Below are 61,510 nucleotides of genomic sequence, written 5' to 3'. Positions count from 1 at the left end.
TCAAGTGCTCAGTAATAACTAGTTTAATAAATAGAAAGTGTAAAGTTCTTTTTGCTCAAATTGGATAACCTTTTGTATTCATAGTCTTCGGAGTAATTTATATCCTTAACTATTATAGGAGTCACTGCTAAATTTTTGAGCTCCAGTGCTTCTCACGGAGGCAACAATACAAAATATTTCAAGCTGGGGTTGTTCCAGAGAAGCCAGACTAGTAAAGTATCGGGCCCCATCATACCTAACATCCTTATTTTTCACCTCTTCCCTTTTTTTCCCCTAACTCTTCTAGCTCACTGTGATTAATCCCTTTAAAACTCTGTTTCTTCTACAACCAGAGTAACATAGATTAAAACATTTAAGTTAAACAGAGGAACGTATTTACTCATTAACTTATTTTCTCCATGTTTGCTCTCTTCAACTAGGAATAAAATCATCAGGGAAATACCTTAATCCTTTGTTTCCTTATCTCTCTCAGGATGCTTAAATCAGGAAGTTTTCATGATAAGGGAAACCCAACTAACAAATGGATTGCAAATGTTTTGTAGTAGATAATGTACACACCAAAAGCATCAACAAATTAAGTATAAAGAACATTTTCTGAGGTCGATCTTTGGCTCCCAAAGATTACAGAGAATTTTATTACTGAGTTGTTCTTAATTTAGGCCTTGCATCTGGGACCTTGAGTTGCCAGGGGATTGGATGCCAGCACTGGCATTTACCTTTGTAGGTTGTCCTTGGCAACTAGTACCTTCTAAGATCTCCCTTAACATTTGCAGATGAAGCATCAAAACATTCTCCATGAGTTCCCTGGTGGTTCAGCAGGTTAAGGATCCAGCACTGCTGCTGTGGTGTGGGTTAATCCCTGGCCTGGGAACTTCCACATGCCAGGGGCACAGCCAAAAAACAAACAAAAAATAAGTTGGGAAGTTCCTGTTGTGGCTCAGCGGTACAACCATTCTGAAAAGAAGTAAGGTACTATTTAGTCAAATAGGGTGGATAAAATCAACCAAGTCTGTTCCTTGATGTATCTGTATATACACACATACATACATATATACTTATGTATGTATTTTTTAAACAAAAAATATTGCCCACCATTCCAGTTCTACAAAGTCATTAGCCACTGCAGTCACCCATGGCCCACTGACAAAGTGTCCCGAGGGGGAATTCAGGATGGAAAAACAGCAAGTACTCTATTCTGTACTTTGGATATGCAGGCCTCTAGGTAGTTAAGATGTATATCTAAGGAAGAATCTCAGTGACCCCAGATTCTTGCATCTTCCCATACAGAGAAAAGTATTAAAATCCTTAACTTGAGCAGTCTATTCTTTGAGATAATCAGTGATTTTTTTTTTTTTTTTTCCACAGCCCCACCTGTGGCAAATGGAAGTTCCCAGGCTAGGGAGTGAATCCGAGCTGCAGCTGCAGGCCTATGCCACAGACAGGGCAACAATGGATTCTTAACCCATCTAGTGAGGCCAGGGAATAAACCCACATCCTCACAGACACCATATCAGGTTCTTAACTCACTGAACCAGAATGGGAACTCTATTAGCAATAATTTTTTGATGTCTGACTGCAGGTATTTACCTAGCCAAAAAAAAAATCATATATATACTGGCTCCTTCCCTACATCTTTGGAGCAGTTTCTCAGAGCTGAGAGGCTGTCTCCCAGGCTGCAATCCCCAGTAAGACCCTGAATAAAACATACCTCACAACCCTCACAGTGTATTTTTTTCCTTTAGTTGGTATATGTATCTCAAGAAATTCTTGAGTAAGATATTTTTATTATATTATTTGTGTTGGCCTGGAGTTGGAGGCAGCTTGAGAACTCCTTTGATAGATAAAAGGTAATGGATGTTAACCAATGAATCCTATGCAGCAGTTACAAGAAATGAATTGGATAGTGGATATATATAGACTTTAAGGGCCCAGGGATAGTGAAAAGGAAAAAGGGAAAAAAAGTTATCTTAAGGCATATATCTAATTTTTTTTTTTTTTTTTGGTCTTTTCAGGGCCACACCTGCAGCATATGGAAGTTTCCAGGCTAGGGGTCAAACTGGAGCTGCAGGTCCTGGCCTATACCACACCCACAGCCCCAGCAAGAGAGGATCCCAGCTGCATCTGCAAACTATACCACAGCTCATGGCAACTCGGGATCCTTAACCCACTGAGCAGGGCCAGGGGTTGAACCCATGTCCTCATGGCTAGTGGTTGGTTTTGTTACCACGGAGCCGCAACGGGTACTCCATAAATTTAAAATGACACTAGATATTCTGCATAAAAATGTTAAAAGATACACATTAAACACATTAGAATGGATGTCTATTATAGGGGAGAGGAATTATTTAAAAAGGGAGACTTCAATAATTCTGGATTCCCTTAGATATGGAAGACTGTAAATGATAAAGATGTCAAGGGTAGATATATGGTCTAATTCTTTCAAATATTAATTAAATGAAATGGTTGTTTTTATTTATTTTTTTATAGAAAAAAAAGCACATGGAAGTTTCCAGGCCAGGGATTGAATCTGAGCCCCAGCTGCAGCAATGTCAGGTCCTTTAACCCACTGCACCAGGCCACGGATCAAACTTGTACCTCCACAGCAACCCGAGCCCTGGCAGTTACATTCCTAACCCACTGTACCACAACAGGAACTCCAAAAGAAACGTTTATTGAAGGCTTTTTCTTTTTAATTAGACTCTATGCTAGAGGAAATAGCCGTAAATGAGACAGGAAATCCTTTTTTCATGGAGCTTGTATTTAAGAGATGACTTCTGTCTATGATAGAGTAGCTTTTTACCAGACCAAATCTCTATGACAAAGGCCTAAGTTTTTTTGTTGTTGTTGTTTTATTTTGTTTTGGTTTTTAAAAGTTTTTTTGAAGTATAGTTGATTTATAATATTCTAATAATTTCTGCTGTACATGTACACACATCCATTCTCTTTTAGAATCTTTTCTCACATAGATTATTACAGAATATTGGGTAGAGTTCTCTGTGCTATATAGCATGTCCCTATTGGGACCAGTCATTCTATATGCCTCAGTGTGTATATGCAATTCCCCACCCCCAATCCATCCCTCCCCACTACCCCCTCCCTGTCCCCTTTGGTAACCAAAAGTTTGTTTTCAAAGTTGATGAGTTTGCATTTTTTTTTTTTTTGTCTTTTGTCCTTTTAGGGCCGCACCAGCAGCATATGGAAGTTCCCAGGCTAGGGGTCAAATCGAAGCTGTTGCTGCCGGCCTACACCACAGCCACAGCAATGCCAGACCTGAGCTGGGTCTGTGACTTACACTACAGCTCAAGGCAACACCAGATCCTTAACCCACTGATCGAGGCCAGGGATCAACCACAACCTCATGGTTCCTAGTCGGATTTGTTTCCACGGCACCACGACAGGAACTCCATGTATCCTTATTTTTTATTTTTGTTTTACAGCCACACCTGCAACATATGGAAGTTACTGGGCTAGGGATCGAATCAGAGCTGCAGCTGCAGGCCTATGCCACAAGCCACAGCAACATTGGATCCGAGCCACATCTGCAACCTATACCACAGCTTGCAGCAATGCTAGCACCTTAAGCCATTGAACAAGACCAGATATCGAACCCAGATCCTCACAAAGTTGGGTTCTTAACCTACTGAGCTACAACAGGAACTCCCATTTGCATCCTTTTTTTTTTTTAAGATTTCATATGTAAGTGTTATAATAGGCCTAAGTTCTTAATATAAAAGGTCTAGGGCCCAGATAACTGGATATTTGGGAAGAAAGGATAGTCGGGGGGGGATAAATGGTTATTATTTCTTGATATGATCCTAACTCCTCCTTTGGAAGCAGAGCTGATGGCCACAGTCTTTGCATCCATTTTTAGCCAATCCCCTATAAGAAAGTGATTCCCGTAATTGTGGGATAGAAGCATAGATCTTCTGAACTCCCTCAAGAAGATGAACTGCTCTAGCAGATCATCATGCTTTCAATTATATACAAGCTAAACTAAAATAAGTCACCCCAAATCTTCATATATATCAGCTAATTTTGGTCACTTCTATTTTTTAAAAAATTGAGACCAGGAATTCCCTTTGTGGCTCAGTGCTTAGCGAACCCAACCAGCATCCATGAGGACGCGGGTTTGATCCCTGGCCTCACTCAGTGGGTTAAGGATCCGGTGTTGTTGTGGCTGTGGTGTAGGCTGATGGGTGCAGCTCTGATTGGACCCCTAGCCTGGGAACCTCCATATGCCACCGTGGGGCCCTAGAAAAGCCCCTCCCCCCACCCAAAAAAAAGGATCCAGTGTTGCTGGGAGCTATGGTGTAGGTTGCAGATGTGGCTCAGATCCTGCGTTGCTGTGCCTGCGGTATAGGCCAGCAGCTGTAGCTTTGATTAGACCCTTAGCCTGGGAACCTCCATATGCCGCAGGTTTGGCCTTAAAAAGACCAAAAAAAAAAAAAAAAAGAGGCCAAATTTACATATGTAAAGACGAACCCTTAAGTGTATAACTCCTCAATTGGTTCCCTGTGTGTACTCCAATATAACTACAACCCAAATCCAGATATTGACATCCATGGTTATCTTGTCTCCCAAACCAGAGGTAACTGTTATTCTTTTTTTTTTTTTTTCTGGTTGCCCCATGGCATACGGAGTTCCTCAGCCAGGGATTAGATCAGAGCCACGGTTGAGACCTAAGCCAAAGCTGCAGCAATGCCAGATCTTTAAGCCACCCTGCGAGGTCGGGGACCAAGCCTGCATCCCAGTGCTCCCAAGATGCTGCTGATCCCATGGCACCACAGCAGTGACTCCTATTCTAATTTTTATCACAATTGATTAGTCTTGCCTTTTCTTGAATTTCATAAAAGTGGCATCACGTATTATGCAGTTTTGCAACAGGATTATTTCTAACCACCTTTTTCTAAAAAAAATTTATTTATATATTTTGGCTGCACCTGACGCACATGGAAGTTTCTGGGCCAGGGATCAAACCTGCACCACATCAGTGACAAGGCTGGATCCTTAACAGTTAGGCCAGCAGGAGCTCCCATCTGCCTTGCTTTACTCAATATATTGTTGAGATTAATTCAAGTTTGTAGATGTAGCAGTACTTTTAATTGCTGCATGGTACTCCATCTTACAAATATTCCAGTTTGTTTATCCATTCTCCTGCTGATGGGCATTTTAGTTGTTTCTAGTTTTGGCTAATATGAATAGTGACAGTTTTACCTTGTTCCTTCCAATTTGGATAGCTTTCTTTTCTTTTTGTCTGACTGCTGTGGCCAGGACTTCCAACACTATGTTAAATAGAATCTGTGAGGGTGGGCATCCTTGTCTTGTTCCTGAATTTAGTGGGAAAGCTTCCAGCTTTTCACCGTGAGTTATTACATTGGCTGTGTGTGTGGATTTGTGTTAAATGGCCTAGGTTATGTTGAGATATATTCTCTCAATACCTTTTTTTTTTTTTTTTTTTTGCTTTTTGGGCCACACCTGAAGCATATGGAAGTTTCCAGGCTAGGGGTAGAATTGGAGCTACAGATGTCAGCCTATGGCCTACGGCAACAATGGATCCTAAACCTACTGAGCAAGGCCAGGGATCGAACCCGCATCTTCATGATCCTAGTTGGGTTTGTTAACCACTGAGTCACCAAGGGAACTCCTCTCGATAGCCATTTTGATGAGAGTTTTTTTATTATGTCGAATTTTGTCTAATGCTTTTTCTGTAACTTTTGGGATAATCGTGTGATTTTGGTCTTTGCTGAGATCAATTCTCTTTCTTAATTCAGTGAGCATTTTTTTTTCCCCCTTTTTAGTGGCATGTGAGAGTTCCCAAGCCAGGGACTGAACTCTGAGCCATAGCAGTGACAATGCCAAATCCTTAACTGCTAAGTCAGTAGAGAACTCGTTTGGCATTTGTTTGTTTGTGTTTTTTGCTTTTTGGTTTTTTTGCTTTTTGGGGCTGCACCCGAGGCATATGGAGATTCCTAGGCTAGGGGTCCAATTGGAGCTACAGCTGCCAGCCTACATCACAGCCACAACAATGCTGGATCTGAGCTGCCTCTGCAAACTACACCACAGCTCACGGCAACGCCAGAGCCTTAACCCACTGAGCAAGGCCAAGGATCAAACCAGAAACTTCATGGTTCCTAGTTGGATTCGTTTCCGCTGTACCACAAGGGGAACTCCCGCAGCATTTTTACTACCACTTTTTGAATTCAGTGTCTGGTCGACTGATAATCTGTTTCATTATTATTATTTTTTTTGTCTTTTTGTTGTTGTTATTGTTGTTGTTGTTGTTGTTGTTGCTATTTCTTGGGCCGCTCCCGTGGCATATGGAGGTTCCCAGGCTAGGGGTCGAATCGGAGCTGTAGCCACCGGCCTACACCAGAGCCACAGCAACTCGGGATCCGAGCCGCGTCTGCAACCTACACCACAGCTCACGGCAATGCCGGATCGTTAACCCACTGAGCAAGGGCAGGGACCGAACCCGCAACCTCATGGTTCCTAGTCGGATTCGTTAACCACTGCGCCACGACGGGAACTCCTGTTTCATTATTTTTTTTTTTTTTGAGGGGTTTTCTCTCGATCATTCAGTTGAGGTAGTTCCTCTGCATTTTCATTTACTTAACTTTCTCCATCTGCATGAATTTAGGTGAAGCAGTTATCTATCATAGTCTTGAAGGCTTTCTTTTTCCTTTTTTGTCTTTTATTTAGGGCCGCACCCAAAGCATATGGAGGTTCCCAGGCTAGGGATCGAATCAGAGCTGTAGCTGCCAGCCTATGCCAGAGCCACAGCCAAGCCAGATCTGAGCTGTGTCTGCTACCTACGCCACAGTTCACAGCAATGCCAGATTCTCAAGCCACTGAGCAATGCCAGAGATTGAACCTGCGTCCTCATGGATGCTAGTCAGATTTGTTTCTGCTGAGTCACAATGGGAACTCCAGTCTTGAAGGTTTTTGTTTTTGTTTTTAGGAAGGGTTTGTTTATTTATTAAGTTTTTTGGCTTTTTAGGGCTGCATCTGTGGCATATGGAGGTTCCCAGCCTAGGGGTTGAATCGGAGCTACAGCTGCCTGCCTACGTCACAGCAATGTCAGATCCCAGCTGCATCTGTGACCTCCACCACAGCTCATGGCAACACTGGATCCTTAACCCACTGACTGAGGCCAGGGACTGCATCCACAACTTCATGGATCCTGGTTGGGTTTGTTAACCATTGAGCCACGAAGGGAACCCCAGGGTTTTTTTTTTTTTTTTTTAATTGCAATGTAGTTGACTTATGATGTTGTGTTAGTTTCTGGTGTACAGCAAGATGACTGTTATACATATATTCTTTTCCATATTCCTTTCTATTATGGTTTATTACAGGATATTGAATCTAGTTCCCTGTGCTATATAGTAAGACCTTGTTGTTTACCTACTTTACATAAAAAAGTGTGGCTATATTAATCCCAAACTCCTAATTTTTTTCTCTCCACCCCCTGCTGTCCCCTTTGGTAATCCCAAGTTTTTTATGTCTGTATGTTTTGGTTTTGTAAGTAAGTTCATTTGTGTCACATTTTAGATACCACATGTAAGTGTTATGATATGGTATTTGTCTTTCTCTTTCTGACTTACTCAGTATGATAATCTCTAGGTCCGTCCATGTTGCTGCAAATATTTCATTCTTTTTTATGGCTGAGCAGCATTCCATTGTGTATATATATCACATCTTCTTTATCCATTCCTCTTAATGGACAGACCGTGGCTTCTATTTTGAGCTCTGGATCACTTGTGTGCCAGCTCTTGTGCAGGAGGATCTTTCTTTCTGGGGTGAAAAAGCTGCCATGGTGTCATAAGAAACTGAAGCCTCTGGCCAACAGCCAGCAAGGAACAAAGGCCTGCTCATAACTATGTACGTGAATCTAGAAGCAGATTCTTCAAACCCAATTGAACTGGGAGTTGAGTAAAACTCTAGCCAATAGCTTGACTGCAACTTTAAGAAAAACTCTATTCCAGAACCATCCAGTTAAGCTGTTCCTAGATTCCTGACCCTCAGAAGGGTTAGGTGAGTTAATAAATGTTTCCAGTTTTAAGCTGTTAAGTGAAGAGGCGATTTGTTACATGGAATAAATAACAAATATGAGTACAATCGTCCCTCAATATGGACGGGGGATTGGTCCCAGTCTCCTCACCCCCACAGATACCGCCCTATCCCATATACATGTAAATACCTCAAACCTTTTGATGATGGTGACTTTTTTCATTTATGCTTCTTTGATCTGCTTGTTCCTCTAAAATCACTTAAAAGGCATTCTCTCACTGTGTTTGTCACTGTTCCAAGTAGTGATGCATGGACAATTCAAGAGCCCATGAATATTTTCCATTCCCCATCTTCTACTGAAAGAAGCACAGTCAAAAATTTTCACCGAGGAAAAAATCTGAAGGTGATGCTATGATCTGGACTCCAGTAATAATACATGCAAATTTCAGTTCTCGGATTTAATATCACTTTCAACTTTATTTTTCCAGCTATTGAGTTTAAAGGTTTAGCAGCAAAATAATGTTTCTCTCTGTTGTATAAAGAACATGCACTGAATGCTTGGGATAGCTATATAACTAACAATAACTAACACTTCATTGTGCTTGAGATGTGCCAGCCACTATTCTAAGAACATCATATGTATTATTTTGCATAATCCTCATAATAACCTCAGGATGTAGATATTATATTATAAATGAGTTAAATGAATGGTTGAGAAGTTAAATAACATGCTGTAGCCACGGAGACAGTAAGTGGTGGAGCTAGGCTTTGAACCCATAAGCCTGAGGTCACACAGAGAAGCACAAGGCCAACCCTGCTTCGCACACAACCATTTTATACTGGTTGTTATTTCCTAATATATTGAACCCAACTCTTCTTGATTTGATGAGTTTTGTAGGTCCTACTCCATTACTCCCCAGATGAAAAGCCCAGGCAAGCCCTGGCCTTGGGTTGCAGAGTCACTCTAGGTGAAAGTCCCTCAGTCCGACCCAGGCTTCACTTAGACTTCAGATTCCTGAGAGCAGGGATTTTCTGTGCCCTTCAGGAGATCATCATGAGGAAATTTCTCTCAGGTTGTAGCAGACAGCCTTTCTGGGGAAGAATAAGCATTGCTCCACTCCCCCCATTTCACTCCTGTGGCATTTTCCTCTATCTGTGAATACACCCAAAGAGATGCTACGTAAAACCAGTCCCTGAGCTTGTCCCTCCAACCACCTCCAATGAACTAATCTCAGATTTCTATCTAGAAGGAGATGCTAAAAATCAGCTTTTAGTATTGTGATCAATAAAATATTTCATGTCATTACTTTCACATTAAAAATTCAATTCAAAGATACCAAATGTATAATACTCTAAAATTTTACTTTTGATTTAAGGCATTATTAGTAACTTATTGCTATATAATACTCATTCATTTCTGAGGAGTTGAATGTTAAGATATATCAAGCTAAACTCAGCCCTGGTCATTTTGTTTAATCATCATATTTCTTTTTGTGTTCACGAGATCTCAGTAACCGAGGTTTTTTTTTTTTTTTTTTGTCTTTTTGCTATTTCTTTGGGCCGCTCCCGCGGCATATGGAGGTTCCCAGGCTAGGGGTCCAATCGGAGCTGTAGCCACTGGCCTATGCCAGAGCCATAGCAACGCGGGATCCGAGCCACGTCTGCAACCTACACCACAGCTCACGGCAATGCTGGATCGTTAACCCACTGAGCAAGGGCAGGGACGGAACCTGCAACCTCATGGTTCCTAGTCGGATTCGTTAACCACTGCGCCACGACGGGAACTCCTCATTAACCGAGTTAAAAGTTCTCCGAGCACTGATTTCAAAAGAGCAAAATGAGAAAAACAGAGTTCTTTACTTAGAAGTTGCCCAATACTTAATCTTCATTAAAAAAACTAATTTGACTTTAGTTTCATTAAGTAGCGATATAACACCCTCAGAAACAAAGACTAATAAAAATCTCACTTTTCTTCTTTTGGGAAATTAATAGCCCTAGATAAATAAAAGTTTCAACAAGAAAAAATATAAGCTCACGTAAGCCATTGTGGTTCATTTTCTAATTTAGTTATCTTCTAAAGGAGAGAGAAATATGAGAAAACAGTGTATATCATTCTTGAGCAAATAGAGTAGTGAGGAGATATGGATATAACAACTGTTAACTACCTGGTGGATTAAAAAGAGGGTTAGCAGAGACAGCCAAATCCACTGATATTTTCCAATTCTCATTTTGAAAAAGTTTTTTTTTTTTAATTTTTAAACTGATATGAATTTCAAATCCTTTTCCTCTACCAATGAGCAGACTATTAGATAAGAAACAAAATAAAATCTTAGGTAGTTAATAGACTGAACAGTCAAGTTTAAATTCATGAAGGGGTGACCATCAATACACTAGATACTGTTTTGCCACTAGAAAGCATGCACCAGGGTTTGTTAGAGAGGAGGCTGAATAGCCAGTGGTATATTCCAGAGGGGGGAAAAGAAAAGGGAAGAAGGTGTGTAGAGAAGGCTAAAGTGACATCTTTGGGTCCTCCTCAAATCTTCTTTCATTGAAAAGTGACTGCTTGAATATGTGACTGGGAAATACCCCCTGAGCTCCATGCAGAAGGGACACTGGCTTTCACTTCTGATAATTCAGGGCACTGGGGGGGATGCTTTCTTCCCACTGAGGAAAGGGGTAGTTTGTGGTGCCAGCTCTTTGGTTCTTTGCAACTTTGAGTTCTCTATAGCAACAAGTAGAGACTAGAATCATTTTGGGAGAAGGCCTTTCCTTTGTTCTCTGAAAACCACCCTATGCTATTAGGCCCTCAGGTTAGAGAAACTGAACCAAAGCTTCACCTAACCCAATGTTTTGGGGGAAGTTTTTGACACTGCAATTAATCTGAAAGCAAATACTCTAGAGTTAGATTGAGCAGCCAAGAACTGGTGTGTTAACAGTTGTACATAGCTGTCATGCTGTAATGTGGCATTAAAGTTAGTGTGCTTGCCTAAATGCAGCAGCTCAGAGTTGTCCTAGATTCCAAATGAATATTTATTAAAATGAAAGTACATTCTAACAGTTTAAAATTAGAAAACTTTCAAATTAAGAACTGGGATTAAGGACCAGAAATCAAGATAATGGGAGCTCCCAAAGACAGATGGAGCTAATCAATTACAATCTTCCTCTTGATTCTATCTCATCCATAGAAGCAAAAATTTCTTCACAAAATTTTGTGAAATACTGAATGACTTAGGGCTCTTGACCCCTTTTAGAATTTTTGCCCTTTCACAAATGAAAACTTTTAAAGGATCGTAGTAGGTATTTAAATACTTGTTGATTGACATAAAGATTTCATTTGCTAGGAAACTTTAGTTCAAGCTCATCTAAAAAGTCCTTGAGAAGGAATGCACTACTCAAGGTGAATTACATCTCAATGTACGCACCCTTATTTGACAGAGAGGCACTAGCTAACAAGCTTCCAAGTTTCCATCTTTTAAATCAGTGAAAGAAAGGACATCCAGGCTCTTCAGTTTAGCTTTTGCATTATCAGTAAACTCCCTGGAGGCTTTCTGTAGTGGAAGCCGGGGTGGGCCCATTGGAATCCCAGAGACAAGAGTCATTATGGCTTTGGTCTGTGACACTCCAAAACCTAGACAAGAAAAAACAAATGAGGAAACATGGCTGGGACTGTCCACTTTGCCACAAACACCCTAAAGAAGAGATTATATTCTTACAGTCTACTATGACAGGATAAGGTGGAACTAAAAGATGGGAATATTTCTAATCAATATGGCAGACTGAGAGGATGTAGGAAATCCCTCTTCTTGCTCTAAACACATAACATGCTGGAAACTTTTTTTAACAGACTGACAAACTGTAAAACAAAACAAAGTGAGAATCAAAGTCAACATCAAAAGCAAGAAGGAGGGATAAGAGGTATCAGGAATAAAGAGGTCAGAGTGGAAAGGAAGATCTGAAGCAAAATGGTCCATGAGGATAATCTAATTTGGGAATATACTGTTGTGTATTGAATGATGCAGGACTCTATCACTAGGAGAGAATTTAGTTCAAGCACGTCTAGGGAGTCCCTGGGAAATGCACTATTTAAGGTAGTTTATGACTTAATGCTACTGTTTTAGACTAGGGCAGGAATGCAAGATGAAGCCTTGAGTCTGTGCATAGCAAGGAGCTGGAATTAAACTCCTAGTGTAAAACTGGTAGCCAGCCTTCTATGAAAAGCAATAGAAAAAAAAAAAAAAAAAAAAAACAACTGGCCCACTGGTCTGGGGTTAGGGAGGCAAGGAAGTCTGACTTCTGCTAGAGCTGTGAATGGAAAAAGAGCATACAAAAGAAATCCTAAGCCTGTGTCATATATGAATGCTGGATCCATATCTACATTATGTGCTTGGTATAGGAACCATACAAAGAAATATACCTAAAGACTGGTTAGAACTGGTGAAGCTACAGGGTCCTAGCAGAGGTAAATATAAAATCACTTCATAGGACTCCTTACAAACTAGAGAACAATGGATTCCCTGGAAAACAACTGTCTCTGAATATATGATTTCAGAGTTAAAAATTATAACGCAGGAGTTCCCGTCGTGGCGCAGTGGTTAACGAATCTGACTAGGAACCATGAGGTTGCGGGTTCGGTCCCTGCCCTTGCTCAGTGGGTTAACGATCCAGCATTGCCGTGAGCTGTGGTGTAGGTTGCAGACGCGCCTCGGATCCCGCGTTGCTGTGGCTCTGGCGTAGGCTGGTGGCTACAGCTCCGATTGGACCCCTAGCCTGGGAACCTCCATATGCCGCGGAAGCGGCCCAAAGAAATAGCAAAAAGACAAAATAAATAAATATCCTGTGAACAGCAAGGCGGCCCAAAGAAAAAGCAAAAAGAAAAAAAAATTATAACGCACATGAGGAAAAAAAAAAAACTGCATGAGAGCCAGCAAATGCATGACTGAGAAATTATACAACCTGAGAACAGATGACACAAAGACATTTCACAGAGATAGAAGAAGGAATAGAAAGAAACCATAGGCTAAGAGAAGGGCATGTAAATACAGAACGGGAAGATCTGGAAAAAAAAAAAAAAAGCCAAAAAGAAATACTGAAAATGAAAAGTACATAATCAGCGAAACTAAACAGTAGAAAGCATAGCTAAAGATACAATTAGTGATTCTGAAGTAGACCTAAGGAACTAATCCAGAATGCGGCACAGAGAGAAAGGTATTTGTTTTTTAACTGGCTACTGCTTTTTTATCCAAGGTATGAGAAGTAACTTTCTTTTGCTAAGTTTCAGATATGGAGGTATTTATAGCAGAATTGTTTAGAGCCAGGAAATGAAAATGAAACTGCAGAAGACATTCTGGTTCCTGCTCAGTACTATTAAGCCACTAGGTTACACTACCTACTGTAATAAATGAACGACTAAATAAGCTAATAACTTAATTAAAAAATTAATGGTTGTTTCTATAAGCTAGTAGTCTATGTAATTTCTGTTTTCTGTTTATTTTCTGTTTTTCAAACTTTTCACACTAAGCCATATTATTATTTTGACTTTTAACTTTTTGGAAAATTGTTAATGTATTACAATACAACAATATTAAAGAACTTTTTAATAAACAAGCAAAAAATACCAAAAAACGTTTGCAGTATCACAGCTAGTATGCAAAGTGAGCCTACACATACAGGTAAACTTTTCGTTCTTAAAAAAATTTAATAGTTTAATAACTACTCGAATACACTCGAGGAACATATACGAAACCTACAATTTTGTGAAAAAGTATTGCTTAGGACAAGGGAATAAGAATTGGTAATAATAGCACTAGCGGTACACAAATATAACAAAAATCATCAAAGTGGAAAAACAAATGGGAAGCATTGTTTTGAAGGATAAAGAGAGCTCGTCAAAAGCCCTGGAGAATGAGGGGCATAATACACAATAGGGTCTTAGGGCTCCAGAAGAGTTGCTAGGAAGAGGCAAAAAGGCTCTGAAAGGAAGGCAGGAAGTCTGCCAAGAATAAACCTAAAACTTTCCCTGGGCTTGACCCAGGTTTTTAGCAAGGGCCAGACTCTTGCCAAAGTAGAGTGAATGGTGGCATTTGTCATTTGTTATGGGATAAGACCTAGGAGACCCCTGGAGAGGTTTCTCTATGCAAACTCACTGTATTTCCTTGTTGTGTTATCCAAACCTCCATCCACCTAAGCTTACATGTGTTAATAAACAGCAAACATTGGGGAGCGCTGTTGATCATTCACCTTTTAGTAAGATCCATATTCAAACTGCCTTCCTCCAACTTAGGCTGCCATCAGCCACAGTGTGGTAGCAGAATTTTAATGAGCAGAAGCAAGTAAAGGGAGAGGGCACTGACGGTGAAGGAGAAAGGAATAAGAACATGGTGTGCGCGTCGAGGGGGAAGTCGCACGCAGAGCTAAAATTCAGGAGAGAGATTTGTAGACGGTTGCCAGAGACCTTCCAGCTAGGTTTACGTCATCATTTTATAGGATTGACCCTGAAGGCTGGTAATAGGAATAAAACTCTGCTTGCAACAGATTACAACATGTTTTGTTGAGCCCTCAGAGAAAGTGAGGAAAGTCCCTCCTTGCTTTCTCTGAAACCTTTAGAGAAAGTCAGCTTTCTTTTATACTCTCCAGAAGCAGACCGAGCAGGAAACTTACCTAGTTTGACCACAAAGTTGATAAATCTTTGAATGCAAAACTGGAAAGGAACAAACAAGTCTATGGTCAGTACTACCGAAGTGTGATAAAAATTTAAAGAATTTAGGGAATTCCCACTGTGACACAGGGTGAAGAATCCAGCTGCAGCAGCTCAAGTGGTTGTGGAGGTGCAGGTTCTATGCCCGGCCCAGTGCAGTGGGTTAAAGGATCCGGTGTTGCTGCAGCTGTGGTGTAGGTCACAGATGCAGCTTGGATTCAATCCCTGGCCCAGGAACTTCCATATGCCATGGGTGCAGCCATTAAAAAAAAAAAAAAAAAATTAAAGAATTTAGTGGACAAATTACAAGTCCACACACATTAGTTTTCTGAAGATTTGTTAGAGCAGGGAAAAACATCCAAGTGAGGGTGGTTGAAAGCCTTGCAGGATCAGGTGGGATTTTGTTCATACATATAAACTTTGTGAAATGGGTCCCTGAAAAAAAGAAGCTCTACTGGTGGAGCTAAGAGCTACTGCTAAAACTGATCCGAATAAAAACACACATAATGGAGGTGAAGGTTCTCCTTTTATATTTCCCCTTTCACAGTCCTTCTCCTACTTTCAAAAAAATGTAGACATACCAGTTATATCACTGCCTTGGAACATTTCTGGGAATCAAATAAAGTTCCCATAGTTCAAAACGCTGGTTTTGGGAGTTCTTGTTGTGGTGCACTGGGTCAGGCATCCAACTGCAAGGCTCGGGACACTGCGGAGGCACAAGATCAATCCCCAGCCCAGCACAGTGGGTTGAAGGATCCAGCATTTCTGCAGCTGAGGCTCAGATTCAATCCCTGGCCCCGGGAACTTCCATATGCCACAGGTGCGGCGGGGGCGGGGGGGGGGGGGGGGGGAGGAAGAGATATTTTCATCCATCTCATTAATGGATGCATTTTCAATAACATTTTACTTTTATGTTGTTTTGATTGTGTACTAGTAACAAAAAATTCAATGCTGAATAGAATTTAATATCCAGAGCCTCACAAACATATGTGTCTATATTCTTTCTCTCCTGACACACAAACTATGTCATGTTACTTTATAAGTCTCTCTTCTGCTACTTTTTTTACACTTAATATATCATGAACATCTTTCCAGATCTATGCATATAAAAGTGTCACATCCTTTTAAAGGGCTATTTATGATTCCTTAAATAACTCAGTCATAATGTATTTAACGATATCCTTATGGGTGGATATTTGGGCTGTTTCCATCATTTGCTATTAAAAACAATGTTGTAAGGAGTATCTTCGTACTCGTGTCATTTCACTTTGTAAACAGATGGCATTTAAGTCCCTGAGAATGAGAAAGTTTAATCCTAACTTTTTACTGTCTGCAAACTGCAGATACTGGCTTTATTGAAATTATGCATTCTGGAGTAGCCACTGTGGCACAACCGGATCAATGGTGTCTCTGCAGCAGCAGGGACACGGGTTCAATCCCTGGCCTGGTGCGGTGAGTTAAGGATGCTTGCTTTGTTGCTGCAGCTGTGGTGCAGGTCGAAACTCCCTCGGATTCATCTCTGGTCAGGGAGCTCCACATGCCGTGGGAAGGCCAAGAAAAAAAAGAAATTATGCATTCAGTTTGGCTCCTGGCATGTTAGTAAATGAAACCTATCCACACTTGCAAGAAGAAACAGAGAATGTGGTAAACAACTCCTTACCAATACTGTTTTGAGTGAGATGGTTTATTTGAGTGGGACCAAAAGGGAAAAAAAAAAGATGGAAATTGAACCAGTCGATAAAAGTGGAAGGGGCCACATCATAGCCGCTTCACAATTTACTCCATCCTATGATTTTCCTGTCAATCAGCTCAGAACAGGTTGAAATTTTCAGAAATAACTTTTTTTTTTTTCTGCGAAACTTCGGAAAAAGGAAACCATAAATGAAAATAGATGGTAAAGTCTGCACAATTCAAACATCATATCTTAATTTAAGCCAGTCTTGCTGATGCTTAATCTAGTTGACCTAGCTTCCTAAGTGCTTATCCTGTTCCTGCTCTTAGCTTCACCTAGCGTGGGGCTGAAAAAAGGTGAAAACCAAATAGGCTATTTAAACCTTAAGTAGGAAGTAGGAGTTCCTGTCATAGCTCAGTGGTTAACGAACCCAACCAGCATTCATGAGGATGTGGGTTCAATCCCTGGCCTTGCTCAGTGGGTTAAGGATGCAGTGTTGCCGTGAAGCTGTGGTGTAGGTTGCAGACTGGGCTCGGACCCCGAGTTGCTATAGGCCGGCAGCTGCAGCTCTGATTTGACCCCTAGCCTGGGAACCTCCATTTGCCTAAAAAGACAACAAGTAAATAAATAAATAAACGTTAAGTAGGAAGTAGAATTAGTTCTGGACTAAAGGGTTGGGAATGTAATTAACCACACCTGGCAACTGCTTCCTCCTGTCCTTCTGGGTTGGAGCTCAGGTCACGCCCTCTGACCTCCAGGATGCTTTGTGACTTCTGCTCTGTCATTTCTGATTGCCCTCATGGTGGCCCGTCCTGTTCAAAAGATCCCTTATCTGAGCTTATGGGGACTGATGACCTGCTCTGATCTTGCTTAGGTTTTTCATTCCTACTCGTTTTCCCGAGATAATCCTCTCTGTCACTTTTATGATCCTGAAAGTCCCTGTGCCTCCAAAAGTCTTTCTGTCGTGCCTACGCCTTTTTCTCTTTCCTCCTCCTTCTGTTTATCCAAAGCACATACACTACCAGCTGCTGGGGCTGCTTCTACCCTTTGGTGAGGCTCTCTTCCTTCTGTGCACTGCGAGGCAGTCTGTGCTGGCACAGTAACAGCAGCCATTTCCCTCGGGGGGTTTTCCTCAAATGCATCAGCTCCTGCTGCTTTTGTCTTCGGGTTTCAGAGCCCCAGGGTCTCCTTTTGGATCACATACTCGGCTCTTGTTTCCTGCCTGGTAGATGTTTTCAATTCTCAGCACATTTCCAGGGCAAAGAGGACTGACCTGCTTTGACTTTGGATTAAGTCTCCTGCTTTGAGACTGCCAGCTTTGCAGCTCTTTATATACTCTGGTGACACAGGTGTGAAGTCCTCAAGGGGGGTGGCATGTCATCCTTCCCCAGAAAGCTATTATTATTAGTTCACAGTCATAAAAACACGTTAAACGTAGACTAGGAATGAGATCATTTCCAGGAGGAACAGAGAGGGGCATCCTCGTAGGGGGCCTGCCCTGATTAGACAAGGACGGAACACGGACAATGGGGATAGGTCTGGATTGAAACGAAAAAAAGGAAGGCATAGAAGGAAAGTATGGCAAGAAGCAGCGAGGCAATTTTAAGGAGGGCAGGTATGGCAGGAATGCTGATGAGACAGAACACAACATCTCATGTACGAAAGACAAAAGGCTGTGATTTTTATGAAAGGAAAAGAAAACTAACCTGATGATTCAGGGCTGAAGAGAAGTCCTTTCGTTCAAAAGCCTCCAACATCTGGTTTGTCTTTCTTCCCAGGTAGTTATATGTACTGGGGGGTGGGAGGGAACAAAGAGCACATGCTGCAGGACCTGCAACTTCCAGGAAGGTTCCGATCCTCAAGCCCCACTGCTGCTTAAAAGGGAAACATATACCAGGCTTTCCAGAAGTCTATTTTTAGGTCCTAATCTATTAAAGCATTGGGTGATTTCAGTTCTGAGTTTTCCAGCATCACTAAGCGAGCAGAGGAGGCAGAGAACACCAAAGGGGATAAAGAAAAGGGAGACAAGTAGAAAAAGGGTAAAGTGAGAAAAAAGAAGAAAGAGTGAAAGACGGAGGCGTAAGGAGTGAGAGAGGACAACACCTGCTCCAGGGCACAGACAGAATTCCAGATAAAAACGGTGGATAAAGTGTAGTATCTGAGGTGGGTCCTAAAAGCCTGATGATGAGGAACGGGGGGTGGGGGGTGGAGCACCACCATAAAAGGAGCAAATCCCAAATTCTTTGTCAACTTGATTATTACCTAGAGACTAGTTCCTTTTTTCCCCTAAATCATATCTAATCCTTTCCAAGCCCTGCAAGGTAGGTGTGGTTTCTAGTTTGCTGTGAAGAAACTATGTCTCAAAAGAGGGGTACACTTTCAGCGACTGCAAACATTTCAATCAAACTGCCTGCAGGCACATTTTGAATGAATTAGGTGAATGTGGACACACTAAATCGAATGGCCCTGAGCCTTCTGCTGAGCAGACATCGGGCCATATGAGTCTGCCTTTCTACCTGCAGCTGACTGGACTTTCCATGGACCCCTGCCCAGGCAGTGCTATCTAGGGATATCCTGAGCTGCCCTGCCTGGGCACCAGGACTGGCGACGTACACGATGAAGCAGAGGAAGCTTCTCTGGATAGAGAGAAAGAGTGGGAAAGAAAGAAAGAGATGTCCAGAGGCCCACAGATGGAGAACGGTCTGCCATGGCAGTTGAGAACTTTGGAGTTTCACGCTCTTATGTTCCCTGAGGCCTCATTGCACTTCCTCCTCTCACGTTTTATGAAATGTATCCAGTATTTTATAATACCTTACCTTCTTTCACATCAGCTGGTTTGAATGGGTTTCTGTTATTTGCAGCCACATCATTTCTGACAAGGAAGTTCTGTGCATGCTCTCAGCTTGTATGCCTCACCTCTAACCAAAACAGGGGCTTCTTATAACAGTGACGGCATCGCTAACAACCTGCTAAGCCCTATTTATTTCCCTTTCACTAAGAGAATGTGGCAAAGAAAGGCAACTTCTATAAGAAAAGGGGTTCATGAAAGAAAACCAACTACTCGGGTGACGAACGCCTCTCTGGGGGATTTTATGTTTATAATCCTTGGGGACATGAGCTCTGCTTACCTGCCCACGGCTCCGGTTGCTCCCATCACCAGAGCACTCAACAGTTGCTGATCAGAAACAGACAAAGAGTATATTTACTTGAATGAAAATAGAAAAGACACTTCGAGAGAAGCAGCTACGTGAATTGTTTGGAAGGGAAACTAACCTGCTGGGATGCGCCAGGGGGTGGCTTACCTCATCTACCCCAAACAGGAAAGCAAACTGTCGCTGGTGATTCTGATCAACACACTGCCCGAAGTCTAAGAGATCCGTGTCACTGAACTTCAGCCCTTGGAAGGTGGGAATCTTATCCTGAATCCCATCCAACAACTCCTCCGCACGAACTGCTCAAAACAATAAATGTCTCTAGGAGTTCCCGTCGTGGCGCAGTGGTTAACGAATCTTACTAGGAACCATGAGGTTGCGGGTTCAATCCCTGCCCTTGCTCAGTGGGTTAACGATCCGGCGTTGCCATGAGCTGCGGTGTAGGTTGCAGACATGGCTTGGATCCTGCATTGCTGTGGCTCTGGCGTAGAGCTGGCAGCTAACAGCTCCGATTAGACCCCTAGCCTGGGAACCTCCATATGCTGCGGGAGTAGCCCAAGAAATGGCAAAAAGACAAAAAATAAAATAAAATAAAATAAAATAAATAAATGTCTTATTTGTGTAAGAAAATCGAGAAAATACCAGAGAATAACTCATCTAGCCCCGCATATCTGCACTGAGCTGCCAGGGACTGTTCTCAGATGCAACTGACCGCAGACTGGACATCATCACTTGCTCTTGCCTCCTAGGTCCTACGTCCTTGTCAAACTAGAGTCCTAGGCCTTCTGTTCCTTGAAGACAATAGATGGGTATTCACAAGACACAATTTCTGCTTTTTCTTTTAAGGAAGTTAGAAAGAAATGAGATTAAAAAAAACAACCCCCTAAGAAATTGCATCTAACGGCAACACTCTTCTTACTGGCAAAGTATAGTAATGACAAAAGAAAAGCTAGAAGAAAAGCGAGGAAAGATGGGAGAACTGTCCTATGTGTCTGGCGCTGAGAACAGAGGAGGGTACAAGCTAGACACAGCCTCTGTCCTAGTGGGGCCTACAGGTTATGTCTGCCCACACGAGAAGGAGGGTGCAGAGTTCCCTTGGTAGCACAGCAGGTTAAGGATCCGATGTTGTCACTGCTGTGGCTCAGGTTGCAGCTGTGGTGTGAGTTCGATCCCTGGCCTTGGAAGTTCTGCCTGCTGTGTGGGGGGCAAAAAAAAAAAAAAGAGAGAGAGAGAGAGAGAGAGAAGGAGAGGTGTATGTGACAGACACAGGTGTCTGCTAGAATGGCCTGGGGTCAGTTGGTCTTTCATACCTAAAATCTTCCATCATAAGGCAGTATCAATGATTGGTAAGGGCTGACGTATTTTTGTAGGAACGACTTATTTTGGGCAGTTGGAACCGTATAATCAATAGACTTACACTTCTGTAAAGTGGGGTGTGGTGGGGCAGAGCAGGGGGTCCTTAGTGAAATAGCGTATGAGGTGAGCGGCGAAGAGAAAGAAACATGGAAAGAGGCAGTACTTACTCTTTACCCCTGTCAAGGCAGGAATGTGATAGTAGTAAAACGGCAAAGCAGGGGCAGCAGCAGCCACCTCCTTCAGGAAATTAATCAGGTTATCTGAAAGAACGCGGGAAAAGTCACGGTGTAAGCAAGTGTAAAACACAGGCTCTTCCCAGTAAGAAATGAATCATCTAATGAAATGCAGCCATCCTTTTTGGAAGCTGAAAATTCTTTTTTTGGGGAGGGCGTATGCCTGCAGCAAATGGAAGTTTCTGGGCCAGGGACTGGACCTGTGCCATGGCAGGGATCTGGGCTGCTTCAGTGTCACGTGACTCTGACACTCTGGATAAGAAACGGACACCTGACCCAAACACAGGCACCTGTAGGTTGACCCAGGGCTTGGTGAATGATCCAATCAGATTACTTGGCAAAAGAGCTGAAGTCCTTTAATGGAACCTTTTCTGTTTTGGATCCAGAGAGGCTAAATATTCTGGAGAACTACTGTACCATTGCAACTACATGCCTCTAGTCCATAAAAACTACTTTCGTGAGTTAAATACAACTATCTGGAATGAAGGCATAAAGAAGTGGACCACATGAGGCACAGGGCTTTTAGACAGACCTACTTACCTTTGTTCCAGGGCTTGAGAAAGAAAGGTGCAATGACAGCAATGCCATCGGCTCCTATTTTTGCTGCATGTTGGGCCTTTAAAAGAAGAAAAAAGACCATGGATCACAATTCGGAAGTGTGGGAGTGTGGGGGTTTCTCCACACCAACAAGCAGTTCTCAAACATCAGCGAGGTTTCTTACAATTCAACTCAACTCTGACACTATGTATCTGGAGATGGAGTCAGATTCCACAGTTTAAGGGCTCAGTCCCACAAGACTAGTCCCCTACACCCACTTCAAATGCCAGGTTATCATCTGTGCTTCTGACACATGGGCTATAGATTCGCCATTCCAACAGCCACCTCCTTGGGTCAATTAATTTGCTAGGGTAGCTCAGAGAACTCGGAAACATTTACTTATCAGATCCGTGTTTTTTGAAAAAGGCTATCATCAGGAACAGCCAGATGGAAGAGGTACATAGGGCAAGGCTTGGGGAAAGGGCCCTGAGTGTGAGGACACCGCCCACCCCAACCTCCACGTGTTCACCAACCTAGAAAGTCTTTGAGGCCCATCCTTTTGTGTTTCTTATGAAGCTTTCATTACTGAGCATGATGGATTAAATCATTGGCCATTGATGATGGGTTCAAATTCCAACCCCTTCCCCTCCCTGAAGTAGGTGCCTGGGAATGAAAGTTCTAACACCCTAATTCAAGTGGTTGGTCATTTTGGCACCTCTCCCCCATCCTAAGGGGCATTCCAAAGTCACCTCATTAACATAACAAGAATCCCCCTTTGTGGTTCTCCTCTTGGGGAATTCCAAGGGTTTTAGGAGCTCTGTGAGAGAAATGGGACAAAGACCAAATATCTATTTCTTGTTATAAAACACACTATTACAACCATCCTGGAATAAGTGATATATGATATTCATCTATAGCTTAGATACTAGAGGATAACAACTCTTCAAATATGCCAAGTGATGCACCACTAAAGAGTTGGCCCAGAAGTGATTTAAATTACCTCTCTGGTGTGCTCCTCACTCAGGGGGATATCTGCACCCCCTTTCCTCTTTAGGGTGTGTATCACTTCTTTGCTTCTGACTTAAATAAACTACTCCTCTGTGTGCTCTCCTGCCCTGCTTCCCCCCAAGAGTTAGCCCAATTTAATAATAAACGTCATTACCAGGAAAATCCCAGGCTGCAAAGTAGAGACCTCTGACAGAGGTAAGCTGTATATTTCATCTTATTCTTCTTCAAACTTTGTCAGTACAATAAAAAACAAATAATAAAAAACCAACTTGCTAAGGAGATATGAGCAGTTCATTTTGATAAACTATAATTGTTAATAGAGAAACTTGCACATGTCCTTTCTCTTTCAGAGTTCAGCCCACTGGATGATACTGTCTTTCCTCTCCAAAGATATAACAGTCCTATTTTAAAATGTACATTACAGATTGGTAATGCAGTTGCGAAATCTTGCGAAGAAAAAGACTACGGGGAGTTCCCCTTGTGGCTCAGTGGGTTAAGGACCTGACATTGCCTCTGTGAGGTTGGGGGTTTGATCCCTGGCCTGGTTCAGTGCTCAGTGGGTTAAGGACCTGGTGTTGCTGCACGCTGTGCTGCAAATTGCAGATGTAGCTCAGATCTGGTGTTGCTGCAGCTGTGGCTGTGGTGTAGGCCAGCAGCTCAGCTCTGATTCAACCCCTAGTCTGGGAATTTCCATATGCGGCAGGTGCGGCAGTAAAAAGAAAAAAAAAAGAATATACACATCACAGAAGATACATCAAATTACTCTTCTGATGTTTTCTCAGTTCCCTAAGAAAAAAAAATGAACACTTCCTCCCTGAGGGCAGAGGGCAGAGGTCAGATCTTAATGACTCCTGTGTTCAGGTCAATCATGGTACTGAACACAGAGCAGGGACTCAGTAGATGGCTGACTGCTGAGAAACATGCCCCACTATCTAAAAGGCAAAAATAGCTTTCCTCTGAACTAGTGATATCTGTATCTAATACATGCAATTAATAGATTCTGCAGAAGTAAACTAGGAGAGTCAAAAAGAGATGGGGATATATAGTCTAAAGACTGACCAAAACACTAGACAAAATTTTATTAACACAGGATTGGAATGCAATATATCTGAATCATTTATTCAGTGCCCTGTTGAGAAAATAAGTAGTAAACTTGGCTGAAAGTAAGGACAAAAATCCCACTTCAGAGACCGCTGATGGCAGCGCCCATTCAAGCATCATCCAACGGAGAGTTCTGTCTAAGCAGATGCCAGTATTACTGTCTCCTTGGCAAGGTTATCCCACAGCAGGGATTATCCCGATAGCATAGGATTATCTCTACACTAAGATTAACTTCATACTCTTCTAGCGTTGAGCCCAACAGATGACACTGTCTTTCTTGTCACGACACAGTATTTTAAAATTTATAGTACACATAGGAGAAGAAAGCAATTGAAAAGAGAAAGAAAAAAAGAGAGAGAGGAATTCCTCTGTGGTGCAACGGGATTGGTGGGGTCTCTGGGAGCTCTGGGACGCAGGTTCGGTCCCCAACCTGGCACAGTGGGTTAAAGGGTTCAGCTTTGCACAGCTACAGAGGAGGTCAAAACTGTGGCTCGTATCTGTCCCTGGCCGAGGAACTCCACCGAGCGGCCATAAAAGAAAAAGTAAAAACAGGTTTCCTCCACTATACTACCTTAGTTGAAAGACTTATTGTAAGAAGAACAAATCAAGTGTAAAGAGAATAAATCAAGTTTCCAAGTTCTGATTGTAGGCTCACTAAGCAACCTCAGAGGAATAGCTTCCCTTGCGGCCTATCTAAGAGCATTGAATTGCAGTTTTGCGAGTATATAGTACATATCCCACTTCTAAATTCAGTTAACAGGAAGGATAATCGAACAAAACCCACAAGAAGATGCTGGGGTTAGATCAAATCATTGAACTCTTCGGAAATGGAATATCTAAAGTCTAGGGACATGGTTATGTGGACAATGAATGTCCCTGCCGTTTTAGTAAACAAAAGATTTTTTTGTCTTTTGTCTTTTTAGGGCCGCACCTGTGGGATCTGGAGGTTCCCAGGCTAGGGGTGGAATTGGAGCTACAGCTGCCGGCCTAATGCCACAGCCACAGCAACACTAGATCCAAGCTGTGTCTGCGACCTACACCACAGCTCAGGGCAACACCAGATCCTTAACCCACTGAGTGAGGCCAGGGATCGAACCTGAAACCTCATGGTGCCTAGTTGGATTTGTTTCTGCTGCACCATGACAGGAACGCCAACAAAGGGTGTTTTGGCCATAAAACCAACATCCACTGCAGCTGCCCCTGTCAGTGCACCCTGAGGGGAATTTAGGATGGAGAAAACTGGGATACTGGGCCTAGAGAGTAAGATGCATATCAAAGCAATAGTTTCAATGAGCCTGGACTCTTGCACCTTCCCAAAGAAAAGCACTAAAATCATTAACTTGAGATGTGTGTTTTTGTGATTAGCAGTAATCCTTCGATGCTCAACTACATGTTTTTTTGTTGTTGGTGGTTTTTTTTTTTTTTTTTTTTCCCCCAGCAAAAATCTCCTGTACATCCTGGCTCCTCTTGTACCTCTCCAGAACAGTCCCTCAGAGCTATCTGGGTGGCTGTATACTGGGCTTAAGTCCTCAGTAAGTCCGCCGAATAAAACATAGTTTTAAGTTATACTTTTTGTTCAGTTAACAGGTAGCAGTCTAGGCTATCACATCTTTATGTTTTCTATTCGTACTCCAGTCACAAAGGCCTCAAAACCAAGCCACCATTTACTTTTCTGCTGGCAACTTTAACTCCTTCTTTCCTACTCAAATGGAGCAGGGCACTGTGGGGACACAAAAGCCCCAACTCCTGTTTGTGGGAAATAGGCCTCATTCAGCCTCCATGACCTTCCTTGAATTCATAAGGGCAGGGCCAAACAGTTGCTATTTAAGGAAGGGAGAGGCTGCAGAGACAAGGTAGGAACAGTTAAGAAACACTGAGCATGTGACTTCCCGCTGGGGTACACTGGGTTAAGAATCCATCTGCAATGGCTCCGGTCACTGCGTTGGCGTGCGTTCAATCTGATCCACAGCTATGGCCACGCCAGATTCTTTAACTGAGGGAAAAAGCCTAGCGCAATGGGTTAAAGGACCTGATAGCTATGGATCAGATTCAATCCCTGGAACTTCCAGGGTGCAGGCATTAAAAAAGAGAAAAAGAAACAAATAAACAATAGTGCAGCCCTGGGGTAGGGTCCTGGTTCCTCTTCAAGGAATATACAGAACAGTTATCTTTGAGTTCTTCTGCAGAACTAAAACCCTCAACAACTGAAAGATGTTAACTACTTGATGAAGCATTTTTTATGCCAGAGAGAAGGACCACAGAACCAGTCCTGGGGCCACTAAACCCCACTGTGAAGAAGAATGCAAGCTTGAATCTACCCTGATTCTTATCTGTGGCCCTATTTTCCACTCCAAAACTATAAAACTACTTCCTAGTCTTTCCCAAAGGAGGGCCCAGTCTTTAGGGCGTGAGCCTGCTATGGCCTCTTTTGCCTGGCAAAGCAACAAAGCTGATTTTTTTCTCCTTTGCCCCATGCTCTTGTCTCTAGGTTTCTATTTGGTAGACAGAGGCCAAGTTCAGCAACACTCCCTTGCCAAAAGGTTACTCTGCCTAACCTGCTCATCTGCAAATCAACGGCAATCCAATTGTTTGCACTCTCATTCCCATGTTCTGATTGAAGAAAACCGTGCTGGGTGGTAGTATTGAAACAAGAGGGTAGAGGGCAGGGCACGATCCTTAAAAGGATGACATAGTTCTTGAGGATATGCCAAAAACTGGTTAGAACAAACTAGGTCCAAGGTAGTAGATGATCTAGCTTCCTCCCAGTGGACCTTGCATTTCATTATTTGTACACTGTAACATATTAGCTAAATGACATGCCCACAGATGCCACGACAGTTTTGGCCATAAAAGGTGGCCCAATTCCTGGAGACCATCTCCCTTTCCAGGAAATAGTTAGAATAATCCTCCCACTCATTAGTCTATGAAATTGCCCAGCCCATAAAAACTCACCACCCCATATTTCGGGCCTCTCACTTCTCAGCTTCTGAGATGGCCCACACTCTGTCTGCGGAGCATGTTTCTCCCAGGACCACTCTCTTGCCTTTTGAGATGGCCCACCCTTTGTCCATCTCTCAATAAACCTACTTCTTATCTATCACTTTGCCACTTGCTAAATTGCTTCTGTGCCAAGACATGAGGAACCAGAACCTTAGTGAGTCCTGGGACCAGGTGTTTGATTTTAATTAAAAAAAAAAGTGGGCTCAAGTTCCAATCTGGCTTTTGGCTGGGTCTGAGTCCCCGTCTGAGGTGAATGTTTTAGCGTGATAAATTTATTTATTTATTTAAGACCGCACCTGCGGCATATGGACATTTCCAGGTCAGGAACTGAATCCGAACTGTTGCTTTGTCCTATGCCCCAGCTGTGGCAACACAAGATCCTTAACCTACTGCGGTGGGCTGAGAATTGAACCCACACCTCTGCAGTGACCTGAGCCACTGCAGTCATATCTTTAACCCACTGTGCCACAGTCAGAACAAATTTATGATGTACAACTTTAGGTGGTCTTTAGCATCGCTGGGGCAATCCTTTTTAAAAAATTAATTACTGTAAAACGTATTTTGCGAACTGTGACTAAGAAAAACAGAGTAAAGTTTACCCTCTCAACCATTTTTAAGAGTACAGTTCAGCAGTGTTAAATATATTCACACTGTTGTCAAACAGATCTCTGGAACTTGTTTGTCCTGCAAATCTGAAATTTGTGGGAAGAGCTGTCAGTGAGGATTCCAGTTTGTACTTTAGGGCTCCATCCTGTTAAACTGTGAACTGTGTTGACCCTGCTGACTGGGGGGAAAAAAAGAGAAGCATCTGGGGAAATGTGCAGAAATGTGCCTTGACCCATAATGAGTGAGACATACTCGACAAGTCAATAAACTGTAACAGAAAAAAAAATACATACACACCTTCCCGCCAGAGCTCTTGGAGAACAATTTATGTAAACCAAACATACTGCTGTGTCTTCCTTCCAAGACTCCTGCCTTTTGTTTCCCAGAAGAGATACTATTCTGGTGGCTGCTGGAATCTGCTCCCTGAATTAGAATTCTAAGATCCCAAATAACCATAAGTTTGTTCTTTTTCTATATCTAAGTCTGTTCCTGTTTTGTAAATAAGTTCATTTGTATCATATGTTTTAGATTTTGCATATAAATGATATTAGATGATACCTGTCTGTATCTGATTTACTTTACTTAGTATGATAATCTCTAGGTCTATCCATGCTAGATGAACAGATACACACTAGTTTATATAAAATAGCTAACAGCAAGGACCTACTGTCTAGCACAGAAAACTATATTCAATATCTTGTAATAACCTGTAATGGAATCTGCAAAAGAATATCACTTTGCTGTACCCCTGAAACTAACACAACATGTTGTAAATCAACTAAACTTCAATTAGGAAAAAAAAGAGCCCCAAATAAATGCATTTTTTAGTTTTACAGTCTGCTTCTTTTTCTCAGATGACAAAATCTATGCCCATTAAACAACTCTTCTTTGCCCCTCCAACTAGTCCCTAGTAACCACCATTCTACTTTCTGGTTTTTACGAATGTGACTATTTTAGATACCTTATAAATGGAATGATATAGTATTTATCTTTTTAGTGACTGGTTTACTTCATATAACCTAATGTCCTCAAGGAGTTTTATCCATATTGCAACATGCAAGATGGATTTCCTTGCTTTTTAAGGCTGAACAATATTCCATTGTATGTATATACCATCTTTTCTTTTTCCATCCATCCATCCATCCATGGGCACTTGGGTTGCTTACCTCCTGAACAGCACTACTATGAACATGGGGGTGGGGTAATCTTTTTCTATTTTAGTTTTCTCTTCTATTCTCCAGGCAGCAAGCAATTCTCACATTTTATCACTACTCGTGTCTGAACCTCGTCTCCATTTCCTTTATGCTCAGCAGCTGGCCTTGCCTTTTACTTCCTAGAAGAAACTGAGGTTGGTTCAAGTTCTGTTCCTTACCTGCAAACGAGGTAGCTCTATATCCACCCTTACGTTGCCCAGAAGAAGAGGTGCCTCTGTCTCCTATTCAAGGCTCTCCTCAGCAGTTTTCACCATGGGCTACTCTATGGCTCTGTACCTGCTTCAAGGTAGTGAACTCCCTGAGGTCCCACAGCTTATATTCTCTAGCACAGCATCCAATATTTAGCAAAAATGGTATTAACTTCAGCATAAAAATGGAGGCCCCTCGAGTGGTCTCTCCCAGACAGACCTGTGGTACATACCAGTTCTTGAGACTCCTTCAAGCTCAGTGCTCCTACATGAATTACTATTTGATCCAACCTGCAAAAGAGAAAACACCATTTTCATCATGTGAATTTTATGGTAACAGGGAAGGGCTGCACTATCCTGGTTTGTGCTGGTTTTATTTATTTATTTATTTGCTGTCTTTTTAGGGTCACACTCAAGGCATATGGAGGTTGTCAGGCTAGAGGTCCAATCGGAGCCATAACTGCCAGGCTGCACCACAGCCACAGCAACATCAGATCCAAGCTGCACCCACAAACTACACCACGGCTTGCAGCAGCGTCAGATCCTCTAATCCACTTTGCGAGGCCAGGAATGAACCCACATCGTCATGGATTCTAGTTGGGTTCTTAACCCACCAAGCTATAGGAACTCCTGTCTTGGTATAGCAGTTGGCTAATATCTGATTAGTCCCAATCTCAAGACTACTGAATGCTATAGTGCTCTACTTAAAATCAGTGTGATCAGGAGTTCCCATTGTGGCTCAGTGGGTTAAGGACCCAACATTGTCTCTATGATAATGCAGGTTTGATCCCTGGCCTTGCTCTGTGGGTTAAGGATCTGGCATTGCTGCAGGCTGCAGCAGAGACTGCAGATGCAGCTCAGATCCAGTTTTACAATGGCTGCAGTGTAGGCCTCAGCTGCAGCTATGATTTGACCCCTGGCCCAGGAACTTTCATATGCTGCTGGTGAGGCCTTAAAAAGAATAAAAAAAAATTGGTCTAATCAGTGCCTTAAAAAAAACATCCAGGGAATAAAATTTAAGGTTCAACCAAGCAGTAGAATTTTGAAAGCAATAATTGATAAGTCAATACTTGAGTACTTATTTTGACTACTGTTTTAGATGTTGCATCAGGTGGTGACAATTTGCATGACGAAAGGTGTAAAACAGATATTTTTGGAGACAAAAATAAAGAGGTTTCTTACAGTACAGGAACCAGCCATAGGAGAAAGGAATTTACTCTGAAAAGTTTTTTTCCTATCTTGTGAGAATTTGATCATGCGTGTGATTTTTTCTGAGGCCCCAATGTCCATCTTTGGAGGTGCTCCACGTGGTCCCACAGGAAGAGGCCACACGTAGACTGGTCTTCTGAGGGTAGGATCAATAAAAGTCCACTGTGGGAGTTCCCATTGTGGCTTAGTGGTTAACAAATCCAACTAGGAACCATGAGGTTGCGGGTTCGATTCCTGGCCTTGCTCAGTGGGTTAATGATCTGGCATTGCCGTGAGCTGTGGTGTAGGTCGCAGATGTGGCTCAGATCCCTCGTTGCTGTGGCTCTGGCGTAGGTCGGCGGCTACAGCTCTGATTCGACCCCTAGCCTGGGAACCTCCATATGCTGTGGGGAAATGGCAAAAAGACAAAAAAATAAATAAATAAAAGTCCACTGTGAATCCAGTCATGCTGGTGAGTCTTCAAGGGACTCTGAGTGACACGCATGGCACCCCCATGGGAAGGAGACACCATATCCCCCTTGAGGCCCACGCATTGAGTCCTCTCATGACTCTTGACTTGTTATGTCTTAGGTCAAACGGACCTAGCTGGGAAGTACTCTGATCAGGTCTGCATTTGTGAAGGAGAAAGGAAGACTTCCGAAAGGAGAAAAGGCAGCTGACGGGGCCGCATTACCCTCACCAGCAGCTTTATGGCATGACCTCCGCATCTCCTGGCTTAGGTTAAAACAATCATGCTTGGTCAAGCCCCCTGGGTCTGCGGCTTTAGCACAAACTTGCAATTTCCCAATCAGGAGGAGGAGGCTCCCCAAAGCCTTCTGGTCGTCAAGACTTACTTCCCTTTCTAATTCCCTGCAGTGGCTACTCCAAATCTTGACTCTTCTCCTTCAGCTCTAAGTGTCATCCAACTCCTTGTTCTTGGCAGATGTCCTTGCTCCCAAGACCCCAAAGAGAAAGATGCTTTCACGTACAGGCCCCCTCCCTTCTCACCTCTGCACTGAGCTGTGTCACCTTCTGGTTCCTCCCAGCTTCTTAGCTGTCTCCTAAAGCTACTCTACCTACTCTGGGTTTTATTTCAAAGCCTTTGCTGAGACCTTCCACCAAAGGCATCAGTTCTCCCACTCTCTTTAATCTTTCCTCTAACGGCACTGTCCTTTAGGCACAGAAACGTGCTCAAGATTGTCCCACTTTAAGAAAAAGAAAATTTCTTTTCATTTTGCTTCCTCCTCCCTAATTTACTATTCCATCTCTCCGCCCATGGTCTGTGATCTTTTTGGGCCCAGGATCTGACTGAAAATTAGCTGCACACTGGTGGATGACCAGAAAATGCTTATGCGTTCAAATTTGGTGTATAATTTCAGGGTACCCAAGATGCTCTGAAGCCTCTTAAGGATTCCCAAAGTGGGCATGGGCTTTGCACTGACAACCTCTGCTCCAGGCTCACTTGGGACTTACCTCCAATCTTTGCCTCCATCTAAGACACTGTCAATCACTCCCTTCTCTGATCCCCGTTTACACTATCAGAAGGATCAGTGTTCGTTTTCATGGTGTGGCATCTCCACTAGACGGTATGCAACCTGAGGGCAGAGATCCTGTTTTATACCCCCAGTGCCAGTACAGTGTGTACCACACCACGTACAGACAACGGATAAAACTTGGTTGATTGATGTGCGTGTTGAATGGATGCTGTCCCATTTGTTCTACCCTGGCATGGACTGGATGTTATAACAAAAGCGTGTCATTGCACTGAAACTCAGGGGATGCAGAAAGCTCCCTACGACTACAAGAGTCATGTGCAGAGAGAAGACTTGTAAGGAAGCAACGGGCTGATGGAAGCATCTGGACCCACCCTGAGATGGAATGGCGTATGAGCTGCTCAGCAGAGGGGCTGGGAGCTCAGTGGTCAGTCACCAGGACCCTCTTCTCACCCCCTTAGCCCAACGACTGGGAACCCAAGGGACTGGCCTGGCAGAAAGACCAGAGGCAGTGTCCCGCTTCCCAACAGGCTCTCTGACAGCCAGGCGTGTCTTGCAGTCTGGCTGCCCTTCCACACAGAAAGGAAGGGCGCTCCTCTGCCTCAGCTCCTCTTCCCACAAGCCGACCTTGGGCCAGACTTGTGACCGGCAGGCAGGCTGGGAGGCTGCATCATGGGGGAGGAGCCCCGAACTCTATGCAGCTTTTGCAGATGAGTGCTTTTGTCCTAGTGGAGCCACTCACTTGTTCCTTCCTTTTGTCACCCACTCCTCTGCGACCTGGCAGCGCTCTGAGATGCTCAGGGACAGGCCTTCTCCCGTCGTGCCATTCACTGTTCCAAACAGAGAGTCAGTCAGTGGGACCAGCCGACACCTTCTGTTCCCCCAACACGAATGCTGGCAGTGCAGGGGCAGGCGTCCCTGCTCAAGAGGAAGTTATACAGAGCAACACCAGAGGAGAGAATCCAGGAGGGCGAGAGGCCATTTTCCATTTTCACCTTAGGCTTAGTCTGTGTTCACATCTTCACTTCGTCAATAGGGGTGGGAAGGTGAATTGCGACTTGTAGTCGCCAATCTTTTATTGTTTTCAGGGCCAGAGAGTAAGTATTTAAAACGGAGACAGAGATAACAGCCTATGTTTTAAGCAAATCTCTGAACACACCTGCCAGTGCTATAGTTAGGTTTGAGCGGCAAGAAAACCACTGCCATCCAGTACTGGGAGAATCTCACGGTGGTCGGAAATGGGGGGAACTTAGGAAAACAATGGTGTAGATTGCAGGTCGAAAACAACCTCCACCTATGGTTTGATATAGTGGTGCTCTAGGACAACTCATTGTTTTTAATAATTCATAAAACACCAGGATATTAATATTTCATGCAGCAAGCACTCATATATTCACTTATCCTCATCACAGCTCAGCAAAACACAAATCATTCCTTTCATTTACAGATACAAATATGAGGTCCTTAATCACTAATCTAAGTTTGAATCCAGATCCATATGATTACAAAATATTCCCCACTACTACAACTCTCCCCCCTTTTTTTTGGCTTTTGTCTTTTTAAGGCCACACCCACAGCACATGGAGGTTCCCAGCCTACGCCTCAGCCACAGCAATGCCAGATCTGAGCCGAGTCTGCGACCTACACCACAGCTCACAGCGATGCCGGATCCTTAACCCACTGATCCTTAATCCATTGGTTTTCTTGCCGAACCCACATCCTCATGGATGCTAGTCAGATTCTTTAACCACTGAGCCACAACGGGAACTCTTCTCTCCTTTTTTTAACTTTTAAAAAATGTTATTGAAGTATAGTTGATTTACAATGTCGTGTTAACTTCTGCTGTAGAGCAAAGTGTACAATCATCTCTTAATGGATCAGAAAAAGGATGCCAATGGCACTGGGATATGCTGCTGGGGCCTAATGCATAGGGGCACACTTGGGGTCTCCCATGCTGAGCACTCAGTTGGGGAAGAGGAGGAGGGATGGTGATGGGGAGAAGGAGAGAGTGTTTTAATCACCCTGCAGGGTCCTGAGATATCTCAAGCATGCTCCTACGTTCCCTCTATACCCAGAGGAGATCTGTGGCCCTTTTAGGAGGAAGAATGTGTCTTTCCCACTATGCGTAGAGCTGTAGGGGGACACTGAATGGTTCTACAATCAGGTATTGGTTTTGACACATGACCCTGATACTTTTTTACAGAAGTTTTAACCTGCTCTGATTTGGTGCTCCAAGTTCTGAAGGGGCCCTGTTGGGAGAGCTGGAATCAGGGCCAAGTGCAGTGCACCCAGAACGGCAACCAACCCAAGGGGCTGAGCACTCAGAATGTAACACAAGGGGCAGCTCAACTGCAGGGAAGTATAGTTCTCGGGCTTAAAATATTCAAGGTCTGGTTTTTGTTTTTTAATTTACACTCTCTGAAATAAATAAATAACTTGCTAGACCTGTGATTCCTTTTTGTGCTGCATTTAGAGTGCTGCTTCTTCTTTTTTTAAATTCCTTGCCACATCCATGGGATATGGAAGTTCCCAGGCCAGGGACTGAATCTGAGCTGAAGCTGAGACCTACACCACAGCTGCAGCAAAGCAGGATCCTTAACCCACAGTGCCACAGCAGGAACTCCCAGAGTGCTTCTTACATTTATGTGGTGAAATGTCTGGGTGAAGACAGAATAAAGACCATTCTTTTTTTTAAATTTAAAAAACCTTTTTCTTTTTAGGGCTGTATTTGCAGCATATGGAAGTTCTCAGGCTTTTGAACTGGAGCTGTATCAGCCAGCCTATGCCACAGCTCACGTCAGATCCTTAACCCACTGAGTGAGGCCTGGGATCAAACCTGCAACCTCATGGTTTGTAACCCACTGGGCCACATTGGGAACGTGCAGAATAAAGCCCATTCTTAAGAGAGAGAGAAGCCTGGGTTTTGTCATTACTCTACCACTTCTTGGATGAGTGGATTTCGGCAATCTACATAATACATCTGAGCCATAGAGTTTCTTTCTTACATGAAGATAAAAATAATACCTTATCTGTTTTGAAGGTATACTCCTAAATTAGATAATCTCTTGATTATCTTTACAGGTCTAAAATTGATGAGCCTAAAAATTCACAAATTTCACAGGCTTAGCCAGGCTCAATCATGATCTGCGATGTCCTGGGTAGCAAGTAGGTGACAGCTACTTTCTAGGGACTGAGCTAGAGATATGCAGAGAACTCTCTAAAGATGACTTACCAAAGATATTCTTCACTCCCTGTACTTCCACGAGATAATCCACATACTGACCGATGACTGAAAAGTTGATCTCTCTGAAAAGTCACAGGAAACCAAATCAGAAAAAAATGCATATTTATTCTTTTCTAGATTACTGGTCAGTCTATATCCAAGTCTATAAACAGCTCTCACTTGCTAATAGTTATTAAAATCCACCCAGGGAGTTCCCTTTGTGGCTCAGGGGAAATGAACCATATTGGTATCCATGAGGATGTGGGTTCGATCCCTGGCCCCACTCAGTGGGTTAAGGATCTGGCATGGCCATGAGCTGTGGCGTAGGCTGGCAGCTGTAGCTCTGATTCAACTCCTAGGACTCTAGCCTGGGAACTTCCATATGCCGGAGGTGCGGCTCAAAAAATAAAATTAAAATTAAATAAAATTAATAAAATAAATCAAATCAAATCAAGTCAAATCCACCCAACCAGTCTGAAATTCTTAGCCTGCTCTGAATAATGCCTGGGTGTTTTTTTTTTGTTTTTTCTCCTGAGTCTAGTGATTTCTCTACTCAGCCATATATGTCTCACTTATGTGAGCAAAACACTATTAGTTATTAACAAAGTTTTTAAGCTTCATCACAAGTAATATTTAAAAATTAGTTACTTAATTATCTTTTGCCCCTTTAGGGAAGAGTGATGGCTGGGGGATGTGGTTAAATGAGAACATTTTCCATGTGGTGAGAATCAATCATTCCTTAGGCTGACTAAATAGGAACATTCAATCTTAATTCTTGAAGAATTTTAGCACTCAATATTTGTGACAACAAATGAAGGCTCAAACCCATTTACATGTGCTAGTTTAATTTTTTAATTTTATTTATTTATTTTTTGGTCTTCTTAGGGCTGCACCTGTGGCATATAGAGGTTCCCAGGCTAGGGGTTGAATCAGAGCTGCAGCTTTTGACCTACACCACAGCCATAGCAATGCCAGATCCAAGCCGCGTCTGCAACCTACACCACAGCTCATGGCAACACAGCTCACTAGCACCGCTGTGCTAGTTTTAAATTGAAGACAATGTTTGGAAAGGAACTTTGTCATCGCTTTGCTTTTTCAAAGTGTGGCTGGCGAGACAGCAACATCAGCATCTGGGAGGATTTGTTAGAAATGAAGAGCCCCAGGCCCCACACAGTTCTCCTGGTCAGAATCTGCAGTGTAACAAGATCCCCACGGAATCTGCTTGCATTTTGCAGTCTGAAGAGTAATGACCCTGGAAAGACCTGATATTTAAGACAATAAGGGCTCTTTCCTTAAAATCATATTGAGTTAAAAAAATCTAGAAACTGACTCTCACACATATCAGACAAAGTGATCTGTTCTCAATCAGAATACAGGTGGGGAGGACGGGGGATGGAGAATGAAAGTACAAGAAAAAACCGTGGGGCAAGTGTGCAAAATGTTGCAGAATCCGGGGTTGCCAAGAACACAAAGTACTAGTTGGCTAGTACTTTTGCATTTTTGTCACTGCAGCCAGAGAATCCTAATTTAATTTTACTTAACATCTTTATTGTAGTCCTTAAAAAAACAAAAAAGAACCCAAAACATCTGGGGATTATAGAGAACAAAGACATCAAAGGGTATTTGTCAAAGGGATTAGGAATAATAGAGATAAAAACAAAAAATGCATAGGCAACCTCTGCCCACAACATGCAAAAGATTACCAGGTTCCAGCTGCCATTTGGGAAAAGGTATGCTTTCTTGTTGCTGTGTTTTGTTTTGTTTTGTTTTAAATTTTAAAAAAAGTTTTACTGAAGTATAGTTGATTTACAATGTTGTGATAATTTCTGCTGTGCCACAAAGTGATAAATATACACACATGGAAAAGGTGTGCTTTAAAGAGAGGGGTAAGGATCTGGCATTGTCTCTGCGGTAGTGCAGATTCCATCCCTGGCACAGTGGGTTAAGGATCTGGCATTGCTGCAGCTCAAGTGTAGGTTCCAGCTGAGGCTCGGATTTGATCCCTGGCCTGGGAACTTCCCTATGCCGCAGGTGCAGCCAAAAAAAAAAAAAAAAAAAAAAAACAGGTAGTGAATACAACAAAAAAAGACACTCATAGAGAACAAACTAGAGGCCATCAGTGGAGAAAGGGAATAAGGGAGGGGCAATTTAGGGGTAGGTGAGTGATAAAGACAAACTATCAGGTATAAAATAAGCTACCGGGATATATTGTACAACATGGGGAATACAGCCAATATTTTATAATAACTATAAATGGAGTATAACTTTAAAAAATTGTAAATTTCTATATTGTACACCTGTAACTTACATAATAAAAAAAGAAAAAAAATCCAGATGATCTAATGAGGCCAGGCCTATCTTTCTATATTGTACCAACTGGCTGGGGAGGGCAAGGGCTATCCCCTGTGGGGGCATAGAAGCTCCCAGGTCACCTCTGGGATGCCTGCCTGACTGTAGGTGTGAGTTTGCAGCCCTTGGCAGAAATGCTCAGGGGCTCCAGTCACAAGTGAACCCAGGGCAATCACCCTATTTGTCACAAAGGCACCCCCAAAACAGCAAGGCTAGATTGGCAACAGAATCATTTTTTCTGTGGACTATGCTCCCTCATTTCCCATCTTACTCGACCTCCCCAGGGTGTCTGGGTTTATGTTCACTGCTGCAGGCACTGTATCAGTTATTGGCAGTCACCAGAGAGAATGGAAAGAATAAGACTGGGTAATAATTATTCTTCTCCCCACTGGCCCAGCTGTTTGAGGCTTGTTGCTTATGGAAGGTGAGAAGGGGCATGAGCCAGTTCACTTGGAAAGTTTGGACTGGCTTTCCAGTGCTTCACCTCTTCCTCTGTGAGTGTCATGGACACATCCTAGCACAGGCCACCTCAGGGGAGAGTGGTCCAGGACCCAACTCGATGCTTGCTGTAGATGTTCTCATGCTTAACTCCAATTTAATGTCTTAATTTTAGTTCTCATGGGTTCAGATTCTTTGCCTTAGGTTCATCGCTTTTTTGAAATAAAAGTACTTATTTTTTTTCATATACCAAAGCTATATTATTTTAGAAAGTACATGCAATAAAAAGGAAAAAAAAAAAAACCACTCAGGATCTCCTTAGAGATTTTTACTCTTACTAGTTTACTATTTCTCTATTCACAAATACACAATATAGTATTCTCTTAAGTATTGTAATATTTTTTCACTTAACATTCCAAATTGGTATGTTCCTACATCTTCAGATAGTCCGTTACTCTACTACACAGCATTTCATTGTATGCATGAACACAATTACTTTAGCTAATTTTCTATTCTTGGGTATTTAGTGGACTTATAAATTATAAAAGAAGAGGGGATATCTATCAAATTATTTTTGCCACAAATTGAGGCCTAGACTAGGTGAACTGTGAAATTGCATGTTAACTTTAACTCTTTTCTTAGGGTAGAAGGATAATAGAATTGTTCTAAAGGGGCTTTCCCGAGAAAATCCCTATGGCTGTACATTTTTTCTCCTGGTGCATGACAGAGAGTGAAAGACTTCTACGTTATTTGAGAACACAGAACCAACAGCACAGGCTCGCTCCATAACTGGCATGATCTGGCATGCATATCAGAAAATCTGATGTTCTATTTCTTTGCCTACTTTGGATATATTGAGCATTCAAAATCAGATAGAAGTCATGTGTCCTTTTGGCAAAATAACTACTTGGCTACTTTAAAACTCCTTTGGCAGAGAAGCACGGGGGACTATAACTACCCCACCTTGCCCGAAGGTAGAAAACAACTCGTTCTGGAAATCTGGGCCATTTAATTTCCCAACACAGTTGGAAGGACAATAATCTATACAACTCCGACTCCAGGAGCCAGGCGCTTTCTGATTGGTTGGGCAACAGCTTTGATGTTGTTAGAGGGTATTGTGAAGATTCCCATGGTGAAGTCAAGGGCATTTGAGGGAGAAAACACCATTTTTTTCCTTGACATCTTGGCCAATCTGGAATGGATTTTCTGTTCTAATGACTGTGAACTTGCTCGATGGAAAAAGTGACTTCTTGAAACAATGAAGAACAGCAAAAGTCTTTCCCTCTAGTGTGTAGAGAAAGAAGGCGAGATGGGATGGGGAGAGACAGATCTTCCTTCCCAGTTATGCGGCTGAGGGCAGTGCTAATCTTTAGGATTTCAGTTTTATCAACTGCAAAAATAGATGAACCGTGCTCTCACAGAGTTGCTGTGAAGATCTAAGTGAAACATGCCCATTAAAATGCCCAGCATGACAACTGACACACCGATTGGTGCTAAATTCCTTTCCTATGAAATAATGAAATTATTCACTCATGAAATAACAAAATTTACTACACACTGTGCGAGATGCTGAAGATACAAAGATAAAAAGGATACATGCTCAGGTCCTGTGTATTGCCTGGTACCCAATACACATCTGCATAAGGTGAAGCAGATCAGAGCCTGCTGTTGGGAGAGGCAGGCACGTAACAGTTATTGTAATAATTATCATAAACAAAAAATCCTGATGTAATGTGAAAAGGCAGGTACCACTGTGGGACCACAGGGGAAGGACGTTTTTTAGGGAAATTGGGGAAGAATCACCAGGGGATGGTTTTGATGGATGAACAGACAAGTTCAAGTGCATAAGGGAAAGGAGCAGGGGGGTGGAAAAAGGCAGAGGAAACAGAATGTGTAAAGGCACCGAGGCAAGAAAGGGGATGAGCTGTTTGGGGAAACAGAACCGTAGCAGGAAAGGTAGATTGTAAAGGACTTTCTAAGTCATTCCAGACACTGGGCTTTAACCTTCAGTCCAGTTCATCCCAGACTTTAATGTGCTAAAGAACCATCGGGGGACACAGTTACAATGTAGGTTCGGATTCAGTGGTATGTAATAGGGCCTGAGAGTCTGCATTTCTAGTAAGTTCCTATGTGATGCTGGAGCTAATGGTCGATGGACCACGTGAGTAGCAAGGCTTAGACAAAAGTGACTCCACAGAGAGTCTTAGAGAAGAAATCGAATAAGTGATTAGATTTATTTATGAGGATGCTCGTGGGGCTATGGCGTGGAGGATGGACTGGAAGTGAAGGTACTCACATTGCAGATTCAAAGCATAATTGCAGATTCTTAGCATTCATATGGGCCTTAGAGATAACGTGGTTGAATTCTGTCTCTATTCAAAATACGAGCGTACTTTTACAAGGTGACAAGAGCTCCCCAGGGTCAGACAGCTAGTGGTGGCAAAGCTGGGGGTCAAGAATCCAGACATGTTAACTGAAATCTATTTAACTCTGTTCTTTCTGCCAGCTTCCCCGCTCTAGGACATCAACTCATATTCAGAGTTGAATTGTTAGAATTATATAGGAAAAAGGATGCAGGGAAATCATACTTAGCCATTCTGAATCGTGGAGGCCATAGTTTTTGTGTGCATGTGTGTTTTTTAAGGTCACACCCACAGCATACAGAAATTTCCAGGCTAGGGGTCAAATTTGAGCTATAGCTGCTGGCCTACACCACAGCCACAGCAACATGGGATCCAAGCCGCATCTGCGACCTATACCACAGCTCATGGCAATGCTGGATCCTTAACCCCCTGAGCGAGTCCAGGGATCGAACCACATCCTCATGGATACTAGTTGGGTTTGTTATCACTGAGCCACCCAGGAACTCCTGGAGGCTACAGTTTATTCTAAGAGCCAGGTTAGGAAAACTCCCATAATAGAATTTCCAGGTGTTAGATTCCATGTGACTCTCCTTTTTTTTTTTTTATTATTTTTTTAAATTAAAAAAAATTAAAGTATAGGGAGTTCCACTTGTGGCTCAATGGAAATGAATCTGACTAGTATCCATGAGGACTCAGGTTTGATCCCTGGCCTTGCTCAGTGGGTTGGAGATCTGGCCTTGCTGTGAGCTGTGGTGTAGGTCGAAGACACGGCTTGGATCTGGTGTTGCTGTGGTTGTGGTGGAGTCCAGCGGCTGCAGCTCAGATTCAACCCCTAGCCTGGGAACCTCCATATGATGTGGGTGTGGCTCTAAAAAAATTTAAAAAATAAAAAAAAAAATAAAAAAGAAAGGAATGGGATTTAAAAAAATAACACTATATTTTTAATTTTTTTATTTTTATTTTTTGTCTTTTTAGGGCCACACCCACAGCATATGGAAGTTCCCAGGTTGAGGGCAAATCAGAGCTGCAGCTGCTGGCTTACACCAGAGCCACAGCAACCTGAGATCCCAGGCACATCTGCGACCTACACCACAGCTCACGGCAACTCTGGATCCTTAACCTACTGAGCAAGGCTGAGGATTGAACCTGCGTCCTTGCAGATACTAATTGGGTTCTTAACCCACTGAGCCATAGCCACAACGGGAACTCCAACATTCCCTTTCTTACATTCTCTTTCATCATAGTCTATCCCGGGAGGTTGGATATTATTCCCTGTGCTATACCATAGGACCTCACTGCTTATCTATTCTAAGTGTAACAGTTTGCATCTACTAACGCCAAACTCCCAATCCATCCCACTTCCTTCCGCTCCCCCTTGGTAACCACAAGTCTGATCTCTATGTCTGTGAGTCACGTGACTCCTCTTTCTGTCTTGTCTCTTAGAAACACATCAGACCTACAGATTCCTCTGTGGGCAGGTAGGTTAATGCCTACCTGCTCTTGGTAGGTGTTCCAAACCTGCTTAATACCTGTGAGAATGTCTGGATACAGCAAGTGGCGGGAGAAAAGGGGACTAACATCACTTAGAGGCCCATTATGTGGTACGTACTAACACCTACTTAATTTAATTTAATGTGATTTAACTTAATTTGAATCCTTGCAAGGCCCTCACAAAAACTGCATTCTTATTTTGACTGCACATCTTAGGAAAGTGAGGGTCTTAGAAAAGAATTCATGCAAAAAGAGGAAATAGTGTAATAGAGGCAACAGGGTCAGAGGTATTTGGCAAACAGAGAAGAATCTGGAAAAGCAGAGTCATTTTAGTTATCTCTAATTATGTGGGTCCTAGTGTCCCAAGAAAAGAGCAGAACAGCGTGTTAGAACACACACTCCGTGGGTGCCAGATAAACAAACGAGACCCTGAAGAAGCCGCTTCTAGGCTTAGAGGGTCTGATTAAAAAGGTTAAAGTGGCATCAACCAGATGTAGTGTTCTGAGCTTGCAAACAGGATCTTACTCCATAACAGGAAGTAAATCCTGTCTGCTCATGCAATCACATGCCTTCTGTTTCATCTGCCCAACAAGTAGCGGACACACTGACAAAGAGCTGACTACAGTCTTTCTTAGGGCTTGCAGAAGCAGAGAAGCAACGGAAACAAAAAAAATTGCTACTAACCACTGAGTAATTTATATGCCGTCTCAGCAAGAATTGTATTTAGACCTAGTAAAGATGTGATTATTTGTGAATATTAGAAGTTAGAAGAATATCTGAAGATCTAAGGGAAAACTGTGGTATGACCAACCTTGAACGAAAATACTAAAAAAAAAGAAATTTCATCTACTTTAAAGGAACAGGGTTAGGGTTTACAAATTCAGCAATGGAAGGTCAAAAGCATAAAAGCTTTACTTAAAGATATCTTAAATACCTCATCTCCTCTTTACCGCTGCCTCATGCCACCAGGACAGTTCAAACTTATTGACCTAAGTACATACTGACCTGTGCCAAGTACTATTATATGGATTATCTCATTTTTACACTCATAACTCCATGATGCAGGTACGACTAAAATTACATTTTATAGACGAAGAAAGAGGACGCTTAAAGAAGACAGAATTCTGGCTGCTTTGTTAGAATGACTCCTCTAATGGGTCAAAAACATTTAGATCCAGAAGGTGGAGGACTCCCCACCTGGTTAATGGCAATGTCCTGGGAGGCCTTCCATTATTGCTGATGGAGACCCAGGGCATGTGACCACTAGCTGAGAGTACCAGCAAAAGGATGGCCATAATATTCATCCGGAGGGCAAAATGCCTGCTTGGGTAAGGATTTCTCAACAATCATCTGCTCCCCAACATTTAACCAATTTTTTTTTTCCTTTTTATGGCCACACTTGTGACATATGGACGTTCCTGGGCCAGGGGTCTATTTGCAGCTTCAGCTGCTGGCCTATACCACAGCCACAGCCACGCTGGATCCAAGCCACACCTGCAACCTATGGTGGAGTTTGTGTCAATGCCAGATCCTTAACCCACTGAGTGAGGCCAGGGATGGAAACTGCATCCTCACTGAGACAATGCTGGGTCCTTAACCAGCCAAGCCACAATGGGAACTCCTAACCCATGTTGAAAGGAGACTGTAAAACATGCCTTAAGGTGTCCATCTGGCAGCCACCTTCCCCACTTTGCTCAGGGTAGGACATTTCATCATGTCTATGAACGGTCTGGAGACAGGGTCTAGAGGCCAGAGATTGACATCAAATCCTGCTAAAATGAGATTCTCCTCACCCAACTCCAGCAGCCTTATGTGGGAAGGCCAGGGTTCCAATGAAATCCAAGGAGAATTTGCTTTGTGGAGCTAGACACTGGGAGGAGGGTGAGCCGCCATATCTTACCTTGTCTCTTTCTGCACTGCTTGCGAGGTAGAGATCTCTTCTCTGACTTGGGGCCAGAGAGAGTGAGGGGGGGGGGATGACTGGCAGAAGCTGCCACTTGGCAATGGTGCCACAGAGCCGCGAAGTCGAAGCAACCTGCTATAGAGACCTACCGTCCTCTGCAGTGGAGGGAGAGCCCTTTAGTCCCAAGCCATAGTTACCCATGCTCAGTCATCGGCGTGATGGTCGCGGCCACGAGACCTTGAAGTTTCTTCTTCGGGGAGGCCATTGAGCTGCTGACAAAGTCTGGAAAACATACAAGGGAATTCTCTCCTTCAAGGACTGTCATTAATGATAAAACTCCTGGGCAAAGTCCATTCCTACATAGCTTAGAACTGTGAAAAATGCTTACAAGAACACAAACACCCAGAGCAAATGAGAAGAATGTAAAACATTAGTGCTTCATACTAGAGAGGAGGAAACTCTTTTTTTTTTTTTTTTTAAAGACAGGAAAGGTGGGGACAAGAAGAGAGAACTGTTCGAGGAAAACAGCCTTGGAAAGGGCTCCCGTTTTACCTACGTAGGGGACGGCGGCAATCTGAAATCTCAAAGAGCAAGGGTGAACAGCAGCAGACCCAGGAAAGGATATGAACCTGACTCAGGGAGGTTGAGTATATAAAAAATTACTGTGACTCAGGTTGAAATATGGAGGGGAGAAAAGGGATATTCTTATCTCTTTCCATAACTTCATACCATTAAGGGAGAATCTGCCCTAAAGCCAGTCCTTAAGTCTTAAGGCTTCAGTGTGATCTAAATAACACTAATAAGATCTTTCATATTCTAGTTTTGTTCAGTTCTTCCCAGCTCTAGTAAGCCACATCACAAATATTCTTTTATCTCCTTCTCCCCACCCTTAGACCAAGCTCACTCAGGGCCAGAAACAGACTGCATTTGCCTTTGCTTTCCCTGCACCGAGTGCTCTGCTGGACACCTTGTGTTCAGTAAAAAAGTGATGACTATGTGGGTGATTAAATGAGGTGTTCAGATGGTAGCTGGATGAGGACTTCCGCAGATGGTGAGATCACTGCTAAGATAGTGAACCTGGCCACACTCTCTGGGCCAAAGGGATCTCTCGCCACCTGGCCAAGAGTGTACCTACCCATAACCGTAAAAAAGCCAAGAAGGGAGTTCTCGCTGTGGCTCAGTGATAACAAACCCGACTAGCATCCATGAGTTCAATCCCTGGCCTCGCTCAGTGGGCTAAGGATCCAGCACTGCCACGAGCTGTGGTATAGGTCGCAGACGAGGCTCAGATTCTGCATTGCTGTGGTTGTGCTGTAGGCTGGCAGCAGCAGCTCTGATTCAACCTTATCCTGGGATCTTCCATATGCCACAAGTGTGGCCCTAAAAAGACCAAAAAAAAAAAAAAAAAAAAATGAAGAAGCCAAGAACTCATCTCAAACAGGCAATGAGAAGCAATACAGCATCCTTGTTAACAGCCTGGATTCTACAAACAGATTGCCTTGTTCAACCCCCAACTTTGCCATTTAACTAATTACAGAAGAATTATTTTTTTTTGAGCTGTAAGACATAAAAACTTGAAGGCACAAATGTAAAGTATAATTGCAAAACAAAATAAAAACACAATCAGACAATTCTGGCTTACAGTTATACAAAAGATGGTTGGCTTAGAGCAAACACAGTGATGTCTACAGGTAATGAACAAGAGCGAGTATGTTATAGTTCTGAGGCTACGGGCGCATCTCAAAACCCAAAGCTCACTACACTTAACTCTGACCCACAGAATATAATACTTATGAACTATCATATTTTGTTTGCTCTTAGCTGTTTATCTCGTCTCCCCAAATAGGAGTATAAACTTCTGGAGTACAGAGGTTATATGTTCTATTTTTTTTTCTGTATCCCCCAAGATTTTCTGTATTCCCATGTGAGCCCTTGAAGCCAGAAACAGGGCAAAACAAGGACAAAAACATGAAAGTCTATACCATATGGCAAAACACTGTTTTTATGGAAAGTCAACAGTGATACCACTCCCTTACAAACATCTATGTCCCTGGAGAGGCTTGTTCTGGAAATTGAGCCCAAATCCTTCAAGCAGCTTTGTTTTATATTGAAAGGCAACAAAGAGGAACCCTACCAGATATACAGGATACTAGGATTTCTCTGACTTTTCCTAGTTTGAAGATGAGATTAAATCCTGTTGGGAGGGTTTTTTTTTCTTCACTTTTTTTTGTTTGTTTTGGCCATGCCCACAGCATGTGGAAGATGTGGAAGTTCCCAAGTCAGGAATTGAACCTGCGCCACAGCAGCAACCTGGGCTGCTGCAGTGACAACGCTGGATCCTTAACCTGGTGCACCACAAGAGAACTTCCTTTTGGAAGTTTTGAAACAGAAATGCAATCATGTGGCCCATGGGGAAAACACAAGGCCCCAATGACACAGGTTCTGTCTACCCCAGAGGAATGTCTCAACATCCAATGAGGCTGATGCTGGGCCCACTGCTGTCTTCCCTGGCCCTCCTGTACCCATTCAGCTCAGACAGCCCAAAGCAGACCTGCCATTTTGTCTTCTAAACAATTTCTTACTTCGTTCCTTACAGTGGAGGGGGTAGAACGCTAGCTCTAGAGTCAGACTTCAGGGTCTATGTCCTGGCTCCACCACTTACCAGCTGGGTGACCTTGGGACTCTTATTTAACCTCCCTGTGCTTCAGTTCCCCCTTCTGTAAACTAGGATGACAGTAATCATATTTCATAGGGTTGTTGAGAGAATTAAATGAATTATTTCTTGTAAGGTGATTAACAAAAGCTAGGCTCACAGTCCTCTCCATGAAGCCTTGTCTGCTGACTACAGAATGCTGGTAAGTAGTGTTCCTTTATCAGCACCCTCTTCCCTGTCATCTCAGGCACACTGGTGTCTTCTTCCCTATTCCTGCTACTCTTTTCTATTCAGAGACTAAGTCATTTCAGTTCCATTTGTTATCTTCTTTCCCTGAAATCCCTCCCTCCCTCCTTACCGCCCCTCTCATAACTTATCCTTTGCTACCTCTTATCTAGACCAATGGACCAACAGACAACTCCACGTCCAAGGGGCTCACAGGGGTTCAAGAAAGGTCAAGTGATAAGAGTCCAGAGAGCTAGGTTCCACATTAGAAGTCTCCTACATTAGGCTGTACGCTCTAGATTTCCATATTCTTGTGCTTTTAGCTGCATTTATTTCATATTTAGGGCAGTCACAAGAATATTCTTAGGACAGTCAGAAGCTTGGACTGGCATATATATACATATGTATATATTTACTTAAGTGTCCTTACATATAGTTTGGTTAAAAAATACGGGGCCTGGGATGGGAGTTGGGAATCACTGTCCTAATAGGAACTTTCTTTTTCAGTACAGGTAGGCTGCCAGACTAATCTCCCAGCTGCTCAGCCATTTCTGATCTTGCTTTTGCCTTGCTCAAAAAAAAAAAAAAAAAAAAGCTAATTACCTTCTTCCTGATTTCCATGGGACAAATACCAAAGTAGAGAGTATCTGAATATAAATACTCGAGTATGAGAGTCTCAGCATAGATTTCTTCACACCTGAAATTACACTAGCCCAGCTGGTCCCTATTGCCCCTACCTTGTCCTGTCTCATCTGGTTCTCCCACCTAGAATGGCAGCACCTCTCACTTTAGCTGCTTCAGTCTAGCCAATGTTTAGAACTCACTTTAAAAACTAGAGAACATTCTCTGATGCCTTAATGAAAATAATTTCTTATTCCTCAGAATTCCCTCAAATATTTGTTTTTCATTAGAAACTTTACCTCAGAGATATTAGTAGGGTAGTTTTGCTCTTCCAGAGTGTAAGCCATGGGGTAGGGGTAGGGGAGGAGGCAAGACTGCTTCAAAAATCTATCTCTGCACAGATAAATGAGCACTAAATAAAAGAGCAAAGTTTGCTGGCTTTGTGAACAGTGAAACTCCTACAGGAAGAGATGGGGTAAAAAATCACAACTGTAACTGAGAATGATCCATATTTTGTAAATTCGAATTTTACATAAAACTGGGTATGTTATGCTTCCAAATTCTTCACAGGTTACATCAAAAACAAATGGTCAGAATGCTCTCCAGCCGAAGGCCTAGTGTGAACTTAGAATGTTATGACTGAAACACCTGAGGAGTATTATTACTTTCATAATCTTTCGAAATCTCGGAGCTCTATCCACAGACAACTCAAATTTTCTTAAAAGGGCAAATTTAAAAAAAAAAATCTGAAGGTGGGGAGGAGGAGGAGGATGCAGCTCTGGGCATGGAGAATTACTCGAGAGAGAAAATACTTGGAAAAGAAGAAACAGAAATAGAGAAACTAAAAACACCCCCCTCCCCCCAATGCAGAAGTACAATTTCCTGTCAAATGATGGGAGGGGACGATTCTGAGCATTCTGCAAAAAAGGATCCTTAGGGGCCGGCTCTATTGTCTGGAGGTCCGGAGCGAATCCCGACGAGGGGGTCCGCGTGCCCTGTCCCGGACACTAGCCCTGGACAGGAGGGTGTCTCGTTCTCGCTTCCTCAGGCTCCATGTCCCAGCTCCTCTGCCTTGTCCCTGGCCTCTGGCCGCCCCCACCTCACCCACCCCGGAATCCAGTCCCCCGCGTCCCTGGGTCCCAGCTCCCCAGCGGCCCGTCTGTCCACCCCGGCGCCACGCCCGCTCACCCCACACGCTGCTGCTCAGTCTCCGGCGCTCCGCGCCCGCCGCACAGGCGCGCTCTTTATTGCCGGGGCCGCGCACCACGTGCCCGCCACGCCCCCGGCCCCTTGGGCTGTAGTTCCGCCCCCACGCCGCGCCGCCCGCACCCCACGGCGTAACGCACAATTGGAGCTCGCTTTTCCCGCCACGGCTCCCGGGCCCTGTGGGCTGACGGAGCAGAGGCGCACGGCCTTGGCTCCGCGACTGCGGCGAGCTTCCGAGCTCGCACCTGGGCGCCCGGGAGCGCCCAGATTCTGCGGCAGCCGGTCTTTCCACCTCCTGGGCTCCTTTCCGTCCTACTTTGCCATCTGTCCAGGGGCCTGCAGCAACAGGTATATGGTGGTTCTGGGTTTTGAAGTGTGAGCCACTGTTCCAAAAGTATGCTGAGAACACTGCCTGCTCGGCAGGGATTCCATGCTCCTCAGGCTGGTGCTACCGTCCCAACCCCGCACCTTCTCCTGTTCAAACGAGATGAACTGATACTAAAAGCAGATGAATTACTAATGCAGAAGGTTTTCTGGCATATTCTGGAGAACAATTGAAAGAGTTTTGAAAGGGAAAATTATTTTTAACCAAACTATCTCCACTTGCAGGAAAGTCAAGAGTTTATTTTCTAATATGTGCTGTGTTCATAAATCAGAAATACAGCCTTCTTTTGGCGCAAGTCCTCAGCTTTCTTTTGGTAATGTGAATTAACCTCAATTTCCCATGAAAGGCAATGGCTGATGCATGTTCATTTAGAGAGGATGATTCCCAAGGTGCTTTCTCGTTTGTAAAGTGCATTATATCTGATAAGGTTCCCAGGAGGATGGAGACCGACCCCCCCCCCAAAAATGTGGCTGTTCACCTTGGAGACCTGCTGTGGACACCCTCTCCCGGAATGTGGATGCTCAAGTTGGGCAGCAGGAAACAATGGCCTGCGGAAAACAGGCCTGCATAGATTAACCTACAAGGAGTCACTGTCCTCCATCGTGGGACTTGACCCCCTACCCCTCCCTTGACCTTCCCCTCCTCCTTCCTCATCATTCCCCCACAGTTCCTGCCACGAACTCCAGCCACAGATTGCCGCCAAAGATCATTTATAAGCCCAGCACCTCCTTACAGTCGGACCTGGCGCCCTTTTGAGCTCAGCCTGTGCCCCTCTGATGCCTTAATCAATCTTTTGCTTTACTAACTTGGCCTTGCACATTTCTCCCTCACCAAAGCTATTTGGTGCCGAAACCCAGGAGGGAATGGCGAGGGAATGGGAAGCAGGTCAGCGGAGCCCCAAACCCCTGGGTTTGCAACCCGGAGAGCAGCAGGCAGGGACAGCTCATCCTGGGCTAAGTTCCGAATCCCACTGAGGTTTGGGCCCCTGACCTAGGCATCTCCCCGACAACCGTCTCCAACCCAGCCAGGGAGGACCACCGAACTGGGAACTTTGCCTTTTCATTACTGACTGCATCCACCCCCAGCCTCCTAAGTCTTGGATGAGTAATTACCACCTTTCCGGGCCTTCTGTCAGCCCAGCCGCAGGGCCCCGGTTCCACTGACACATCAGAGCGCAACCTTCTCAGACAAACCCTCCCTTGGGTCACAAGACTCCAGGCCACAGCCCCGGTTCCCCTGATCTGGGGACGTCCACATCAGAGCGCAACCTCTCTCGCTTCTCGGGTCCTCTACTCGGACCTTGGGGATGCCCAGGCTGAGGAATGGCACTTCCAAGGGTGGTCTCTTACTTACCCTCCGTCCCCCAGTCCTCTCTTTCCTTCTCGTCCTGGGTAACACTCGCTCTGCTCCTCCAGGAACACTGATCTTGGCTGCCTCTTACCAACTTTAGATACTCTCGGACTAAGAGGAGACACTAGGCCCAAGCGTTTTAGTTTGTAATACCGCCCAGACACAGTACACATTGGGTAATGGCTCTCAATGGCCCCAAAATGGCACTTTTGATTTTAATATTTTGCCTGACCTCAGTAACTTTTGTTGCCGTAATGGCAAGTGGTCCGAAGTTCCCTACCTAAGTTCAGGCCTTCTTTGCTCTCCGCTCCCGACCCTCCCTCTGTTCGTCTGGCTCCACCTTTCAAATTCTTCTCCTTCATTCAAAAGATTCTGGAGAATTCAAAAGTGCGAGTTCCCGTCATGGCTCAGTGGTTAATGAATCCAACTAGGAACCATGAGGTTGTGGGTTCGATCCCTGGCCTTGCGCAGGGGGTTAAGGATCTGGTGTTACGGTGAGCTGTGGTGTAGGTCACAGATGCAGCTCGGATCTGGCATTGCTGTGGCTGTGGTGTAGGCCAGCAGTAACAGCTCCAATTAGACCCCTAGCCTGGGAACCTCCATATGCCTCGGGAGCAGGCCCCCCCCCCCCAAAAAAGAAAAGATTCACAGCCGCCTCCCTCTGATTCTGAGATCTCCTCCTTTGATCCTGCAGGTCATCCTTCTCCCCCGTATAACCCTCTTCGGGCCGCCAGCTCTACCAACTCACAATCATCCTTTCCTCCGCCTTCAGCCCAGATGAAAACCCTGCCCTCTTGCTCCCTTAATGGAGGCTCTCAAAACATACAAATGTAGACCCTTCCTCAGTAGAAGAAAGACTTTTCTTAGACACTCCATCTCTCAATCTGCATCTGACATAAGGCGCAAACTACAAAAATTGGAGGAAAGCCCTCACACCCAACCATAGGATCTCTTAAGCCTTGCCTTCAAGGTCTGTGATAATTGGGATGAAGAGGTTAAAAGCCAAAAATTAAAAAGAGATCAGGCTAAATACCAAACGCTGGCAACTGCCATTCAGGGCTCCCAAAAATATAGGCTCCCTCCTGAGGACAGTGGCTCCAAGGCCCCTCCAGACCCATGTTACAGAGACCACTGAAAGGTCAGCTGTGACCAACCTCTTCAGGAGAGGCCACATCCCTGCCTTTGGAGAGACCTGAATCATCAAACCTCCACCTGCCCAGCCACCTTGGCCTGACTGCAGAAGAATGAGGGTGCCTGGGGCCCCCAGCCCCAGGCCTATCACTCCATCGGAGCCCTGGGGAACTCTGCTAGTTGCAGGTAAGCCGATCTCTTTTCTTATGGACAGGGAGCCGCTTACTCAGCACTACCTGCATTTACAGGCCCCACACCCCTCTCTCAAGCCTCTATTGTGGGGGTTGATGGCCTAATATCCAAACCTTTAATGACACCCCCTTTAAATTGCACCTCATCAGGAATACCCTTTAGCCGTTCTTTCCTGATACTACCCAGGGGTCCAACCCCGATTCTCAGCAGAGACAGTTTATCTAAATTCAGAGCCTCCTTTGTGCTTCTCACTCCTATCTCTTTTGCTGACCTCTCCCTCCTCCTTCTTCTTGCTCATCCAGAACCTGCTAATCCACCTCTCCCAGCCTCCACTGTTTCACCCTGGGTATGGGATCCCTCCACCCATTCCATAGCTCACTGTCATGCTCCCATTCAATTTGAGTTAAAAGACCCACCCACCTACCCCTGTCAACCCCAATACACACCCCTGAGGGAAGTTGCTAGTGGAGTCTTAGGCACAGCCAGGGTCCATGTCCCCTTCCCATGTCTGGTCTATGTACAAATCCAGACCTGAGACCGCTGAGGGACATGCCATTCTTGCAGTCCATTTTATAAGCTGGGCTTCCCTGGACAGACAAAAACTACAAAAATTAGAACGGGGCCCACAGTCTCCATTCCTGGTCTTACTTGACATGGCCTTCATATAACCTTCACAGAACCAGATTACAGGTATGAGAATTTCTCTTGGAACTTCTGGCTGCGTGGGTATGTCAGAGGGGCTGGTGGGAAAACTGGAGTTCTTTTTGCATCTTGTCAAATGCTTGTTCTGCATCTCCCGAAATGATCATATGGTTTCAAATCATTCATTTGGTTAAGGTAGTGTATCACATTGATTTGTGGGTGTGGAACCATCCTTGCATCCCTAGAACGAAACCCACCTGATCGTGGTGTATGATTCTTTTGATATTTTGTTGAATTTGGTTTGCTTATATTTTGTTGAGCGTTTTTGCACCTGTGTTCTTCATAGATATTGCCATGTGATTTTTCCTTTTTTGTGTTGCCTTTGTTTGTTTTTGATGTCAAGGTGATGACATGAGTTAAGAAGTGTTCCCTTCTCTGTAGTTCCTGTTGTGGCTCAGCAGAAACAAACCTGACTAGTATCTATGAGGATGCGGGTCCAATCCCTGACCTCACTCAGTGGGTTAAGGGTCTGGTGTTGCCGAGAGCTGTGGCGTAGGTCACAGACTCAGCTAGGATCCTGAGTTGCTGTGGCTATGGCGTAGGCCAGTGGCTATAACTCTATTTTGACCCCTAGCCTGGAAACTTGTATGCTGCACATGTGGCCCTAAAAAACAAAAAAAAAAAAAAAAAGGAAAAGCAAAAAAGAAAAAAGAAAGGAGTGTTCCCTTCTCTTCATATTTTTGGAATAGTTTGAGGATAGATATTAAATCTTTGAATGTTTGATAGAATTCACTTGTGAAGCCATCTAGTCTTGGACTTTCGTTTTTTTGGGAGTTTGTTTTTTGACCACCTCATGGCATATGGAGTTCCTGGGCCAGGAGTCAGATCTGAGCTGCAGTTGTGACCTACACAGCAGCTGTGGCAATGCTGGATCCTTTAACACACTGTGCTGGGCCAGGGATTGAACCTTTGTCCTGGTGCTGTAGAGGCGCCACCAATCCCATTGTGCCACAGCGGGAATTCCCAGGAGCTTTTTGATTACTCTTTCAATCTCTGTACTAGTGATTGGCATATTCAGGTTTTCTCTTTCTTCCTGATTCATTCTTAGAAAGTGTAGGATTCTCAGTTCCTAGAGGGACATCTCTTAAAGGCAGAAAAGTCCTATGCATAAACCTGTGTTTCAGAGAACCCTTTGGGGTCACAGGAAGGGAAAATTTTGAGTGAAGTCACGCTCAATTGTCTCCTGCCTCAGTCCTTTGGTAAACATTCACTGGGTCTCTAGGGAGAAGGAGCTTAAAGAAAAAATTAATTGAACAGAAGAGATGTACTTCCATACTTGATATTCTTAATCTGGGATCTATGACTCCAAAAAAATTTTTTTTTTCTTTTTAGGGCTGCACCTACGGCCAATGGAGGTTCCCAGGCTAGGAGTTGAATCGGACCTGTGGTGGCTGGCTTACACCACAGCCATAGCAATGCAGGATCCGAGCTGTGTCTGGGACCTACACCACAGCTCATGGCAATGCCTGATCCTTAACCCACTGAGCGAGGCCAGGGATCGAACCTGCATCTTCGTGGATGCTAGTCAGTTTTGTTAACCACCAAGCCACAACAGGAAGTCCCTGTGACTCCAGATTTTAATAAGTTTTCTTGAGATATAATTTAATACTATACATTTTATCTATTTTAAGCATACAGTAGTGCAGTCATCTTTACTATATTCAGAGTTGTGCCCCCATCACTAGAATCAATTTCAGGACTTTTCCACCCCTCCCTCCACTAACCTGTACCCCTTAGCAGTCACTCCCTGTTCCCTTCCTCCTCCCTACCCCCAGCCTAAGCAACCACGAATCTTTCTGTTTCTACAGATGTGTCTAGTCTGGATATTTCAAGTAAATGAAGTCACACAGTGTGTGGTTTTTTTATGTCTGGCTTCTTTCCTTGAGCGTAATATTTCCAAGTTTATTCCACGTGGTCGCATGTATCAGGGCTCTGTTCCTTTTTACAGCCAATTCATATTTCATTATGTAGATATACCACATTCTGCTTATCCATTCGTTAGTGGATGGACATTTGAGTTGTTTCCACTTTCTGGGTATTGTGAATAATGACATTACTGTGACTACAGACTTTAAACTTCTTAGATTTTTTGTGGTGTCCTTTTCCAAGTGGAGTTAGTTCAAGTTTATAGTTAGTTTATAACTGGCCTCTCTTGAGCTCCTCACAAGCCCCAAGGTCTTACCAAGATCAGGGCTTTTACAGATGCCCAGCACGCTCTTCATCTGGCTGACGCCTACTCATCCTTCAGATCATCGCTCAAGTGCAACCTTTCTAAGAATTACCTCGTGCAGAGCCTTCCTCCTAGGGCACCCAATGCTTTTCCTTCTCATCACAACTTATTAGTGTGTTTTCTAATTAGTGTGTCAGTTTCCTGAGGACGGTGGTCTCTCTGTTCCAGTCCCTGGAACACGTATCGTGCTAAACGTGGTGCTACATGGCCGGCACGCAGGGAGCAGGTGAAAGGGTATGGAATGCAGCATGGGTGCTGATAATGGAGACAGTGTGCTGACTCTGTGCCCTGAACACAGACTTCAGCCCTGATGGGAGGAGGCTGCCTCCTGTTGACTAGTGTTGACGCAATGGTGGGGATCCTTGTAGCTAAGAGAGATGGCACCAGCACAGAGGATGGGAAAATAGCCGACACCGAGAAGCTGACAAAGAGGACCGCAATGCCTCTTTGAGAGCGAGAAGGGAGTCTTCTGGGCGTGGGTGAAATCTGGGGAACGTTGCCTCGTTGCTGACACGGGGACCCTCTTTCTGGTCTGTCTCTGGACTGATGTGCCAGCGGGTTGCACACCTTGTTTTGTCACCATCTAAGAGTAAGAAAACCCTTTGAAAATGTGGGCCTCGTTTGACTGCTAGCAAAGGTGAAGTATGAGGGTGCCATAGGTTGAAAACAGAAGACAAAGTTGATAGTATTAATTTTACTTGGCAGAGCTTCTTTGACAATATTCAGATAATTACAGAGGCAAAACATCCTTTTGAAGAATGTTTAGCCTGTACCAGCTATTGCGTGCATGAACCTTAGGCTTTTGGGACGATGGTCTTTAAGATTCTTCAAGGATCTCAAGGAGAAATGAGCATCCCAAAGCTCAGAAATGAAAGCTGCTCATATTATGAACAAGATAAAAACTCACCACTAGGTGGCAGTCTATCAGTAGAAATTAACTTTCTGTTCATGAGTCCTTCCTGGACTGAAAATTTCTGGGAGTACCTGTTAACAGTAAAAATATTAGCTTATCTTTTCCTTCTCCCACTTCCCCATCCTCCTTTCCCCCAAACATGTGCAGATGACATCTTCAATTTTAAATCTTCTTCTTCGATCCTTGTCACTCTTACGAATATTAAAACAATTAAAGGTATATAGGAACACTGAAACTAGATATGGAGAATTATGTTTTTTTCCTCTTAAATACTAGTCCTTTGGATTTCGAAGATGAAGATGCCTATAAGAAGAGGTTTACCCTGTGGTTTTCACTTTTCGATACGTAGAGGACTTAAAAATCATGTTCACGTTTAGCTTATAAGTATTTTCTCCCTCATGAATTAAAAACTCTGTGTTTTCTTTTGGCATTTGAAGTGAAGATGGAACAATTAGGAGAAATATATTTTAGCTCTTTTATGAAGAGAAGTTATTTTATGTCCCATTTGAATGAAAGGAAACACCTTGGAAGGAATTCATTGAGGAAAGTGCAATTTGAAATTTAGTTTCCTTCCACCCAAGCCTGGTTTGATTCTGGGTAATACCTGACTTTAGGTGCTAATAGTTCAGGCTCAGGAAGGCTTAGGCTTCTCCTGTCAGCTGGTGGCAGTGGCAGGAGCCCAGCTGGCCTCTGGAGGGGCCCTTGGGGAGATGTTGCGGGTCCTGTCCCTCCTTATTCTTTCTACCCAAGTCATCGGGACATTGCTATGCTGGACCAGCGGTCTCAGATTCCAGCTTTCAGTGTTATTTCCACTGTCCCCATTGGCCAAGTTGTCCTGGGTTGACTGGAAAGTTCCCATAAGTTATTCCGAAGTCTCATTCTATTCTTGTGCTCCATTTCTTAGGTTAAGTATCTTAGTTGTTTTTTTTTTTTCCTCTCTTTTTTACATAGGTATCTTAGTTTTAGTTAAATTATGTTAGCTCTGAAATACATACAGATATTTGGTCTATTGGGTCAGACATGTAAAGGTGGGCCAAGTAGGTATAAAAAGCAAAGCACAGAACAATATTCGGGTCTTCCATCTCTACTGAGAGAAGTCAAGGTGTGTGTAGTGATATACCCGTATATGCAGCTAAGTTATCTGGAAGGATAACAGCGATGTATCTTGTATTTAACAACTGGTTCGGGGTCGGCAAACAGGGCTGGCTGCTGGCCTTTGAGCTCCTCGAGGGATGCTGGAGATCCCCTAGTCTCTCAGCTTTAACCCTTTAATGATCGATTGAAATTCTGGACAGGCCACCCTCTATGGGCTTGAAAACAGTGGCTATTTACCAACCCGGGGAAATACTCAAGTATTTTAACTGGCAGACTGGAAAAGGGGACTGAATTCAGCGTGTCTTTTAGTACTATTTGAAATTTGTGTTTGTTGTTTCCATTGAACCATGTACCTTCTATCTAAGATTTTTGTGCAGTTCAGGAGATGTCTCATTTTGAGAATTTGGTTCTGGACCTTTCTGTCTAGTCACCTGACTCCGGTCTGTCTACAGCTCAGGGCCACCTTCCTTGGTTCGCTCTTGCTGGAAATCCCTCCACCCAGAGCATCGTGGAAGCCCCTCTGCCTGCCTGGCTCAACTCCCTCCCGCCATCACCCAGTCTTCACCAGCCCCCTCCCACCCCGTCCACAGAGCTGGGGTCTGGCTCTCTTTCGTTACTTATCTTGGACCTCTTTTCTCTCCACCTACCAGACCTCAGTCCCGTTACTGCTAGTGGAAGCATCACTCTGCTTCATCCTGTGGCCGGAAAAGAAGCCCTTTTTTTCATATGTTCACACCAATTTTGTGTACGTAGAACCTGTGTTTCCTGAGGTTTTACCTATGCATCAGCGCTGCTGGTAATGGTTATTATTTTGGTGGTAGTAACTCACAATCACACTCATTGGCTTGTGCCTCCACCCGCCTGTGCAGTGGACGCCCCTCCCTCCAAGTCTCCCCCACTTCTGGGAGGCATGGTGGTACCTCCAGAGTGCTCCCTCCCTTCTTCTCCTGTTAACAGACTTTAAACTCCTGATGGGTGTCCCCTGCCGTGAAGCCACTAGGGGGCATTGTTTCATTTCAGCCACAGTCCCAGCCATTGTCAGCCAAAGATGCTTGGTCCTGACGCCTAAAGATGGGGAGAGAAACCCCTTCTTTTCTCCTTTGCCACAAGTTTTCCTCCCAGGTCCCAAAGCAGCGTGCCTTGTATCCAGGGTCTCATGGAGCCCCTCTCCCTCTATCTGCAGGCACCAAGACTATGGAGCTTAGGCAGGAATCCAGAGCTGGAGACAAGACATTTTTTCCTTGCCAATGCCCCTTACCCCATCCCAGGACTGTTTCTTCCTGTCCTTTCTCCGCCCTAAGGCTGTCACAAAACTGTCTTCAAGCCATCCCTTCCCTTAGTCTAATCAGCTCCTAACCAGGCCAACTACTCCCTTAGATTTATCAGACTAAGTTGGTCTCAGTGGTGGGTACCGCTGGGCTCAGACTGTCAGCCTGGCCACACATGTTCTGTTCACACTTACCTCACTTGTGTGCTGGCTGTCTGTTGGCCTGTCTGCTTCCCCCACCAGACTGGGTTCCTTGAGCGTGAGTTCCTATCTGTGTGCCAGCTATCTTTGTCTCCCCAGCACCCAGACCCTGCCTGTTACATGGCAGACTTGATAAATACTTTGGATAATCGAACACAGTCATTTTGCACAGACACACAAAAGGAAAAGCCCGTCTTTGCCGAAAGGATACTCAGGCAACCCAGATGGAGGGAGGAAAGCTATTCTGAAGGGCATCCCCTATCCTACACAGTAGCTGTTGACAGCTCTTTAGGCTCCTTGGGTTCTCAGGGGTGGAGAAGTTCAGGGTTGGAGCAGCACTTGGAGAGCTTACACTGATCTCGTTTTGAGAGAATAACACGTTAAACAACTATTGGGCTAGTTACAGTTGATCGTGTACCTGCCAATCGAAACAACAAAGACAAAAACAGGAAAGGGTACAGTATGGCCAAACATATTGATCAGAAGGGGGGGAAAGCAGATGACACACAGGGACAGAACATTTTATTTGTACCACTGCTAATTCAGAGGAATACGGTTCACTCAGTGCTCCATTCACCTCCGTGTTTCTAGCGGAGGTGAAAGTGCCAGACGGAGACATGGATTTGTTAATGCTGGGTATCGGGTGTTTCTTTGCTTATTATTTACTTGAACAAGTCTGATGTCATGTGATAGACCCCTAAGTGTAAATGATTCTTCAACAAAGATAAAAAATGATAAAGCTGCCTGACTTTGTTCTCTGAAAAGCAAACCTGTGAATCACCGCTGAGGCACTCTTTGACTAGCGTGTGAGACAGACAGAGGTACTCATTATATTTATTATGATAATAATAATAATAATAATAATAATACTTAACATTTACTTAAAGGCATGGCATTTGCAGGAATTGGGAAAAAGTAAGAATATTCCAGCAGGTTTAGGGGCAGTCAGTAGTTATAGCACAGATAATTAGAGTCCTTGGAATAGTTTCAGAGATGAGGAATGAGAGTTTAATTTCGAGGCAGGGGGAGTTTAACAATTTGTTAATGATCATATAGCTGGTAAGAAGTTGCTCTGACTCAAAAGCATGACCTCTTTCCTCTACATGGCAATACCCACCCAGGGGGAGAGTATTACGATGTAAAATCTACAGATGCAAAACATGTACTTTGCATGCAGTTTTAAAAATGGTGTTGTCTGGTGACGTGTTTTGGTTTCCCTGTTCTAACATGCATCGAGAGACTTAGGGAGAGACAAAGGTGACGAGGCAGCTTGGATTGAAGGGTAGTGGCTGGAATGACCCCGGTCCCAGGTGTTCTGTTACCCAGCGCCTTCTCTGTTTTCTACTCCAAGCTCAAAATAACTCAGATGCTGGCTGAAAGCCCATCAGAAAATCAGGCCGCCTCCCAACCCACCCACCAGCCAGTACACCAGTCGGCATTGTGGAAGGCTCACTTTGAGGTTCTTGGAACAGTGTTTGGTGGGGTGGGAAGTGCCAAGGCAAGACCAGACAGGGTCCCTGCCACCCAGGCGCTTGTAATCTACGCGGTGAGACAAGACAAAAATACATGACACAATTACAGAATCTGACAGAATGTAAGAAAGTGCTAAATTGTGTGGTGTAGGCAATTAGAGAACAAGACAGTATATAATAAAGTGCTAATTGTGTGGTACAGACAATAAGTATAATAGGAGTACAGTGAAGGGATGGGTGAGTGTGGGCTGTAGTCTTCAGGGAAGGCTTCTCATCATGTCAGGCTGCCGTGTTTATCCAGTGCATGATGGGAAGCTGAATATGAAGTAGAAGATTGATTAAGAGCAGAATAGCTGTGCTGTTCCATGGTGTCTCCTCTTCGTCTGGATAATGACCGAAAGAGGGTTCTTTGACAGGTGGCTTTCTCTATTTAAAAAAAAAAATCAAATAGAGAAATGCTTTATTCTCTTTGTTAATTGCATGACAGAAAATTTCCACAGAAACTTAAAGTCTGTTTTAAATTGAATAATGTTTTACGTGTACTGGGAGAGGTCATTGTCCAAAGAAATTATTTTGTTAAGTCCTCTTCATTAATGAAGAGGACTTTTGCATAATAGATAATCTCTTACTAGTTGATGCAAGATTCCTTAAAGCAAGTAAGCAGATACTCTTGAATACCAAGGGGTGGGACTGATAAACCCGTCGCGAGGTAATTTGGCAGTGTCTACCTCAAGCCTTGAAAAGTGCTTATTAGTTTCACCTCTGAGAATTTATCTTAAGGAAGTCATCACGACTGGCTGCAAGAATAACTTCTCTTCAAGGATAATCATCACAGAGGGGAGAGACACTGGGGATAATCTAAAAGCCCTCAAATAAAGGACTGATGAAATACATTAACGCCTATTTAGAAAACGGAATGTGTAGTCATTAAAATGCTGCTGTAGAAAAAATATTTAACATGGTGGAAAATAGTCGCAATATGTAGGGAAGTGAAAAAAAATCTACAACTTGTAGCGTATGAGTTCATTTTTGCTAAAAATATGCCTTATGTAGAAAAACTTTCTGAGTGGTGAAGATATATGGGATGGGATTTCCACTTCTTTATACTTTGGTGTGATTTCCACCTGTTTCCCAAGCTATATATATATATATATTTTTTTTTTGCCTTTTCTTGGGCCACTCCCTCGGCATATGGAAGCTCCCAGGCTAGGGATCGAATTGGAGCTGTAGCCATCGGCCTATGCCAGAGCCACAGCAACGCGGGATCCGAGCCGCGTCTGCGACCCACACCACAGCTCACGGCAACACCAGATCCTTAACCTACTGAGCAAGGGCAGGGATCGAACCACAACCTCATGGTTCCCAGTCGGATTCGTTAACCACTGCGCCATGGCGGGAACTCCCCAAGCTATATGGTTTCACTAGGTAGAAGACATGTATTAAAATCCTGTGGGCCTCTGACTTTACCTGGTTTGAAAGTTTGAGGAGTCATACCTTAAATTGTCATACAGGGAATTTTCTTAGCATGGACAGATGTATCCTCCGGGGATTCTTGCAGACTTAGGAGCTGGGGCTGGAGCTAAGGTTGGAGATAGGTTAGAACTGAAGAACTCACGCAACAAAGAAGCTCTGGGCTGAGCGACAAGTATCGGAAGCATTAGTCCATTCTCCTCTGAATTATAAACAGCTCCTGTTTAGCAGAATGTATACCTTATTTCTGGAACTCACGTGAAGGAGGAGATGTTTGGGAGTTATGCACGTTTTTTTAACACACAACATAAATTTTAATATTCAACCATTATTTTTGTTGAAGTATAGTTACTTTACAATGTTATGTTAGCTTCAGGTGTACAGCAAAGTATCTATATTTTATGTCTATAAATGTAAAATATATAGATTTTATTTATATTTTATTTATTTATATTTATTTATATTTTATTTATTTTATTTATTTTATAAATACATGTATTCTTTTAAAAGAATATATACTTTTAGAAGGTACTTTTATATATTTTTATATATACTTTAAAAAAGCATATATTTATAAAGTATATGTATTCTTTAAAAGAATTCTTTATTTTTTTGAAGCTTTTTTTTTTAGGACCCCACCTGCAGCATATGGAGGTTCCCAGGCTAGGGGTTGAATTGGAGCTACAGCTGCCAGCCACAGACACAGCAATTCGGGATCCCGACCCACTGAGCGAGGCCACAGATTGAATCCACATCCTCATGGATACCAGTCAGGTTCGTTTCCGTCGTGCCACGATGGGAGTTCCTGTATTATATTTTAACTTTTTAAAAAAATTTCCCCAATATATATTATTTTTTTTCTACTGTGCAGCATGATGACCCAGTCACACATACATGTATACATTCTTTTTTCTCACATTATCATAAGTGCCCAGATATAGTTCCCAGTGCTACACAGCAGGATCTCATTGCTAATCCATTCCAAAGGCAATAGTCTGCATCTATTAACCCCAAACTCCCAATCCATCCCACTCCCTACCCCCTCCCCTTGGCAACCACATATCTATTCTCCAAGTTCATGGTTTTCTTTTCTGTGGAAAGGTTCATTTGTGCCATATATTGGATTCCAGATATAAGTGATATCGTGTGGTATTTGTCTTTCTCTTTCTGACTTACTTCAC

The 61,510-nt window shown here is 43.6% G+C and overlaps 1 protein-coding gene across 3 annotated transcripts; it reads right to left on the bottom strand.

The window, feature by feature from the left end:
- Positions 1 to 9,751: 9,751 nt before the first annotated feature.
- Positions 9,752 to 47,965, bottom strand: NPL (N-acetylneuraminate pyruvate lyase). Of its 3 annotated transcripts, none has more exons than XM_047753063.1 (13): positions 47,904 to 47,965; positions 43,414 to 43,498; positions 34,682 to 34,755; positions 32,192 to 32,279; positions 29,002 to 29,059; positions 21,655 to 21,730; positions 21,049 to 21,141; positions 19,676 to 19,824; positions 19,502 to 19,548; positions 18,080 to 18,164; positions 14,665 to 14,704; positions 11,430 to 11,635; positions 9,752 to 9,825 (listed from the first exon to the last, which is right to left on the bottom strand). In XM_047753063.1, exons 2-12 carry the CDS (start codon positions 43,479 to 43,481, stop codon positions 11,454 to 11,456), a joined length of 960 nt encoding a protein of 319 aa, XP_047609019.1. In that variant the 5' UTR covers positions 43,482 to 43,498; positions 47,904 to 47,965; the 3' UTR covers positions 9,752 to 9,825; positions 11,430 to 11,453. The 3 variants fall into 3 exon arrangements, 2 of the variants coding, with proteins under 2 accessions (XP_047609019.1, XP_047609018.1); XR_007130841.1 differs by lacking the exon at positions 9,752 to 9,825 and adding an exon at positions 17,070 to 17,185 and having other exon boundaries at positions 11,620 to 11,635; XM_047753062.1 differs by lacking the exon at positions 9,752 to 9,825 and having other exon boundaries at positions 10,266 to 11,635.
- Positions 47,966 to 61,510: the final 13,545 nt, after the last annotated feature.

Source organism: Phacochoerus africanus, chromosome 11, assembly GCF_016906955.1.
Source record: "Phacochoerus africanus isolate WHEZ1 chromosome 11, ROS_Pafr_v1, whole genome shotgun sequence".
In the NCBI taxonomy this organism is placed as follows: Eukaryota; Metazoa; Chordata; class Mammalia; order Artiodactyla; family Suidae; genus Phacochoerus; species Phacochoerus africanus.
This window is presented reverse-complemented; position numbering and strand designations above follow the sequence as displayed.

Excerpts from the sequence above, each read along its gene's own strand:
- NPL (XM_047753063.1), bottom strand. The coding sequence starts at position 43,481 with ATGGCCTCCCCGAAGAAGAAACTTCAAGGTCTCGTGGCCGCGACCATC. Across the intron at positions 34,756-43,413 it reads ACGCCGATGACTGAGCATGG|AGAGATCAACTTTTCAGTCA; the intron begins GTAACTATGGCT and ends GTGACTTTTCAG. Across the intron at positions 11,636-14,664 it reads CAACTTTGTGGTCAAACTAG|GTTTTGGAGTGTCACAGACC; the intron begins GTAAGTTTCCTG and ends TTTCTTGTCTAG.